Source organism: Haliotis cracherodii, unplaced genomic scaffold (assembly GCF_022045235.1).
Source record: "Haliotis cracherodii isolate W230 unplaced genomic scaffold, xgHalCrac1.p SCAF_16, whole genome shotgun sequence".
NCBI classification, from domain to species: Eukaryota; Metazoa; Mollusca; class Gastropoda; order Lepetellida; family Haliotidae; genus Haliotis; species Haliotis cracherodii.
In genome coordinates, this window is record NW_027266271.1 from 1 (window position 1) to 72089 (window position 72089).

The window sequence follows — 72089 nt, forward strand, 5'->3', positions numbered from 1 at the left end:
ATTAATCAGCGGAACCACAGCTATCAACCATACCCTTTACAAACAAGGAAGACACCCAGATGGAAATTGCCACATACTGTAAACAACCAGAAGACATGTACCATATTTTTAACAGCTGTCCTTTCTACAACTCTCTTCATTCCGAACTTTATCAAGCTATCCCTCCTAACCTTAAACATAATCTCCCACTACTCTTCAACCCCTCCAATCCCCTTCATATCTTCAACGCTATAACCCAATTCCTTATCAAAGCAGAACTTCTCGACAAAATTTAGATCCTCCCAAATAAAATATTAAAATTTAACCAATATATTACCCAGTAAACGCCTGTCACTTTCGGATCGGGATCCAAATCCTCACCGCGAGTCGTCCTCTCCCGACGTCCGCGCCCCAAGCCCAGTTATCCCCACACTAAAACATAGACTCTCGTTTAACCAGCCAGCACCCAGCACAAGCCCACAACACACGCCGCATAACCAGCTATAACACACCCCCCCCCCCCCCCCCCCAATCTCCCCACCCCCCGGGACTACCGGCTCTTTAAAAAGTCCCTCATTAAACCCTTTTTCTTTTTTACTCGACAACCCTTATACTAAATGGAGCAGCTGAACTGCTTTTCTTTACTCTATCCGACTTTGCTATACCAACCAAACTTTTCCCATGGTAAGATACTTTTACCGACCATAATACTCTAAGTTAAAAAATCCCTAACCTAATACTCCCGAGTACTTTCATAGTCTAGGCTAGGTTTTCCCCCTGCATAGTTACAGGTTTTTTGGGTATGGTGTTTTTTCTATTCAATATATTTATTATTTCTCCCCCACCTACCCCGTCCGCGAAATGCAATAAATGCGAAGCGGACGTAAAATCATTAAATCAGTCAGTTAACATTCAAGCTGTGATTATGGTTGTAGTTAGTGGTTTAAGGAGACGAAGGTGGCAAGGCGGAGGGGGGGCACGTTAGTTTTAGGGAAATGGCGGCAAGGGAGCCACTGAGGAGAAATTTAGTGAGTTTGTAGTCGTTAAGTGAGAGCGGGTAATAAGACTTTTTAGTGAAGTGAGCCGTGGTGTTAGAGATAAATTGTGGGGTTAAATGAATGCCCTGTTCTTGGATGTCAATAAGGAAGGAATTTAGATCTTGGATTGTTGAGATTTCGTGTTCAAAACGTTCTTGGTTAAGGTATTGAATGATGGTGAATTTAGCACGTTCTTGGGTTGATTTGTAGATTTTGATACCAGAGGATTCAAGGGTTAGTGGGGTTGGTAATAGATAATGGGATGAGAGTATTTGGTCGGCATGCTGTGAGAGATCAGATAATAGTTGGGGTTCAGATATGAAGGTTTTTTGGAATGGGTCAGTTTGGTTGGAGTGGTTGACAGGTTAGTGGCCTTGATAGGCGAAGTGTGGGCGTCTATGGTGGTGGCTTGGGGGGGGGGGGTTTCCATTTCCAGAGTCTGGGTAGTTTGGTCTAGACAGGGGGTATTGGGGAGTAGAGTGTAAACTTTAGTTGGGTAGCATGATCGGAAAGGGGAGGGTGGGTGGGGGTGTTTATTCTTTTACGTTTTTTCTCTTGGGTAGGAGCGGCAGATGCGGTGGGGGGTTAAGGGGGGGGGGGGGGGGGGGGGTTGAAGGGAGGGGTGAAATGGGGCTGGAGGGGGAGGGGTCCATAGACTGGCCTAGCGTGGTGGAAACGGGTTCAGATTGAATGTTTATATTTACGTGTCTCTGAGCGTCATTTGCTTGGGCTTGGCTTGGCTGAGGGTAGGAGGGGTCGCGTGCCGGGACCATGTCTGCGTTTGGAGCTTGGGTAATCCGTTGAGGAGGGAAGTGAGCGTGATCTCTCCTGGAACGTGGAGTTTGGGCTGATTTGCATCAAAGGTGATAGTAATCACCTTGTGCCGGCCGATAGATCGACATTGAGAGAGTAGGTTGCTACCCTATATGAGAGTAAGGGGAGTATCACTCCCCACAAGTTCCCTAGGGAGGGACTTGTTGATGATCCTGTCTGAGGATGTCATGACTGAGTTGGAAATGGCCTGTGTTCTCTGTAGCGAGCTCTTTTGTGGTGAACCTACCAACGGACGTGTGACAAAAAACTCAGGTTAGGTTAGGTACCTATGAGATTTAACGTGCGCTTTCCGACTCAAAGCTATTTCGCACACGAGGGGAAGCACTTTATACTATTGGGAGAAAAACAACTCGTAAATGAATAAAATAAAGAAGTGCGACCCAGAAAAATGTAACCTTTACAGATCTAATCTAATAAAGCTGCGGGGGGAGGGGGTTTGGCTGGGGGGGGGGAGGGGGGGGGGGAGTGGGTGGTAAGAAAGTACTCAATAATATGGAAAAGGTTGGGCGTGGGTTGGAGGGGAGGGGGTCAAGCGTGGGAAGGCACGGCGTTGGCGGGCGAGCACGGTGTCTAGCGGCGGATTCCTCCAAGTAGTTTCTTCGCTATTGCCTCTTCCCTGGGGTTTGGCATTTTGAAGAGACACTTGGTGAGGAGGGCGGCGGAGTTAGCGACGAAGTGCTTACTGCCCTGTAGGGTCACAGTCCACGAGGAAGAGTTGAGAGTTCACTGTAGTTGTGGATGTCGTGTTCGAATCTTTCTCTTCCCATGATCTGGTACATCTTGAGGTAGCTCCTCTTGGTGCTTTCATCAGGGAGAGCTCGGGCTTGGCCATCCTGGACGTGGGTGGCGCTGGCCGAGTGGTGATTCTTGTAGTATTTGAGGAGGCTGTTAGCCTTCTCCAATAGCACGGCCCTGAGGCTAGTATCCTGGACCTGGACCGGGGTGGTTTGGGTCTGGCCGTCGGTAAGGGAGGGGGGCTCCGGAGGGACTGGTCTGGATGCAGCTGTCGCTCATGGAGGGCGACGAGGTCTGGCATTCCGTGGACGCAGTGGTGGTGGGTGGTCGGGAGGCTGGTTCGGGAGAGGGGATTTCTCTCCTCTTCCTCTTCTTTCTCCCGTGGCCGGTGCCCTCGGGCGAGCGAAGGGTTCCTCCACTCTGGATTCGAGGGGAGCGAGTTCCAACGTAGCTGCCGGGGGAGGCGGGTGGTGGTGGGGAGGGAAGTCTCTATCTCCATGTCTAGGACTGGAGGAGGGATCTTCTTTCCCCGAGGGGGCCCCTTTTTCTGCGCCGGGCGGGGAGCAGGAGGTTGAGGGGCTGGGGCTCGGGGCCCATCTGAGGCTTGGTCTTAGCCGGGGGGCTTTGACCAGAGGCCTCTTCTTTTGACCTAAGTCAAAGATGATGGAGATGGTGGAGGTTTTTGGACTTATAGGAAGTCCTGAGGGAGTAGTCCCCAACCCGGGTAAGCCAGCAAGGGCTCCAGGATGGAGACAAGCTCCCTCGGTAGTAGTCTGTCTTACAGACCCTGATACATTTATATCAAATACAGCCCATGCAAGTCTATAATGTTTGGCAAGTCTAGATTACTGCAGTATGAAAATGAAGAGAATCACTGGGCTCCCTTTTTATTAGATTTTTATTTTCTGTATGATATGTTCATTTCAGAGACTATATGTTAGTCTGAAAATGAAGAGAATCACTGGGCTCCCTTTTTATTAGATTTATTATTTTCTGTATGATATGTTCATTTCAGAGACTATATGTTAGTCTACCTCGGTAGTGACCTAGAGATATCTCTCATAGTCGGTTGGATGTTGATAGCTTGGATGGACGTGTTCGCAGGGCAGAGCCAAAACTAAGTTACTTACTTACTTATATTAGGAGATTTTACGTGCGCTTTCCGACTGAAGCGTATTTCGCACTCGGGCCCGGTCGGGCCATTAGTGAGGTTCTAGACGGGACGAGAGGTGTGCAACCTGAGTGGGGTTTTTAGAGGTTGCTTAATAAAGTTTTTGAAAATTTTGAAATTTGGAATATATGCCTTGGGGGTGTTTGGTTAGGACTAAGGGAGTGTGTAGGGGTGGGTTGGTGTATTACATGCTAGTGTTTATTAATTGGTTGTGTTTAGATTCGGTTGATGAGGTCCGTTTTAGTTAGGGTATATGCCTAGGGCTTTGAATATTTCTGGGGTTATTTAGGGGGTTTAGTAATGCTTCTAAGGTAAGAGCTGTATTTATTTTCAGTTTGGTTTTTAGTGTTGTTCTGTGGTTGTGTTGTAGTGGGTGCCAGTGTAGAGGGCGTGTTCTATTGTTTCTGAATGTTTGCAATGTGGGCACTTCCCGTTTGCGTGTTTTTTAAGTTTTTGGAGATGGCTATTTAGTTTGGTGTGACCTGTTTGAGTTTGGTGATTATCCTGTCGATTTTTTTGGAGGGGTGGAGGATTTTTGGTTTGGGAAGGGGGTTTATTGAGGATTTAATGATTTGGGTGTTTGTGTTTTGATAGAGGTTATGCCATTTTTGGGAGATTTTGCGTTTGTTGATACTTTTGATCTCTGCTTTGGATATTTGGTAGCTTTAGGCTAATTTTTGGATATTGGTAGCTTTAGGCTAATTTCCGGGATTTTAAGTGATTTTTTAGCGGCTAGGTCAGCGTTTTCGTTCCCGTTTATTCCTACGTGGGCTGGGATCCATATAAGTACTATTTCCTTGCCTGCCTCTCTTAAGTTATTTATACTTTTTAGGATTTGGTTAATTAATTTGGGTCGATTTTTGGTGTTTTTGCTTTGGAGGGCCTGTAGTCCACTTAGCGAGTCTGTAAGTATTAGGATTTTTTTTTGTTTTTTAGTGTGCTGGTTATGGAGGGCTGTGACCATACCCATGAGCTCTGCAGTGAATATGGATTGGTTGTTTGGGAGTCGGTAGGATTGCGTATTTCTGGTTGGTTGGGCTATGTGGACTCTGAAACCTGTATGATTTGTGATCGGATCAGCGGATCCGTCTGTATATATGTGACACCAATTTGGCCAGTTTTGATGTATGTAAGCTAGTGAGGTGGATTTAGCTATATTTGGATCTGTTTGTTTGTTGATTTTGTTTGCTAGTGATGTGTCTATTTTTGGAATTTTGAGTTTAGGGGTGAATACATTGGAGTTTTTGCAGTTTTGTTTTAGGTTTCCTATTTGGTGTTCGTTACGGTAGTTTAATATTCGTTGGGATATCGGTGTGAGGAGGGGGTGTTTCCTGGTTAGAGCCTGGTTTTGGGGACGGATATTTTGATCTAGTAGGTTTTGGAGGAGAGGATTTGATTGGGCCGCTGCCCAGAAATTTAGTGTTAGATATTGTCTACGAAGATTTAGTGGCATTTCTCCTGTTAAGGCCTGAAGTGAAGTGAGGGAGGTGCCTTGTTGAGTACGTGTGACTAGTTTTAGAGCTTGGTACTGTATTGAGTCTAGTTTTTGGGCTAAGCTTTTGTTTAAGGTGTCGTATATGGCGCAGCCATAGTCTAATTTGGATCTGATTAGGGATGTATAGAGGCTGAGGAGAGTATCTTTGGAGGCACCCCAGTTGGAGCCGGTTAAACATCTTAGTGTGTTTAGGTCTTTGCTACATTTGGTAATTAGGTTTGCGACGTGGGCATCCCAGGAGAGATGTTCGTCGAAGATTAGGCCTAGGAATTTGGTTTGTTTTTGGAACTGGATTGGTTTGTTATTTAGTTTGAGATTTGGGGTGGTCTTTCTCATACTTTTATGTTTAAATACTATTCCTGTGAGTTGAGGGAGAAGCCCCATTTATCTGCCCATTGTTGAATTTTGTTTAGGGATTTTTGGAGTAAGTCCTGGGATGTTAGGATGCTTTTGGAGCGGATCCAGAGGGCGCCGTCGTCAGCAAATTTGGAAGTGTTTATTTTAGGGGATAAGCCATCAAAGAGATCGTTTATCATAATGTTAAAAAGTGTGGGGCTAAGAATGCTGCCTTGTGGGGTGCCGTTTTCTAGGGGACACTGCTCCGACAAGGCCTGGTCTATACCCACTGTAATTTTGCGGTTTTGGAGGAAGCTTTGGATGTAGTTTACGATTTGACCTTTAAGTCCTATTTTTTTAAGTTTTTGGATTAGCCCGTTGTGCCATACCATATCAAATGCTTTAGAGAAGTCCAGAAAGATGCCTGTAGTGTATTGTTTATTTAGTTGGCCGGTTTTAATATCCTGTTCGAGACGGGCTAGGTTATCTAAGGTTGAGCGGCCAGGAGTGAAACCGCTTTGATCTGAGTTTATTATGTTATTTTGGGATAAATAGTGTTGAAGTCTTTTTTTGGCCATGGATTCCATTACTTTGCATAGGTTGGAGGTAAGAGAGATTGGTCTATAAGAGTTAGCTTGGTTGGTTGGTTTACCGGGTTTAGGGAACTAAGATAGTAACTCTAACATTAATAGCAAAACTCTAGATTCGGATCGGGATCGAAATTCTCAGCACGGGCTGTCTTCTCCGACGTCCGCGCCTCAAAATTCTATAGCGGATTGTCCCCAGTGACGTCCGCGCACTCAACCCATAGCGCGGATTATCTACTCCGACGTCCGCGCTTCAAACCCACATATCCATTCATAGTACCTTTATAGCCGTTTAACCAGCCATCCACCCATAGCCGACAAAAACAAGCTTACCACCAATCACGCTGACACACAGCCTTGCCCCCACCACCCACCCCCCGCGCTAGGCCCCTGTTTTTAACCTAGGTTACCTACATTATCCATTACTTTCCCCCTCTATAAATTATTTACGTTTATTATTAGTAGTTATACATCAGCTTAACTGATTACTTCTATCACTCTATCTATCCTAGTTATCATACCCCAAATAAACCTGGCTAACGTAGAACTTTTTATCCCTCCTCGGCTCTCTATGGCCACTAAAACCTCAACCTCTCTTCTCATTACATTATCCCCCTTCACTTACAGTTTTTTGGGCTAGACGTTTATACTTATTCCCACTATTCCATATTTTATAAGAACCGCCTGCCCCGAGTGCGAAATAGCCAGAGGCTGAAGCGCTCGTAAAATCTCCAAATATCTCTCTCTCTCTCCCCTCAGGAACACCAGAGTAAGTCAGTACAAGATTGAAAACTGCCCCATAAGTATGTATGAGAGGCTAGTCGGGTATTGCTACTTGTATATGTGAAAACAAAGTTATTAAAATTAATAGCAAAACTGATGAAAGTCACTAATAAACGTGTATAAGTGTTATATCGTCACTGCAAAAATAATGAGTGTTGTCTTTAGTATTAACATTCAAATACGTGATATCTGTATAAGCGATATTGTCTACGTTCCACCGGTGAGTAAGCGTTAGGCTTACTATCTCGTAGTATAAATGTTGCAAGAAATTGTATAATACTAATCGAAAGATGTGGATCCATTTGATTATACATCTGTGCGGTTTAAGTTGATTTTGACAGCCCGGGCCAAGTCGGACCGAACACTTCTGACCTTGATTTTCTTAAGAAAAAACAGTAAAAATGCTTCACTTTGAGCCCCTTGTGTTCTTTAAATACGATTTACCGTGACATTATAAAGTGGTATATAGGTAGATATAACACTAATCTATAGATGTAAACATATTTGAAGATACATCTGTATGTTTAAAGTTGATTTTGACGGCCCGGGCCAAGTCGGACCCAACACAAGCAAAACACTTCTGATAGAGACTATGTTGAGAATGTAGAGGGAAAAGGGCTTCACTTTGAGCCCCTTGTTTTCTTTAAGTAAAGTGATCTGAGACACTATAAAGTGGTATTTAGGTAGATATAATACTAATCGAAAGATGTGGATCCATTTGATGATACATATGTGAGTTTAAAGTTGATTTTGACAGCCCGGGCCATGTTGGACCGAACACTTGTGTGACTGTTGAGAGTATAGGGAGAAGAGGTCTACTTTAACCAATGTGTCTGCTTTAAATACGACGATCAGTGACATTATAAAGTAGTATTTACTTATATATAGTAAGTTCCTATAAATATAAACGCTATGCCGACAGATGGAAATTTGTATCACGATAGCTAGAAGTATTTTATCTTATTTCGTTTAACGATTGCTCTTTTACATGTTACCAGGATCAGCGACGCTTACACATAGCTCCACTTTCTGGTTTTCAAGCGATTTACTCCGAATTACTTATTTATGGTGCACTTTTTTGTTTGGTGATTGTTCATTAATGTCATGTGTGTATGTTTCATCAATTATATGTAGGTATGATCGCCGATAATGAAGTAATTAGCCAGTAACACTTTGGCCCGTCTTGGCCCGGCCCGGCCCGACTTTTAGGCAATCCCATGTTTATGTTACTACATTACATTAATTTTGATGTAGCTGCGGTAACCGTATCCTCTCTACTCCTTATAAACGATGTTGATATTGACTTGTCGCCACATAGAGACACGGGCTGGCCCAAGTGTTTTCCCGATAGATCACCCATCCAAATCTGCATCGCACATTATATGCTTCAGCCAAGTGCAGACGGCGTGAGCTTACGACATATACAACGCGTTTCAATTCCTAAGACACTTGTCTTCAACTATGTGTATGTATATTTTAGAGAGAAAAAGATTATATTACTTTAGTTAACATACTGCTAGTTGCAAACGGGATCAGAAAAGGTTTTTTTATCCACCAAAGCACCCAATGACTACAAGCCGATACGTACATAGATAATCGATCGAAAATATACAACACACATCTGAAGTCAAATGTTTTAGGAAGCGAACCGTGTTGCAGTTTTCGTGAGATTACGATTCTTATATATATAAGGGCAGGGTTGTTAGTGTGGTCTGTCCCGAATCGGGAATCTAGTAGGAAAGCTTCATTCATGGAAGAGTCTATGCATCTGTGTTGCGACAAGTCAAAATCGTTTATAGGTAGCAGAGATACGGTTACCGAAGCTAATTTTGTGTCCAATATCTTCCCCTCAGCCCCCTCAGCCCAGTGTATGTACCCAGTGTTGTAGTCTTACTCCAGGTCTGTACTGAATGATAAGTCCATGGATGAATAATAGTCTATTCTTCTAAAGGCAAGTCTAGAGACAGACAGTAGCGGACAGTACAGAACACCAGTCTTGGGGACAACTGTCTTTATTATTTGTTTATACAATCTAGGAATTATAAGATTTAAACTAATGATCATTTTCTGACTTGTGCAAGTCTATGGGGAATGCAACGCTTGGCTTTGTCCTCTGACACTGACATCTATTTATAGCACATACAGCGAGGACTATCGGTCACGCGTCACCGGAGGCTCACCAGCAGCTCTCACGCCAGGGGAGTTGACAAAGTATAACCATAACACATCAAGCCTGCACCACGTGGTGTTGGTCGTATGGAATATACTCTGCGTCGGAGGCTTTATATAGATCTTCCCCAAAAGCCATACAACAAATAGAACACGCTGGTAGAACACACATTACAGGTACCGTCAGCTTAATTTTTTTCACCTTTTAGGTACAAGAACAGCTCCTTTCGTTTAACATAGAAATGTCGATAGTACAGATAACATGCACACTGCCACTAACCTATTGAGTACTGCATGCAACCTACATAATACATTTGATACCTGACATGAATATGAATTCTGGTTGTGCAAGCGGCTGGGCCAGGACTCTGTATAACTCTGTATCCCAAGACGCTCCCATGTGGTAAGGTAAGCAAAGCCCTTTTTATGTCTTCAACGTTTTCTTGCGAAAGCTGAGTGGTTTATGTATGAAGTTATCAAATCGAGGCGGGTATACAACTACATGCATGAAGCACATCCAGGTCTTGATGGTCACAGGTCACTGCCTTGGTAGGACAGACGCAGTGACTGTGCGTACCATGACACTAAGCAGATGGAATGGGTCAAGGTTTTTTTATCTTAAGTACAATCTCTTTTATTTGGACTCATTTGTATCTGACAGCGTTTTAACGAGTGGCCGAGAATCGCCATATGTGTTACTGACAGACGGGATCATTGAAAAATAGAGGCTGCTGTTCAACTGTCAAACCATTACGGACCGTCTGTGCGGGTGTCTGTGTCTGTGTCTGTGTCTGCCTACATAGTATTGTTGGTTACTGGACGGCCCGGTTTGTGCATCAATATATCGGGTTTGTGGTTCGTCCCCAAATACTGCGAAGAGTTGACACTATGACCAGTGGTGCTCAACACAACATGCTTATATTCATCAGTTAAATCTCTCGTTATTTTCTTATGTTTTAAATTTATATATTGCTGTAGATCACTGTACAAAAGGATTAATATCCCCATTCGTAACAGGATGAACTGTAAATTGGGTTAACGTATCACGCCATCGTTAAATATCAGCCATGCTGTATGTCACTATTTGGGACTATAGATATTTCAGCTATCTGCTAATGTGTACTGTGTTGTCGGATTAACCGTCCATGTCTACGCTCCTCGAAGCGACTGACAATAGACGATGAACGGATGAGGGGATACGGAAGGGCTATGTGTGTTTGTTGTTTTGTTTTGTTTTTTTTTGTTTTGTTTTGGGTTTGCTTTTGTTTTTTGTTGTTGTTTTGGTTTTTGGTTTTTTGGGGGGAGGCTGTACACTAACAATTATTAACAAGGACATGCAAACAGAGGAGCATGCTATTTGAAAACAGGTTACATCATATCTAGGTCATATGTTTATATGGGGAATTGTTACACCCTCAATAGCAGGGATCTGGAAAATAAAAACCAGGGCGAAATAAACAGAGGAGGATTGTAATCCCCATCTTATACCCGTAGAAGCAATTTATAAATACAGAAATTTACAACAACACTGACTGCTGTGCAACCGCTGCTGAACCGGTGTTTCACTGTACAGCTCTGGGATGTATATAGAGGAGTACAACATGCGTTATGATGCTTGTCAGTTCTTGTTCTATGCACATCACGAATTGCACTGCCAATACACGTGATCGCTCGGTGTCTGGGATCTAAAGTGTATTGTGAACAACGCGTTGATGATGAAAATAGGTGATGATGAAAACAGTGTACTTGACTGGTAAGTACACGTTTCTTTACAAACACATGTACATAGTTGAATACCATATGGTATATGAACATACGAGGGGCGTTCAATAAGTTCTGCAACTTCAATATAAGTCGCAGAATATCTTTTGCACTTTTTTTTTCAGTATAATCTTAATTCACCTCAATACACTTATTCCATTTGTCCTTCAAGCTTTTAATACCACTTTTATAGAAATCCGCAGGTTGGCCCTCTAACCACGCCTCTGCGGCAGCCTTTATGTCCTCGTCATCCTGGAAGCGGCTTCCACGTAGGGCAGATTTCATTTGCCGGAACAGGAAATAGTCACTGGGGGCTAAGTCTGGGCTGTAGGGTGGTTGATTTAACTGTACAGCCCAGACTTTGCTATTTTGCTATTCTGTGCCGAGAGTAGAAGGTAGCAACCATTTGATTTTCACGGGGGTTTCACAGGAAAATAAGTTACATATGCCTCATATTGTGCAACTGTTATAAACATGTGAAAAAGGAAGACAACAGCTACAGAACACACTCAATACATTTAATAAGTAATGTAACGACTGGAAACTAAATGTAAATATGGAAAAAAACTAAAGTAGTCATCTTTGGGTCAGGTCCAGCTGACAGGTGTAAAGACAAAGTTAGTTTCGGTCATTTACATTTACCACGAAACGTTTGATACAATTGTTGTCCCTATTTTACTCTATGGTTCTGAAATATGGGGATTTCTTAACACCGAAATAATCGAAAGGGTACATCTAAAATTTGTATAAATAGATGCAGGTATAAGACGGTCCACGCCTAACTTCATGGTATATGGCGAACTCGGGCGCGAACCGCTCAGTATTAAAATTGCTAAAAGAATGGTAAGGTATTGGTGCAAGCGGGGTCATCCTTCACAACATGAAAATAACATCGCGTCTTTTATGCTAAAGTTTATGATAAATACCCATTTTGGCTTAATCATATCAAAAGTATATTTGATAATTGTGGTCTTACGTACATGTTTCATTGCCCTAAAGATTATTACAAACCGTACTTTTTATTTCAACTTGACAATACCCTCCGCCTTCGGTTTATCCAGTCATGGTGAAGTGGTGAGGTCAGCTCTTCAAAAGGGAATTACTACAAGTACCTTAAAGACCACCCATCATTTGAATATTACTTACTGCTGCCTCGAAATATTGCTCCAACTTTACTTTCTTTCTGTACATGTAAGCATAAATACCAATAGAGATGGGTAGATGGACAGGTACACCTCGTGAAGATCGCTTATGCACACTGTGTGATACAAGTGCACTTGGGGACGAATTTCACTACCTGTTCCGTTGTCAATCGCTGTTCAATAAACGAGGCATCTCGATTGATAAATAGTATGACGATAGCCCAAATATCTTTAAGTTTCCTAAAGTATTGAACACCAAACGCATATCTGTTATCAAGAAATTATCGAAGTTCATCGTATTCCTGAATAGTCATTTTAGTGGAAGATAGATCCATTGTGTTTATTCTACTTTACCAATTGCTAGATTATACTTGTCCGAGAAAATTAACAATACATTCAAAAATGTGAAATGATAGCCTACTAGGTTATTTACTGTTAAAGCATAACATATTTGTAAAACTATTTGTATCATCTGTAGAGTTCAATGTTTATCCGAAAAATATTCTCAACAACGTTACAGTTTATCCAAAAAGAATTAACTTAATCATTGTGTTTATGAACTTGTCATCTTGCTGTGTCATGTTATATATATAATTGACATGAATTGTATTGCTAATGTACCACCGCTGGTGGTCCCCTAGAGTGAACAAAGGTTGTTGTTAGTTGTTGTTGGACAACGGTTATGTTTTAAGCGAACTGTTAATCTCTGAGCTTCTCACGTGCGACCAATCAGTCTCTCAAAATATCCGCTCGCGGCTGTTGAAAGCGGCAATCAACAATTGAAGGCAATACATGAACTGGATTAGGTACGGTCACCTTGTACTTAATATACGTCCCATGGCGACATCACAGTTGAGCGACCCACAGAAGACAACAGTATAAAAAAAAGTGAAACAGTGAACCATACGGAACAACCCCCCCCCCACCCCCCCCACCCCCACCCGCACCCCCACCCGACTCCGATAACGAATTTGAGACTGAACCACCGAGCGAATCTGCACTTCTCACACCCTCCAGAAACCATTTGTGGGCTCTTTTAGAGCATCGAAACTGTTTGAAAACATTGATGACATGTTCAAAGCAAAATCACAGACTGACTGGCGGCTCTTGTGTCTGTATGTCAATAAACCTGTATCAACAATATATCCATGGCATGTAATTGTATACGCTATGTATTTTATGTCAAATGCATCCAATTTGTGTGGGAGAATAGTTACGCTATGGGAAACGTATGTTGCAAAGAAGTACCTAATCATTTATTATCAGGTCAGGATGAGCCAAGCTGGAAAAAAACGATGGCTTGACGGCCTTTTCTACAAGTTGTATAAATTTGGAATTTCTGGAAGACTATGGATAATCCTGTGTTTATCATACAACTCAGTGGAATCATGTGTTAGTTATGCTGGCCGAGTCACGCTCTTTATTTATGATTTACTGTATCAACTGATGGACTATGTCCATCGACTTAATCTTACATGGGGACAATGTCCCGGTATACTCCTTGCAGATGATACAACTTTATTAAGGAGTAGCCCCACGGACTTGCAGAAACTACTACATATCACTGAAACGTATGCTAATGGAGCCTTTACACAGGATGGCGACCTTTGTGCCTCCCGTGTGCGACGTTAAAATTTGCCAGGTCGTCGATGTAGGCTATAAGGAGGCAGAATGGTTGCCTAGGTCGATCCAAGGTGGTACTAGGGAGGTTCAGACATCGCAATGGACGCCATGGTCCCCGTGAATGTTCAAAACAGACGAGGTTGGTTGCTCAAAGGTGGCTCAAAGGAGGCAGAAGGGAGGCACAAGCATTCCCATTTTTGCAGAATGAAGGCACACTGGTCGCCCAATGGTCGCCAGGTAAAAGATGCGTTCTGCTGAAATATTGTCCCGTAAATCTGGGCGATGCTTCTGCCTACGTTGTGCCTTCTTTGGACGACCAACAGCGTGCATTGAACGATGACTATGGCGACCGCCGTGCCACCATTTGGCGACCACGGCAACCCTTAAGACACCATAGCAATGCTTTGGCCTCTTTTCTGCCTCCTTTGAGCTTCCTGTAGTGCCTCCTCAGCCTGCCTATACATAGAGGGCTAGTACCTGCAGTGTTTCAGTGTGGTTGCAGACGCTGAACAACTCGAGCAGTTACTGATGAACAACTGCTGGAGCAGTTACATAGAAACATGATTTTCTGGGTTTAGGCGACCATTGAGCGTCCTGGCCAGTTTTTGATCGCTCAAAGGTGGCACAAAGGTCGCAGCCCTGTGTAATGGGGCCTTTACAGATGGCAGTTAATATACAGGTAAGTAAGTAAAGTGCTGTATTATCATTTAAATGTGCAATAAAACTTACGCCGCCCTTAAACTTATATTTAGGTGAAATCAAGCTCCCAGTAAAGGATTCTGTTATATATGCAGGAGTAGTTATCTGTACAGGAAGATTATCCTTGAGCGTCAACCCTAGCTTGTGAGAAACTCAAAATTGATTAATATTAATCAGAACCTTGGCTTGGACTTTGGTGGTCCTAACCCAACTGCTGCTGTTCGTATATGGGACATGTTACAGATTGTCACAAAACATAAACTAGGCGATGAAATAGACAACTTTGTATTAATTCTCGTTTTGTTCAGAAGAAATCTTGGACCTCATTAGTTAAGCAAAGTGTACGCCACCACGATACATTAGCAGTAGAAAGGGAACTTCAAACCAGATTAGCACTGTCTAGATACATCGTTATCAGATCCGGTAGTGCACCGAGGTTCTGGAAACTTGCTACACTACACACGGATAACTTGGCTGACATTGCTAGGCTTGCATGCATAGGACCATCCTCTATACAGTCTAAAGAATGTCAGTGTGGCACAGTTGCTAATGATATTGTTAAACGTGCGTTTGTGTCATGTCAAATCAACCTCCACTAAAGAGACCCCCTGTTATAACAAATTGAATTACTATAACCTGCTACTGTTGATTTCCACTACCATTAATTTAGCTCTTGTGTTGTAATAACTATACACATACATATGCTGTAATCTTTATATTATGGAGGAAATAAAGAATATCTATCTATGATCAGCTCAGGATGAGCGAAGCTGAAAAAAAACGATATTTGTTGCGGGCAATTTCACTACAAGGCTTCTTATTCTGTACAGCTTCAACAAATATTTCTCAGATGGATCTTTGAATTCAAGAGTCTAGCTTGGTAGTGCTTCTCGGTACCGATTAGTAATAAGGATAAATACCATAAAAAGATCTAAGGAAATATTGCGCATTAAGATATTTGAAAACAAGGCCTCAAACGGTATTTGGGAGTATTTTTACCCTTTTAGTACAATTGGTGTTTTCCCCCTTTTTTTGACGAGCTTGACTAAAGGGGATATATCATGGGTGCTAGGACCCAGAAAGCAGCAATAATCCTATTCTTACATCAAAACTCTGAAGTGATGAATACTATTTCTCTGTATGATTTCTAAATGAAATACAATATACATATATTGTGTTGGTGCCTGGACCTTAGACCATTCCTTATCTGAATATAAAGTCCAAGACAATGCAGTTATTTCTGTACCAATATTGTGCACTTTGGGGACTTAGTAACAAATAACAAACGTTCAGATGTTTGAAGCTACGAGTGTAGCTTTAAGGTGTGACACCTCGGTAACCCGACAACTTACTATTGTCTGGGCCCTAGCTGTTAGCTGTATCTATGTGTCTGGCTTGGCCTGGCGACATTACACCGATTCTCTGCACGGTGAACTTCAAAGATCCAGCTTGAGTGACAATGCAATTTGGAATACATGTTTACTGCGCCCATACATAAAGACGTTTTGGGAAGACACATTTAGTAAATAATATACTGGCTTTGGTCAAACATACCTGACTGCTCTTTTATTATGTCCCATTTGAGACATCCAGGCAAAAGTCCATTTACTTACATACACGTTTATATGACCCAATGAGATATATATAATCTTTATCTACAAAATGGCAAATAATTTGGCACCTGCTTATTTCTGCAACCTAGTCCCAGACCAGGTTAACGCTCGCAGTGATCACAGCCTCCTCAGACCTCCAAACAATAAGATGTAAGACAGAACACTACGCAGGCTCCTTTATACGTAACTCTACAAAGTTATGGAATAATCTATCAGAAGAAATTACATCTACTGGCTCATACTCAAATTTTCGAGATATATTATCATGCAAGAACAATAACAAACAGTTCTTTACCTACAGATTTTGGAACCAGATTCTGTCAAATTATTCACTGCCGCCTCGGACTCGGCTATTGTGACCTAAACGGACATACATTCGACAGATTCATAACTGACAGCCCAGATTGTTCCCGAGGTCACCACTATAAAGACCCGCTAAACTACTACTTCTTTGTTGCAATAATGATCCAATTAGAAGCAAATCATTATATTACATATAATAATATGATATTAAGAAAGTACGTTACGGATGTGAAGGCCTATCATCTGAAGCAAATCAAGAAATTCTTGTATTTGTCCGTACTTTCATCACAAATTCTGGTAGATTTAAACTTAAATAATACACCAAACCCTCACATATAATATATGTGTATCTTGTGTACATTCTGTAGTACTTAATATTACGTATAACCCCATCATTCTCACTATCAAAACCGGATACTGCTGATCATGCTTGATAACTGACCACCAAGGTATTTTTTGTGCAAATATTATGTATACACCTTGACTATCTTTGTTATCCGATTTCTATATAGGAATAGGTATTCCAATAAACGCTGTCTTTTTTACCGATCTCAATTTTCAGTTGAAATAAAAATATATTTAAACCAGATATATTGTACATGGTGTCCATCTTGTAGGTGCCTCTGAGGCCGTGTCTGTATGGCTACAGGGTCTGCATGATGATGGTTGTAGTCGGATCTCTGTGGGACACATAAGTGTACATGCTTGGTCTTGTCTATTTGCAAATGTGCCAGGTCAATGACTTAGCCTTGTAGTGTATCGTAAAGATAAGTTGACGCCAAATATGCACTGTGTAAGTATTTAGAGTAAAGATTATGCACATGAGCCCGAAAGCTGAACACTACCGGGGACCATCTCAGCAACATACCAAAACGCTAAACTCCAACAGCACTTATTATGGCTTGCTGTGACTCGATATTTGCATTTTGAATGTAGATTGAAAATAGGCTGACTGTATAGCGTCATGCCACGTTCTTCCTTGACTACCAAATGATAGTTCAACATCAGCGCCATGTCCAGCTGCATTCTCCTTATATTTCAAACGGAAACAAGAACGGTGTTCTCGTGATCGAACTATCGACGAATGAAAGGTCGTAGTTCACAGCAACCAGCCCGGGTGGTAAGAAATTGGAGTTACTTCCTTTAGTGCGTCTTCTGCTGGCCTGGCTTCCTTGTGACAATGTGTTCCAAACAAGGTGGGAATGTAATTGCATTCACCTGCAAATAGAAACAATTTAATGTTTTGGTATATGATAATCATATGGCAATTTTCATACCACACCTCATATAAAACCGAGACCCCCAGATCAGCCCATACTTCTATGCATTTTATATCAGCCTTGATATTGATATCCCGTATGTAAGTAGAGTTCTATTCTTTTCATACACATCCCGGTTCGCCCCGATTGTGTTTCTAGGTTTGTCAGCACCATACCCGTGCTCGTGGGTTTCACTGAACTGGTAAACGTCTGAGACCTGCATCACTTCGGGCTTCCTCCCACATTAAACTGTCACGCCGTGATATAACTGGAATAATGTTAAAAGCGGCGTTAAACCCAACTCACTCTCTCATTTCACACACACTTACTTATGACTCAAACTGCGTCTATCTTTCAAAGCTTATCTTAAATATAATCTGGGCATATAAAATTAAATTTAGGACGATCCTGGTAGCATTACTATGTGTACCCTATATTTTCAGTGACCAGTGAGTTGCCTTCCAATCACGTTGACCAGTTGTCGAGTTGCAGTCGTCATCGCGGGGATATTCACATTTGAAGGATTTATTCTTGGAAGCTTGTCATCCGATGTGCGGATTCTCTTCATCGCCTATGGTCTTCTTATAGGTGAGTTGATATGTTGTAGGCCAGGAGACACTGTAGTGCATTTGGGATGCAGAGTTGCGTCCTTTAGGCGTGCCACAAACCATTTGACGACTCAAGGTTTTGTTTGAATATATGAAGGGGGAAAGCCCGAAGAACCGTCTGAATGCACGAAATACCAGAAAGAATAGAACAAACATCGAGAGACCTCATATTGAAACGATACAGTAGTCCCTATATAAAACGAATCTTATGACACAGCGCGAGAGGCAGATCTCGTGCAGCGTGGAGACAACTGAACTCAGTGCCATGTAAGATTGAACACCCTTTCATCACCTGCCCCGGTGGTTCAGTGGGAAGACAGTGGGTTACAATAATATACATGAGCAAAATGTTTATCCAAATGTTTTCCGATAGGGGTCGTATAATATCATAAGATGTGAGACAACGGTATTCTTACTAGTTTGAAGATCTGCTAAAATGTTATGTGCAAAATATCAATAGATCTCGCATATAATGATTGCTTCCTGAAATACAACGGAAATAGAGAGTTTGAGTATGGTACATGCATAGAAAAGAAAGTATTGAAAGAAGATTACTTTTGTAGACATTGGTCCCGTCTTGACGAAAATGGACGAAAACACACGCCCGGATACTTGGCGTCATATGATCGTCGCGGCTTCCTTCTCCACACTGTTGTTTTGCTCCTCCACGATGTATTCTAACGGCGTGTTTCTCGTGGCCTTCAAGGACACCGGCCTTTATGACGTCACCACGCTGTCCTGGCTGATGGCTTTTTCCAACACGATGCACGCTGTTGGTGGTACGAGTCCATTTAACACCAATCAGATTGGTGTGTTTGTTTGTTGTCTAAGGCGGCACTCAGCAATATTCCAGCGGTCTCTAATATCTCTAAATAATCAGACAATCTAGTGATTGATATCATGAGCATCGATCCTCGCTATCCTTACTTATATATGTTCTATGTAAACTTAATGTAAGTGGGCGAGTTAATATAAGCGCTAAAGGGAAAGAGTCGTCGCAGTACCCTATAAAAAGTTACTTATTTTTTTTATAACATTCGATCATACATCTATGCATTTAATATCAGCCTTGATATTGATATCCCGTATGTAAGTAGAGTTCTATTCATTTCATACACACTTGCTAATGACTCAAACTGCGTCTATCTTTCAAAGTTTATCTTACATATAATCTGGGCATATACAATGACGTTCAGGACGATCCTGGTAGCGTTACAAGGTGTACCCTATATTTTCAGGACCAGTGAGTAGCCTTCTCATTACGTTGACCAGTTGTCGAGCTGCAGTCGTCATCGCAGGGATATTCACATTTGTAGGCTTTATTCTTGGAAGCTTGTCATCCGATGTGCGGATTCTCTTCATCGCCTATGGTCTTCTTATAGGTGAGTTGATATGTTGTAGGCCAGGAGACACTGTAGTGCATTTGGGATGCAGAGTTGCGTCCTTTAGGCGTGCCACAAACCATTTGATGTTGAAACACGACTCAAGGTTTTGTTTGAATATATGAAAGGGGAAAGCCCGACGAACGGTCTCAATGCAAGATAAAAACAAGCGGAAACAAGAACGATGTTCTCGTGATCGAAATATGAACGAATCAAAGGTTATGGTTCACAACGATCAAATGCCTCGACTGACTAATTAAATACATGTTTGCACTATGTAAATATCGGAAAATGGGCACCGCTGTGTTTTAACCCTTTAATGTTAATCAACGTTTGCATTTACCTATCAATGATAGGAGGCATTTTGCATGGGTTATAGAGCCAACATAGGGTTGTGATAACCAGACCCATGTGACACCCTTGCCGGGTCGATATGGTTTGCCAGTGCATTTCAAATGGACGAACCATATCAGTCTGGGTGGTAAGAAATTGGCAGTTTTCCTTTCATACCCTATATCAACCCCAGTCACCCAGATCAAACAGAGACTTTTTGTATTTTGGACACTACGCACACGCATGGACATTATTTATGATACATTTTCCTATATTACAATCACCAACACCTAAGTTTACACTGAATATAGCATATGGATACGATATAATCAACACCTAACCCCAACACCTCAAAACTGACGAACACAACAGTCAAACTGCTTTTCCCCCGGCTGTGTTGATTACGTTCCACGGGACGTTGCGTGTGTGAATAGTGGAATAAACGTTCCAAAATTGAAACAATAAAAAACACTAACAACACACCATAATCATTACTGAGTCATCTAACTTACAAGTGGTAACTCGATGCCAGTTTCCAGATGTTTATTGATTCTACGAAAATGTTGCCGAGAGTTTGACTTTCTGTTGGAATTGTCAGTCAAACTAAAATTAGAGTATACTCGAATCTGATTGGTTGGTTAACCTTACAGTATGATTCCAGCTATCGTGTCTCGGAACGCTAGGCGATTTCCGATACGATGTCTACATGGCTGCCATTGCAGCCATTTTGAAAATGTCTTTTCTGCATATATCATTTTGAAATTTGAATTTAACCAAGATACGTACTCACCCACACACCGTGTTTTTGCACTTTGAAGCCAAGGTATAACCATGATGATAAGGACAGTTACAAGGTTGCAAATAATGCCAGTGTCAATATTCCAAAAATACATATTTTCTCACTCAATGCAATAAGTTCAATTTACAGTAGTTCTTTTTCTTGTGTCAAACCTTTCATTATTTCTCCGAAAAGGTTTACAAACATATTAGTCTAGTTATTAGTGATGCCTATTGTTTTCAGAGAAATCAAAATTATTATTTATTTCCAATGCCAAGGAAGTCGGGTATATATATGTAGATGAATACGTTAACATACGGAATTTTACGTCAACCCCGCCTAATTCGCAACAAAGCATAATCAAAGGAGTACTTTTCTTCACAGGCATGTTCTTCTCATAAAACATACGTGGACATTTTCAATTTGTTTTGAAGTAACAATCCCCCAGAATTCACACTCACATAACAAGATGGGTTCACCATTACATCCAAAATATATAATTTGCATTGTATAGAGAAGTTTCACATGCGGCTTTTCAAAATATTTATGCTTTAGTGGCCTATTGACAAAGATTTGAAATACATACCTTATGGGAGATTTTTTTATCCAAAATTATACCACGATATTTTCATTCATCAGCATATTGTAGGGGGATGTTATTAAAGACTAGATGTTTTCCCTCTTATTAGATAACATTCCCTCAAGTTTTAGAATAATCTTCAAAAGTTGTTATTGCTCGATGGAGATTTAAGCTAGGTTTGGCTAATAAGACAGTGTCATCGGCTTACAATAGAAAAAAAGTGAAACAGCGTTTGTTGGGAGTAATTAGGTATTCATGTAAAAGTAATATGCCTACATCGGAACCTTGAATAGAATGCCCGAACTAAGCCTACTGTCAGAAAGAACTGTATTTTGGACATGAAAATTCAGTGTGAAAACTATGCAAGTGAGTAGGCTAATGCTATTAAGATAATGGTTCTTTAGAAAATACACCTCTATAGGGTCAACATGAGTATTCACTAATATTTCTTACTATGTATGCAGGCATCGGCCGTGGGACCTCCTTTGCTACCACAAATGTAAACATTGGCTACTGGTTTCGAGAGGATAGCAGCATAGCCTGTGGGTTGACGACAGCCGGAGTTGGAGTGGGAATGTTGATTCATCCTCGTCTAGTCCAGGCCTTTATTGACTGGTATGGTATACATGGAGCACAGTTAATGATGGGAGCCGTCTCATTTCATACTTGTATATGTGGTCTTCTTCTACGACCTTCTTCCTTTGAAAAAGGGAGGCATAATAGAAGTGCGGAAGAAACACCTTCACAGGTATCTGTTCCCTGTGCGGAGAGGATGACTGATGCCATTGCACAGATGAAGCCAATATGGACAAATGGCCCATTTTTATTGTTCATGACTGGAGTGTGTTTATTCAATACGTCATTCCTTGTGATAAGTACGTTCATCCCTGATTACTTCAACCTTAGAGGATCCACACACCAGGAATCAGCCATGGCAGCGTCTATTATTGGATGTGGAGGTCTTTTATCGCGTGTTTTGGCCGGTGTTATGACAAACGACCCCAACATCGGCACAATGCTTCTGTTGTCAAGTAATTGTGGAATTTCCGGCATTCTAACATTACTCCTGCCATTACTAGCCGGTTCAGAGGCGGGGAGATACATATATTCCTTTTGTATCGGTACATACCTCACCTGTATCTATGTCGTCTTGGGTCCTACTACTCTCCAGAAAGTTGGTCTGCAACATCTAGCGTATGGATTCGGATTCATGTTTCTAAATACTGGTATTGGGAACCTGATTGGCCCCCCGATTGCAGGTAATAAAACACTCATAAGTATTGTTACAGCGGAAACCACTTCAATACGTCACTTACACACCGGCAGGAAGTCGAACGGCGATTCTTAATTGTAAACGAAGTCGTTTTTGAGGCAGCGGCTGTAGCCGACGCAACGACTAACCGTTGATTGACCATGTCGAACAGGTTTTGTAGGCAGAGGCATTACGTGGTGCAAGGCCAGTGACCCATGCACGTGGACATATGTCAGATCCGGCGACGTAAGGAGGTGTTAGTGGACTTTAATGATTACGCCGAATTTTTTCCTGAATATATTAATGACACAGGAGATAGAATATGGGTGCACTTTTGAAACATATTGAAACAATTAGGCATTTTAGATCAATGGCGTCTTACAGAAACCTATTGAAGTGGTTTCCACTGTGGCAATACCTCGAACGCCATGGAGCTTTTGTCCCCAACAACCTTAAGAAATTGTGATACGACACATAACAAAACCAAACTTGTGTTTAAAAATTGTGCTGTGGACTTTCAAATAAAAAAATCAATAGCAGTATTAAGGTAACCAACTTAAATACATTCTAGTTTGTTTATATCTTCGTATGGCTGAATTAGAGAGTTTAGTAAAAAAAGTTTACCCCTTGGCATTATATTTACTAGATCATTATCATGGTTTCGGCATACAATCTAAAGAAATGCTGCTATATACGCTAAATGTGTTTTGGTGTAATTTTGTCTTCCTACAAGCTAACCACTTCCCTCATAAGTTAAACTTCAAAATATCCTATACTAAAATAACAAAATCTGATTTGATTTGGAGTGTGGGAGTGTGAAGATATTGGAAAGTATTGAAATGTTTGCCTGTAAAAGGTTTAACATTAAAGCTTCAGTCATGTACTTGAGATAATGTAACAGATATACCATGTGTATGTGTGCAGTCAAACGTGTCATCATAATGATGATGTACTGAGGAAGAAAATACATGTCTTACATCCTGTGTTTAAGAAAATGTTATATTCTTCTAGGTTTGGGTTTTACTGAAGGAAAGATAAATTGTGTTTCGAATGTCTGACATAGTGTATTCTGTATGGAATTTGGCTATATTCAGGAGCAGCCATACTTTAAAGTTCCGCAGCAATATAATGTACACGTGTCTCTTTAAAAATAACTTTGTCTTAGAATTTTGCTTAAAATGTATCTCTACTGCTACATTAAGGACCGCTCTTGTTTCTGTGTCTTTTTTATAATTTGCTTGAATCCTTCGTAAAAGTTATTCAGAATGTAACTATTCTTCAACCCTTACGTAACCTATTTTCGACGTCCGATTTTATCGCGATATACTTTGAGAACACGTGCATCGTCGGAGGACACAAGAGATGTAAGCAACTTTGTATCAAACATGGAAATCCGGAAGGTAAGCACAATTTGACAACAAAGAAAACAATGTAGTAGTATAGGTAATGATGGTTCTGCCGCAACTCCACTGGAGTCGGATTTATATACCTATACCACCACTACAGAGGGAATTTTTTTATGTGAAAATGACTATGCGATTCAACGATAGTCATGAGATTACGTTAAACTGGCTCTAGCTCACCAATACCTGGTCGGTCATCTGTAGTGTTGGTCGTCTGGCACCGTTGCTGGAGCCTGTATATGGTCCTTACGTGGATTTGAAATGTATTGGCTACTTGCCGGGCGGTTTGTCCAGCTTGCAATCGTCCAAGGGCTTGGTGTCGCTGATTTCTTGTTAATCTTGGCATGTGGTAGCAATTCAATAACGAATGAATCTTATCCGATCTGGGTGGCTTTTAGAGGGCAAGAAATGGGGGAACGTATGTGCATTTCAATTTGCACGGAACTCACCGTTGTCGTTGCCATGGTGCGTTTGGGCGATCGGTTTTATTGTCATCTGCTTTTTATTTATCATCAAATTTCATTTTTCCGGACAAGGTAATGTCAAATTTTAGAAACTTTGACAAAAATTACCCAGATATTTAAATGACAACCTTTCATGCAAGGTTACTTGGGGTGACGTTTCTTTTGCGGTTCAGTATATAATATGCCACACAACTTATCAGCTTTCCGACGATCGGGTATATTTCCTCTTAACCCAGACGTCATCACCGATTTTCCATGACTCACTCCTTAAGACCAGTCATCATCCGTAACTACAGAATACAGCAGCTCGTAAGTTTTTGGAGAAACGTGGTGAAACTGTTTCTGAAGATGTCCATGTGGCCATGGTTCGAAAGTCTGTCAGGAAGATTGTTAGCGTAGAAACTCATCACTGATGATTATGTCACTGCTTGAAACGTACAGGTTAACAACATACGGAGGCAAGGAAAAACCACAAAGGGTGGTATGAAAGGGTAAGGGAAATCTAAAAGATCCCATTTTCCTGTTGAATCATTTTCCGAAAAGTGTTACAGGCAACGGTAAAAACGTTCCCGTGGTGCGCCGGCATGTTGATCTCTTTTGTCCCACGGCCAGCCAATCCTACATTCCAAGGGGTGATTGTCAATACTGATATCTAGTCAACCATTGATGTAGCCATCAGTCAATACTGACAGCTAGTCACCCATTGACGGTAGCCATAAGTCAATATTGATAACTAGTCACTCATTAATGGTAGCCATCAGTCAATACTGACAGCTAGTCACCCATTGAAGGTAGCTATCAGTCAAAACTGACAGCAAGTCACCCATTGAAGGTAGCCATCAGTCATTACTGACAGCTAGTCACTCATTAATGGTAGCCATCAGTTAATAGTGACAGCTAGTCACCCATTGAAGGTAGTCATCAGTCAATACTGATATCTAGTCACTCATTGAAGGTAGCCATCAGTCAAAACTGACAGCTAGTCACTCATTGAAGGTAGCTATCAGTTAATAGTGACAGCTAGTCACCCATTGAAGGTAGCCATCAGTCAATACTGACAGCTAGTCACCCATTGAAAGTAGCCATCAGTCAATACTGACAGCTAGTCACCCATTGAAGGTAGCCATCAGTCAATACTGACAGCTAGTCACCCATTGAAGGTAGCCATCAGTCAAAACTGATATCTATTCACTCATTGAAGGTAGTCATCCGTCAATACTGACAGCTAGTCACTCATTGAAGGTAGCCATCAGTCAATACTGACAGCTAGTCACTCATTGAAGGTAGCCATCAGTCAAAACTGACAGCTAGGCACCCCTTTGAAGGTAGCCATCAGTCAATACTGACAGCTAGTCACCCATTGAAGGTAGCCATCAGTCAAAACTGATAGTCAGTCTCCTATTATTTTGATCATATTACACTGCACAGATTATTGATTATCAGCTTAATATAAATAATTCGAAAATTATATGTAACATTGCGGAAATGTTCAGTGTTAGAAAGTTCACCGATCAGCTGAAAACAGTTTGTACAGAGGTAACAGATTCGTGTTTCTAGCATGTTTTCAGTTTTGTTCGTGACTTGGAAGGTTTGTTATCGTTATCATCCATCTATTTGCGTTAAGTCGCGAGCTAAGACCGTGACTATATGATCGCAACATCCCTGAGGTAACACCCACCCTTTGGAAGTGGACATATGTTATTTTTATATCACCGTCGAAAATTAGTCACTCGCTGAATGCATAAACTTAGGCGAGCCCTTACCGCGACTGTCGCGAGTGAATGGCAGTAATTTATTGGTAACTTACATTAGGGAAAACAGTAACCGAGCTTCACATAATAATATTTATTCTGACATTAAATAATGCATCTTTCAACACATACTCATGACATCTCCTTGACTTCGTGATTCACAACTTGCACGTGGATGTTCATGTGCGACGTTCAATTGCGTGTTTGTTGGGAACATGATACTCACATAGGTGTTTTAATGTGAACAGGATACAATTATTATTTAGCTATCGGGTGCTCATAAAATCACCTTTGCTTCACCGTAAATATCGCTTACGCAATACCACGGTTTGTTGAAAATCAGCGCCTAAGCGCCATGGGTAAGCCGCAAACAGGAATGGAGCCAGACAATGGAGCGAAGTTGCCAGACAATTTAATGTTTATCGAAACACATTATCATCTCTTTGGGACGTTATCTACAGCAACTAGACAACCATATTCAACTAGACGACCACATTCAACTAGACAACCATATTCAACTAGACAACCATATTCAACTAAACAACCATATTCAACTAGACAACCATATTCGGTTGGTACGGAATCGATACCAAACTGCCACATAAGCAGCTCCTGGGTTGAGCTCAATTAGTGGTAGAACCGTACACAATGGGTTGAGCACAACATCCGACCTGACGTCCAGCGATCACGTCACCGTCAGGAACGCCTAGCTTGCTGTAGACAGCATATGAGGTTCAGGAGACAAGACTTGGACAGTATACTGTTCACTTCTGGACAGCTGTGATGGTCGTGCAAAGGTCTACAGGTGTTGCGTTACTCAACATTATGGTAATAGTGATAGTGAGTATGGTTTTACGCAGCTTTTAGCAATTTTCCAGTAATATCACGGCGGGGGACACCACATGGACTTCACACATTGTACCCATGTCGGGAATTGAACCCGGGTCTTCGGCGTGACGAGCGAACACTTTAACCACTAGGCTACCCGACCGCCCCACTTCCAGTAAAGAAAAGCACACCCAAGTATATATCGCATGGTGAAAGTGGAAGAAAACGCTTATATATTGATGTGTACTCTAAAATTATCACCTACTAGGCAAATCTTTTTAATGGAAAACCAACAATGTAGTTCTACAAAGTTATTTTGTGAAAAATATTAATGATAAACCAGAAAATAAGTGGTTCAATTGTATTAAAAATATTCTCTTCCAGACATGTAATAACTACATTTGCTCATCTCATGCAATAGAAAAAACAAATTTCTTGAAATTGAAAATACAAAATTGTCTTGAAAACCAATTTATTCAAATCGGGAGATCTGACATAGACTCCTCATCTAAGGGTACATTCTATTGAAAATGAATTTTATTTACAAAGTCTGGCCATGACATAATACTTGATTTTCGTACAATTCAGACTTTCAAACAACCGACTACCAGCTGATCTTAGTCGATGACACCATATACCTCTGTTCGAGAGAAAACGTTTCTTATGCCAGACTAATGATATTTTGGGATGAGTATCACTATATATTTGTTTGCGAATACCTTTTAGATATAACAAAGAAATCATTGCCATCATATTATATAAAGAGGCCTTCTGTGTTCAATATGATAAATTTATTTTAAAGTGAAAATACACTTTCTAGTTTTTGCTGTCAAATAATCAATGTTTAAGTAATATGTAATCTGCCCCGATATACCTGTATATTGATCTCTGATAACTACCTTATTGCGCTATGCTATGTAGCCTTGAGTGGATAAAGTTCTGTTATGTCAGATTGTTGATGGACGTGTAATGGTGTGGGTTGGCATCACTACTCATGGGACAGCACAACACTTCCTTGTTAATGGCAGTTTGAATGGGACGACATTGTTAGAGATCATGTTCTATCTTTGTGCAAATACAGGAACGTAACTTCACGTTGCAACAGCTTTACATACGTTGCACATATTGGAACAGATGTTTTGAGGCAGCATAACATTGCTGTACTGTCATGGCCGGTGTCACGAAATATATTCGCCCCCAGAATAAAATCTCCCCCCGGCGAATTTATACCGGTACAGTTCCGCCCCTCTCGAAATAAACTCTCCCCCACCCTACGAAATAAAATCTCTCCCCCCTCCCCCCCCCCCTCTCTCCCCCCCCCCCCCCCCAGAATATTTCCTCCCCCGGTCGTTTTATAAATACTTGCCTTGCAGTTCAATAGTTGATGTTATTTTGGGTCAGGTAATGTTGTAATCTATTTTTAGCCATTGATTCCATTACTTTGCATAAGTTTGAAGTTAGGGATATCGGTCTATATGAGTTAGCTTGATTAGCTGGTTTATTAGGATTAGGGTTTGGTATGACTAGGGCCTGTTTCCAGGGAGTAGGAACCTGTTCGTTTAGGTAGATGAGATTGTATAGTTTGAGTAGTGCCTGGAGTAGTTTTAGCGGGAGATTTTTAATTATTTGGTAAGAAGTTAGGTCAAATCCTGGGGCTGTGTCCTTTTTCCTTTTTTGGATTACGTAGAGGAGCTCCTCCATTGTGAAGGGTTGGTTTATTTCTAGATTGTTATTGTTTGGTTCTTTTGTGGGTTTGTTTTTTGTTTTAAGTTTATTTTTGGCTGAAGTTGGTGTTACTTCTAACGGCTGAAAAGTGGTTGGCGAGATTATTTGCTTTTTGGGCGGGGTTGGTTGAGTTGTTAATGTTTTTTTTATGTCGTTTTAAGCCTCTAATGGCGTGGATTTTGCGCCAGACCGTTCTGGCATCTGTACGGTTATTTATACCTTTGCAGAATTATTTCCAGTCTCTACTTTTGGCTAGTTGGACTAGTTTTTTAACCTGGTGGTTTAGTTCGTGGGCTATGTTTAGATGTTTGTAGTCGCGTTTTGCTTTATTGAAGGCTGATTTACGTTTTCGTCTAGTCTGTTCTATTTCCTCATTCCACCATGGTACGGTCGGTTTGCCTAGCCTGTCTTAGATTTTCTGAAGGGGATGGAGGTTTTGGCTGCGTTTATTATATAGTCTGTTAGGTTTCTACAATAGGTTTCTGGATCATTATTTTCTATTTCGTTTAAGTTAGCTTCGTTGCAGATATCTTGGACATGAATTAGTAAAGGTTAATTTGGGATGTCCAACACGTTAATTAATGTCAAAACACTGTCATTTCCAGCCCAGGATATCACACCCCTACACGCTAAGGTCGGTGAGAAACATTCTCATCAAAGAAAACACACAGTCAAGACTGTAGATTCCCGTCGTTTAGCTACAAATCCTGTGATGTATTAAAGGTTGAAGAATTTTGAAATGAACTGTCCGAAAGTTTATATCTAAAATTTTGGAATTGGATACAGTGATAAAGTCTTATATCAATATGTAGACTCATAAATATTGGTTTTATGTTTTAACGGAGATATGATGTTTTCTTATGAAATATCGCGTATTAGTGTAATTTGCATGTAATTTGTACCGTTCTAAACCATGTGAATGTTGTAATATCAGTCAATCGGGTGGGAAAACAGCCAAATCCTCGCTCTATAAAGGGGTATGTCAATCATTTTGCAAGTTTAAATGGCCCCTGATACTGAATTATTATCATTTTCATATCGTAGCCTGTATTAATGAATACATTTTAGATCTAAAATCAGAGTATAATGGACAGCCTGAGCTGGAGGCGCGCGTATATATATTGACAGTTTTTACGTAGTTAAGGTTAAAACCGAATGTTTGCGAGGATTAAAAAGATTTCTGAATTCTGTTACAACAGTAACCGTACATGTATTTGTTACATTAAGTCATTTCATTCAAATTTGTTTGGTATGATTATGTCTTATAAATATTTTAGGATGGAAGGTACAGTTACCAAACAAAATATGCTGAAATATCAATTGATTATGACCATATTTCATAATCTATTTTTTAAAGTAAACCTCCTTACATTAAAGATAACTATTTAAAAAATATAGTACTTAAAGACATTGCAACAAACCGAATAATCAGGGGGGAGACTTTATAATGAGGGGGGCGCGAAACATATCCGCCCGGGGGAGATTTTATTTCAGAACAGATTCTCCGGGGGAGAATCTGTACCGGTATAAAATCTCCGGGAGGAGAATTTGTACGGGGGAGAGTTTATACCGGGACACCGGCAGTGTCACAGAACATGTCTGGGATTAGATAGAGTGACACCTTCAACAGGACCAGAACCAGCCGGCATCGCTAGCTTAGTTGGACCAATCTTTGACATTTTGAATCATGTGGTGTTTATAATTCGCGACCGCTGCCTCGTCTGTATTAATGCAAACGGTGGTCACACCCGCAACTCACATTGTTTATTGAGCTGTTAAACCACTCTTCCTTCAGGACTGTCGCTCTGTCTCCCTTCACCAGGTGTAGGTTTTGTTTTCATTATCAAACATTGATCAGACGAATGACCACATGTTATGTTATTATTTATTTATAATAGAACATTTACATCACTTTAAATGAAGCACAGTCACATTTTCCCGCTTATATATATATACTCACACGCAAAAGAAACGCAAATCGAGTATGCAGTATACATGTTATTTATTTTCAACAGTAAAGACAAGAAATACTAATAGGGCAAGATTGACAAAAATTTGACTGAAGACAGTTTAATGGATTAAAAGGCCGATGACATAATTCATTTTTTCAAATGTTAAGGGCTTACACAGTTTCGGGTCAACACCCAAAACGTCTGTCAGTACCTGGTGTGACCACCATTAGCATTGATCACTGCCACACATCTGTACAATGAGTGGATCAGACGATTTGTGAAGGCCCTAGGGATCCTCCAAAGCAGCTGTGCGTAGTTCATCGGCAGTTGTAGGGACTGGGCGCACATTGTGCAGACGCCTTTGAACCTCATCCCACAAGTGCTCAGTGGGGTTCAGATCAGGGCTGAGGGCTGGCTACGGTAGGACATGGATGCTGGGTTGTTGCAGATAGACCATGGTAGCTCTGGCATCATGGGGACGAGCGTTGTCCTGCTGGAAAATGTGTTGTTGATGCTGTGCAAAAGATGGAACAACGTGGGGTCTGATCACTTGGTCGATATACTGCTGAGCAGTGACGCCGTGCCCCCGACCTTGACCAACATTCAGAAAGCACATGGGTCCAAATCTCGCATTAAGTCCAATCCCTGCCCATATCATGACACCAGGTCCACCCAATGGATCCCTTTCCACAACGTTTCTGTCAGCGAAACGATCACCTCGGCGCCGCCAAATTCTGACTCTTCCGTCTGCATGGGAGACACACAAGCGACTTTCTTCAAAGCGACTTTCTTCAGAGAAGATGACACGCCTCCACTCACGATGACGCTAATTGCGATGACCCTGTGCCCACTGCAGTCGTGCTTGTCCATGCCGTGGTTAGAGAACAGGACAACGTGCTGGTCAGCGACATCTCAGGTTGTTGGAACTGAGACGTCGGATCACAGTATCCCGGCTAATGTGTCGGTTATGTGTTCCTATGGTCTGTCGTGCACTTTCACTTGCAGTTAGGAACGGATGTCGCTGGTGTTGACGGGTAATCTGACGATCTTGTCGAGGTGTGGTGACCCTAGGACGACCGCTCCGAGGAAGGTCATCTGTGGTCTGTATAGCATTGTATCGATGCAGGAGACTATAAATTGTGGTTGTGTTAACGTTGAAATGACGGGCAACATGTTGGACAGACTCTCCAGCTTTCAAACGTCCGATAGCCTGGTTTCTCTGAATTTGAGTTAGGCGTGGCATTGTTGACCAAGGAGTGGTAGGTCCAAGAATCGGCCACAGTTTTATACCCATTACAGATCGTGACGATTCGTGCATTTTCGATTTCGCGAGAAATGGGTGCATGATACCAACATATTCATTGAAATGGTGCGTTTTGGCGATTCGTTTTTTATGTTGCGTTTTTACTCGGGGCTTCCAAAATGCAACCAAAAATATTGATAACACCATCAGGCTTCACTACATGCTACAACTCGTATCAATTTATGGTTCCGTGTTTGTTACCTTTTTGCTTGAAACCACTTGCGTTTCTTTTGCGTGTGAGTATATAATTTCAGCAGCATACGACATAGTTTTAAAGGCATGCGAAAACAGATATTTGATGCTCGTGGACTTAGCGCAAGTCAGCAACATGTCTTATATGGAAAAAATGGAGAAACTAAAGTATAATTGATCGCTTACTTTATAATAATATTCAGGCCACATACTCCTATTCATGTACAGATAATCTTGATTACAGTAGGAATGTCTTCCTCTTCTTTCAGCATACATTCGGTATCGGACAAATTCTTACTACGCTTTGTTTGTGTTCACAGGTGAGTGGAAGTGATTAAGTCACCATTGTTATGGTAATCATTACAATCTATATTGCTAGACTGGCTCTATTATTGCAATCGTGGGGGTAAAAGCGACGTTGTATCAAACTCACTGCTACCATTATGTCGTGAAGATATCAGGACTTCATTTAATATGATGCCAGGCTTCAATGGGTACGTCGTTCTCGAGGCTCAGTGGATTGCTGGAAGAACATGTACACTTAAGAGTGCTTTTGCACTTAAGAGAAGGGGATGTTGGTCTAATCTAAGACAGAGAGCTCTGAATTTATGGACAGTTAAGAAAATGGAGTTTTGACTTTTTAGACAGTTTATACAGGAAGATGTGAATTTCTCGACAGTTAAGCCAGGGAGCTGTTAGTATTTCTAGACAGTTAAGAAAAGGGAGTTCTGTTTTCCTAGACCGTTAAGACATGGAGCTATGATTTTATAGACAGTTAAGACATGGAGCTATGAATTCAAGACAGTAAGGAAAAGGAAGCTATGAATTCTGGGCCTTAAAGAAAAGGGAGTTCTGAATTCTGGGCCTTAAAGAAAAGGGAGTTCTGAATTCTAGGCAGTAAAGAAAAGGGAGTTCTGAATTTCTAGACAGTTAAGAGGAGTTGCTCAGAATTTCTAGACAGTTAAGAGACGAAGGTCTTATCATAGTCAGTTTACTAATATTTCTTTCACGGATAACTACATGCCTCTTCAAAGGTGCACTTCTCATAAAAAAACCCATAACTATCAGAATTGCCAAAGTTGTCATCAGTGTATTATCATTGTGTGAATGAAACTTGTAATACATGGGTGGCTCGATCAATCGTTCAGATAATTTCCTGTGATGTGTTTCAGCGTGTCTTCTCCTGGCAGCAAGTTGCTGTGGGTTTCTGTCAGAAATCGTAACGAATAATGATGTGAAGGATGCCATCCCAGCACAAGACACTCTCTTGAGGATCGACCCAATTGAACAGATAAGAATGTCAGAGTCTGCCGAAACAGATCCATGGATGTTTTCAGCATCAGACGCCCAACATGAGCAGTCACTCCCTGTTGTGTGACCTGTGTGCTGTTGACACTACAATGTTATTACACTGCAATCAGAGATCATGAATACATTTACAGTAACAATTTAGACATCTGTTCATTCCACTGTGTTACAGGTATCCGACTAGTTCGGATATTTGACAAAGTGCTTCGTGAAGAGTTAGAATCCAACTGTCGGTGTGACAGGATTTAATCACTCCTCTTAAATTTCACTGCATTAGGATAGAATCCCTCTAGAGTGACCTGATCCAAGAAATTACACAGTCTTGAATACATTTATCCTGGGATCAAATCATTCCCCTCCCAAATCAAATGTTAATCGCCCAGGAATCCATGTCAGTGATTCCCGATGGTTATTTCTGGCTCGATCGCCGAATGACCAGGGCGACGCCATATTTGTTTATAAATTAGTCCCTACTTGACCTTTGATGTATGTATGTATGTATGTATGTATGTATGTGAGATGAGGTGAGGTGAGGTGAAATTGGGTTCAACGTCACGTCCAAGATTATTGCACGTTTGTGTGTGTGTGGCTGCTTGTACTAGTCCGGAATGATGCCGATTTATGGTGCTCGCCCACTGAGAAGCCATGCCGCAGTTTAGCATGAATACCCCACTCAGACACAGCATACTGACTCCGAGCCGACCAGTCCTTGTTTTAGCCCCTTAATGCCGAGCGCCAGATAGGGTAACAACAAGTACCATCTTTAATCGTCTTTTGGTATGACGCGGCCAGGGATCGAACCCCGCACCTTCCGCTCTCCATGCGGACGCTCTATCACTAGACCACGGAGGCGGTAGTATGTATGTATGTATGTATGTATGTATGTATGTATGTATGTATGTAAAAGAATAGTCCCCACTCACCAACAAGTCACAGTACATAGCCATATATATTTCCTTATTCTAGCATGGTTGTGTACTTGTCGGTGAGTACATATTGTAAATAATAATAATAATAATAATAATAATTTTAAAAAATAATATAATGCAGCATAAATATTTTTACATTAAGTTTTTAATGAATACATATATGACCAAATGTCATGTGCATCGATTCATAATATGATCATATATTTCGTCTGTTTCCGTTCACCATTTTAAACTCTAACGAGGGCTTGTAATCGCACCTAACACCTATTGCTCTAAATAAATCGACAATAACATCCTTATATGCTTCACTGCTTTGTTTTTTCAAACATCACAAAGGTCGATCGAGTGATAACGAACCGAAAATCGGGCGTTCCATTTCTATTCGCCTTCAGTCCCGATCGCTTACTGTAAAGCTGGGTTTAGTGCACGTTGCCTACACTATGAAAAATGCACCCCTTACATTTATTGTGAACTAATCCAAAGTATTTCGCATGTTATTAGTACTTTACCCTGTTGACAAACCTGTGGGTTGCTTTGAAACATGTGGTTATTTATATATTTCCTCTCAACACCCAGTAGATGAAAGGGGAACTCGATGCGTTTTCATAAGTTATTAATCCTTTGTAGAATGAAAATAGTTAAATGTGTTCATAGTCAAACTATTGTTATCTCAATCCCACGAGAAGTTAGTGATCAAGCCAGTTATGGAAAATATTGAACAATAATGAGAGGAACTCCAAACTTAGCAAGAAATTAAAATATATATTTGATATTTTGTTTTGATAAGTTAAGAGGTTTTTAAAAGAAATAGGCAAGCTATTGTTATCCATCTCTCCTTAGCACCCAGTGTTACAACCCTTAATGTAAAAAATGTGTGTTTACATATATGCAACCGGAGAAATCGTCCTAGTGTGACAACAAAGATAGACAAAATGGGATAGAGATTTTGCTGTATCTTGTATTGAGCAAACCGGAAGAGTACCCAGCTGTTTCTATCATTGTACTTGGATTTGTTTGATTATTTGTTTGTTGTTTAACACCACACTCAACAATATTCCAGCTATATCAATAAATCCAGCTGTAAATAATCGTGTCTGGACCAGACAATCCAGTGGACGACATTATGAGCGAGTCTGACCACCCGATCCCGTTAGTTGCCTCTTACGACAAGCATAATCAACTTTTTTCTGCAAAAATGCAAGAATGGGTTGCTGAAGATCTATTCTACCCCGGATCTTCACGGGCCCATTGTACATAACAGTAGAACCGGTGTGACGCGGGACTATTTGGAGAACGATGTTATTCACCATGTTGAAAATAATGTTTACTAAGTAGAGTTTTTTTACACAATTTGAGATGGAAAGATATTCATGTGATAAATTACTAAATAGCTTTGAAAAATCTCTTTTGGAAATGTGTTCAAATTTGAACTTTCATATTGTGAATTGGAACTCATTATCAAATCGGTAACTGTACATTTATTGGGCATTTAGTGAGTGAGTGAGTGAGTGAGTGAATAGGGTTTAACTCCGCTTTTAACAGTATTCCAGTTATATCACGGCGTGTCAGCTTAATGTGGGAGGAAAGCCCGAAGTGATGCAGGCCTCAGACGTTTACCACTTCGATGAAACCCACGAGCACCGGTATGGTGCTGACAGACCTAGCAACATAATCGGGCCCAAGGGACGCAACACCAATACTTTTATACGGGGCTGAAATTTGGATTTCAATGACATAGAACAGATGTTCTATTCAGTCGCTCGCTGTTTTGAAATATGTCAAATGTTGGCTGTCTCTTTACAATATGCTCGTCTACCCCCAAAAATGTTATAATATGTTGCGGTTGTATGTGGAATACATTGTCGCGTAGTCGCATTGTCGCCCTTGCTTAAACAAGCAAAAAGTATCAAAATTAGCCAAGGCGCGACATTGCAACTATGCGACAACGCGACATTCTTGCCATTTGTCGCATTGTTGTGCTGTCGCATTGTAAGATGTCCGAAAGGCTTATGTGACGTATTGCCATTCGTCTTTGTACGGCGTGCGTCATCCATCATGCGAAATCTATTCACACTACGATTTCCGTGGTGTGAAGTTCCATGGTGAGCTTATGTTAGTTCCCACAGAAGATCGAATGGTCGGTTCCTAATTATAACTGACATTAAATACTCAACACGCCGTATGTCTAATGTTCTTTTTCGCTACTTTCAATCAACAATGGTCTTACTACAGGATATGCTAAACTGCTATAGAAAAGGTTTAGACTTCATATCCAAAAAAACAACAACTTTAAGTGGTTATATTTGACTCGGCATGATACTTGCGGAAACCTACGGGGTTTTTTTTAACGAACATCATTGCATTTGAATTCCTTTTGTTCGTAATAGCATATGATTCTGGTGTATGGTTAACTGTCATATCCGTAATAATGCAACAAAATGCCCATTATTTTATGCCTAAAACTCTGTTAATGGACCATTCTAACAAACCACCACCATCTACAACTTGGTCTGATCTGCTTGGGCTGTACACTACACTGGCATCAGACGCACCACGCCTACATGAACACTGGCAACTGACGCCACCACGCCTAAATGTACACTGGCATCAGACGCCACCACGTCTAAATGTACACTGGTATCTGACGCACCACGCCTACATATACACTGGCATCAGACCCACCACGCCAACATGTACATAGGCATAAGACGCACCACGCCTACATGTACACTGGAATCAGACGCACCACGCCTACATGTAAACTGGCATCAGACGGCACCACGTCTACATGTACTCTTGCATCTGAAGCGACATCGCCAACATGTACAAAAGCCTCGGACACACCACGCCTACATGTCAGAGGTATCAGACGCGACATGCCTACATGTACACTGGCGTCAGTCGCAACAAGCCTACATGTACACTGGCATCAGACGCACCAAGCCTACATGTACACTACACTGGCATCAGACGCATCACGCTTACATGTACACTGCCGTCAGAAGCCACTACGTCTATATGTACATTGGCATCAGACGCACCATGCCTACATGTACACTACACTGGCATCAGACGCACCATGCCTACATGTACACATGCCTCGGACGCACCACGCCTACATATACACTGGCATCAGACGCACCTAGCCTACCTATACACTTGCATCAGGCGCGACCACGCCTTCATGCACACAAGCCTCGGACGTACCACGCCTACATATACACTGGCATCAAACCCCACCACCCCTACATGTACACTACACTGGCATCAGACGCACCACGCCTACATGAACACTGGCACTAGACGAACGACGCCTAAATGTACATTGGGATCAAACGCCACCACCTCTACCTGTACAGTGGCATCTGACGCACCACGCCTACATGTACACTGGCTTCAGACCATCCACGCCAACATGTACACTGGCATCAGACGCACGACGCCTACCTGTAAACTGGCATTAGACGCACCACGCCTACCTGTACACTACACTGGCATCAGACGCACCACGCCTACATGTAATCTGGCAACAGACGCCACCACTTCTACATGTACACTGGCATCACACACCACCACTTCTACATCTACACTTGCATCAGACGGAACCACGCCTAAGGGTACACCAGCATCAGACGCACCACGCCTACATCGACGCCGGCATCAGACGCACCACTCCTACATTTACACTTGCATCAAACGCACTACGCCTACATGTACACTGACATCAGATGCCATCACGCCAACATGTACACTGGCATCAGACGCACCACGCCTACATGTAATCTGGGATAAGACCTACCATGCCATAATGTACCCTGGAATCAGAAGCATCATGTCTACATGTACACAGGCATCAGACGCATCACACCTACATGTACACTGGCATCAGACGCATCACGCCTACATGTACACTTCGATCAGACCTACCATGCCATAATGTACACTGGAATCAGAAGCATCATGTCGACATGTACACGGGCATGAGACGCATCACGCCTACATTTACACTGGCATCAGGCGCATCACGCCTACATGTACACTGGCACCAGACGCACTGTGCCTACATGTGCACTGGCATCAGACGCACCGCGCCTACATGTACACTGGCATCAGACGCACCGCGCCTACATGTACACTGGGATGAGACCCACCACGCCTGCATGTACACATGCCACGGACGCACCACGCGTACATGTACACTGGCAACAGACGCACCACGCCTACATGTACACTTGGATCAGACCCACCATGCCATAATGTACACTGGAATCAGAAGTATCACGCCTACATGCACACTGGCAGCAGACGCACCAAGCCTACATGTACACTTCGATCAGACCCACCATGCCATAATGTACACTGGAATCAGAAGTATCACGCCTACATGTACACAGGCATCAGATGCCATCACGCCAACATGTACACTGGCATCAGACGCACCACGCCTACATGTACACTGGCATCAGACGCACCACGCCTACATTTACACATGCCACGGACGCACTACGCCTACATGTACACTGGCATCAGACGCACCACGCCTACATGTACACTGGCATCAGACGCATTACGCCAACATGTACACTGGCATCAGACGCCACCACGCCTACATGTATTTTGGCATCAGAAGCATCATGCCTACATGTACACTGACACCAGACGCCACCACGCCTACATGTGCACTGACACCAGACGCACTATGTCTACATGTACACTGACACCAGACGCACTATGTCTACATGTACACTGACACCAGACGCACTATGTCTACATGTACACTGACACCAGACGCACTATGTCTACATGTACACTGGCATCAGATGCACCACCCCTACATGTACACTGGCATCAGACGCACTATCCCTTCCTGTTCACTGGAATCAAACGCACCACGCCTACATCTACACATGCCACTGACGCACCACGCCTACATGTACATTGGCATCAGACGCACCACTCCTACATGTACACATGCCTCGGACGCACCACCCGTACATGTACAGTGGCATCAGACGCACCAAGCGTACATGTACACAGGAATCAGACACACTACGCTTACATGTACACTAGCATCAGACCCACCACGCCTGCATGTACACATGCCACGGACGCACCACGCGTACATGTACACTTGCATCAGACGCACCACGCCTACACGTGCACTGGCATCAGACGGAACCACGCAGACATGAACACATGCCTCGGAAGCACCACGCCTACATGTACACTGGCATCAGACGCACCATGCCTACATGAGCACTGGCATCAGACGCTCCACGCCTACATGTACACATGGCACGGACGCACAATGCCTACATGCACACTGACATTAGACGCACAATGCCTACATGTACCTGCACACATGAATATTAAAGCTATATGACTGAAATGTTGAGGTTAACATATGGATATACTGTACTATCGAAGTGTCTTTAACTCCCATTTCGTATTGACCTGTAGGTCAATAGTTGCTAATCACCTGTTGATGATTTGGGGAGACTCTCTTTAAGTGCTTGAGGGAAAGACATAGAATATATGTTAGGTTTTAGTACATATTAAATATTTCAAATAGTTCTGGCTACTTTCACATGTCAAAATATTTTAAATATCAACAAAGCCAGCCACTTAAGAAAACAAATTTCTTCAGAAATATGAAGCTATGTGTCTTCCTCACGTTCTGTAACTGCAACCGTGGTGTGCAGTATATAACTGTTTCACACGGGATTAGTGTTTCTAAAATTCACTTCGGAGATTTGGAAATATTATCCTTTCACAAAAGTAAACCTCGTGAACAGTGACAAAGCGTCCCATATAACTGAGCAATAAATCACATCAATTGCATTAGTAGCGCCAACACAGATAATTTCTCAGTTCGCCATATCATAGCACTTTTCTTTTTCGCTTTACCTAATGATCAATCAAAATCAGCTTCGCCTGAAAATCACACGTTAAATCACATGAAAACAATATTCGAACTTCAAACGAGAATCGTTTATGCTTCTAGCTAACGTAATAATAAGAAAAATCATTGTATCTGCGCTCGGTCTGTGTGACAATGTTATGTGGCCTGATATGGTTATGGCAATTATTACTCCGACAATGTTGTACAAACTCTTTAAAATATTGACATGTATTTAAATAATGACGACTCCCTGAATACGATCCGACCTCGACAATGTCGGACAAGTCTATTTTATGAACAGGGGGGGTATGTTTGGTATTTCCCGGATATTCTCTCACGTCCAGGCGATTATCTGTAACTTTTCTCCCCATACCGAGAGCTATATCTCTCCCACTTTTGAATGCCATCGTTCGGCCAGGGCGTTTATCTGCGTATCCAAGCTACATCTATGGTGGAACAACTCAATTTCCACTTTACATCATCACGTTGTGAGCGCATGTTCGAATCTCAAGAAATGACGTGATGATATAACAAGGTGTTGTCGTGAAATAAACCACGCTTCGTTCTTCGCTGCTCTTTGCGATTTATCGTGTAGTTATCTTATCACGTACGGGAACATTGGTACAATTCAAAACAGTAAACATAAGTTTGGTCAAATTACGAAATGTCCTCCACATGTCTACCATAAACCTTTTGAAAGCTTTACCAAGGCCTTGGATGTCGTAACCCTGATCAAACAAATTCTGAGCTAGAATCGTATCTTGCTCTTTGAAATGTTCGTAGAAAGAACCTGCTCGATTGTACCTCCAAAATTGTGACCCACCTCAGCAATTCCGTATTGCTCGCGTCTTAGATGATGTTTTGTTATCAATGGTAACTTTTATTGTCCTGGTAGAAACTTCATTATTTTTTCAGGTCAAAGTAACATTCGTCGGATAACATGCAAGTCTCATGGGTATATACAACTTTGCAGACCTGGATAGATCGTAACATCGTTAAAACAAATATCGTATTCAAAACATCGAAAGGGGCGCGTAAATAATGTCAATGTTTCTGGGAAGATGAATTAGTGATTCCGGAAGAAGCGCAAGTGAACCTATATCCCACTGAAGTATTGAAATAGCACTGCAAATAAGAAGCTACATGTCATAGACTCCGTGGATCCTGCTAACATGTTTCACTACACTATACACATGGCTGAGTGTTTTAGGATGCCTGGACTGACATTATGTATGTGTTTTTTTTCTGAGATGGGTGACTGTAGGTGAGACAATCACTAACTAGTTTCAAACATCAATCGATTTCTAGTCTACATTTATAACGGCACGGATTGAGGGTGTGGGGTGATAGTGGAATGATTTACTTTAAATCAAGGTTACTTGACACGCTCCTACTGGCCATAATCGTGACATACATAGAATTCATACCAGTATTATATATACAACACAGGTCTCCCCACAACTATAGAAACGATCACAGTAACACGTACCATTTTAATTCTGGAAACCCAAAAGTCCAGAAACTCTACGGTCTTTTCCCAGTCTCGGTCAAAGGTATTTACAAAAATAAGCATGCTATTTTCATGGGAACATACTAAGGAAGAAAAAATGAAAAAAAGGTCAAAAACTCAATATTTACACCATCTCGCTCATGGGCCTGCCCATGGGCAACGAATATTTTCTTTTACTCATGTTTTTGTTTCGCAAATACTTAACTTGTATTCCATCAAGTATCATACACAAAATTTAACTCATTTTAACTTAATTCAACGATTTTATAGCGATATTGAAATAGTTCGCCCATGGGGGAGAAAAAGGTTTGGCCCATGGGCGAGAATATTTTCCTTTACACAAAACTCATGTTTTTGTTTCGCAAATACTTAACTTGTATTCCATCAAGTATCATACACAAAATTTAACTCATTTTAACTTAATTCAACGATTTTATAGCGATATTGAAATATTTCGCCCATGGGCGAGAATATTTTCCTTTACACAAAACTCATGTTTTTGTTTCGCAAATACATAGATGTATTCCTCCAAGTATCATACACAAAATTTAACTCATTTTAACTTAATTCAACGATTTTATAGCGATATTGAAATAGTTCGCCTATTGGCGAGAAAAAGGCTTGGCCCATGGGCGAGCATATTTTCCTTTGCTCAACAGGTTTAGTTTCGCAAATACATTAAGCATGACACATGATTCAACTCATTTTAACTTAATTCAACTAATTTTTGGCGTTATTAAAATATTTCGCCCATGTTTTCGTCAGTCCCTTTAAAGAATTAACTAATTGTTTACCAAGTATATTGTATCATGTGAAACACACTTTGTATTTATCATTACATTACTATTTTAAAAGGGCCTTTGGTTGGATGTTTCCTTTGCAGAAGTTTTACAAATTTCACCCTTTTTACATATTGCAACGATCTTTAATGAACCCGGCCTTATCACTCAAAATGTTTTGACAGTTTATCATACAAATTCATGCGCGTGTACACCAATTCATCGGCGTTATTTTTCAACGAATTAAAGTTAAGTTTGTTTCTTTTTCACTTCCCATTTTATGTCTCGTTAATACATCACACTGGGAAATTAAGTGACAATAGATATGCACTATACAGGTACACGTGCGCGTATTTAATGGGGGAAAACCCCGAATCGTCCTTTATTGCATAACGTCTAGCTGAATATATCACATTCTAACGAAATCTCGAAATAATTATTTCATTATATGCGGTGCGATGTTTACAGGCGATTGAGTGAATATTATGACACTAAAGCAACTTTTAAATGCATTGTCACTTTTGGTATGAAAATGGTAACAGTTCAGAAAAAACAGCCTTCTTATGATAATTCTCATATTCTCATTAGTACGTTGTATCTAATTACAGTGTCGGCATTATTTACAGGTGATTCTACAATACCTGCTCTCGGTCAATTACGATCTACCACACCACGCATGAATAAACAGTTATGCAGGTGTTGCTTTGGGCAAATACCTATCCTGTATATGTATATTTTTTGGTGGATACATGTATTAAATATTTTCGTTGATATGTGGATATATCAAGCACAAAGACAAAAAAAAAGTTTATGAAAGATGAATTAGTGCCTTGATATATTCACGAAGATGTGTATCATCGTTTAATGGGTCATTCAATAAAAGTATGTTTGGAGGAGATATCAAAGGAGCCGCCCAATATACACAGTGTCGTCCGGTGAACTACCACCCCATCCTGTCCGTAAGAGTTACGTAATCGGTACACAAATATATTTGATGCGGTGTCAGTGTGTAAGGAGTTTGAATTACGTCCGCCACTGGCCACAGAGGTAATCCTCAAAGTATAGTTACAATCAACAAGGTCAATGCCGTACTAATTACCTAGTGACGCACGTAACAACGACTGTCAATCTGTCTGCTACAGCTACCATACCATCATCCCTGTCACAACTGGCATATCAACGGCTTATTGAAAATATTAATTGTAGAAACGTCGTTGAGAGACTAACGTATGTCGTATACAGTCCTCATATTTGATTAAAAATAGTAAATACGTCAACTTGGAATTCAACTGGATGTTACCTTCCTTATATCAGCTAACATCCCTGTTTGTGAAAATATGTACTAGACATAAGATTTATAGACTTATAAAATCAATTGTAAGACCGCATAGACCATAAAACCGAATTAAATATGTCTTGGTATCATCGCATGTGTATTAGATGATGGTAATGTCTTAACGTTAGATTAGGAAGGAGAGATATTAAAGTGTTTTATAATACTTGGGAACATGAGCAATAAGATGTACAACATAAACATGCATGGAATGTAATAAGGAAAATGGTGAAAACAAATTGAAATAGATTTTAATAAAACATTATTGTAATAAATAAATATATATAAACATACCTGATGAGTTATTGGAAGAAATGCTAGATCAACAAATATTGAGTGAACATGGAATGACAAAAGATAGGCGCTCTATGGATACTGGGCATGTGAACAATCATGGTAACACACTTTTGGGTTTGTGTAAAAATAATAATTTATTTATTCACAATGGAAGAATTGGAAGTGATAAGTCTATAGGAAAAGTAATATGTAAAGGTACAAGTGTGGTGGACTACTCAATTTCAACATATGATGCTATTCAGTTCATATCAGATTTCACAGTACATGAATTTGATCCCTTATTTTCAGATGTACATAGTGCAATCTCTCTCACACTGAACATACCACCAATAACCATACACACTGAACCTCACAACACCACACCCATTCAAAACAAAACTAGGAAATGGAACAAAAGACTATCTCAGGAATATACTGCTGCTGTCAACACAGATGAAATCAATCACATCAACCAGCAGCTTACAGAGGTAGGATTCGGTGAAAACAAAGAAAATAGCCTTAATGACATTGTGGATAAATTAAGTGAAATTTTCATAAAGGCAGCTAAAGATACATTTGGAACTTACACCATCAGAGAATCGAACACTGTAAAACATGTTAAATTAATTAAACCATGGTTTGGCAAAGAATGCAAAATAGCACGAGGGAAGTTCCACAAGGCCAGGACATTTTTCAATAAAGATAAAACAACACAAAATATAATGAGGCTCGTAAACGCAAGCAGAACATATAAAAAGACTCTTGTCAAATATAGTAGACTCCATAGAGATGTGTTGCAAAAGAAGATAGATAATCTGCAACAACATGACACTAAATCTTTCTGGAAATTGTTAAAACGTGGAACAAGAAATGATAAATCACCACCTATTGATGAGATTTTTGAATATTTTAAGGCACAGAATGAAAATAGTGAGATTGAAACAGATACGAACATTGACTTTAATACAGACTCACATGATACTGTTCTGAATCAGCCAATAACAACACCTGAAATATTGCATGCTATATCACAGCTGAAACACAACAAGGCAAGTGTAATAGACAACATTATAAATGAATATATCACAAGTACACAACATATTATGCTTACAACTTATAAACTTTTGTTTAACAAGATACTTGACAGTGGACATTTCCCAACAACATGGCTAAAAGGAATCATAAAACCAATTTACAAAAACAAAGGAGACATTAATAATCCAGAAAATTGCCGGCCCATTACATTAGTCAGTTGTCTGAGTAAACTATTCACCTCGGTTCTAAATAACAGACTTACCACATTTTTGGACTCAATAGATGCTATATCAGAAGTGCAAGCAGGATTTAGGAAGGGATGCTCGACAATGGATCACATATTTACTCTTTATAGCCATTCGACATCCTGAAGAATCGAAAACAAAAATGATTCTGTTGTTTTATTGACTTTGAAAAAGCATTTGACAATATTTGGAGAATTGGACTTTGGTGTAAACTTATTAAAGAAGGTATACACGGTAAATGTCTACAAGTTATCCTAAATATGTATAAAGGAATTAAATCATGTGTGACTAACAAAGATGAAACAAGTCCAATGTTCTCATGTACTCAAGGTGTCAGACAGGGAGAGAACTTATCACCTCTTCTTTTCTCCATCTTCCTAAATGACCTTGAACCTTTTCTTATATCTCAAGACTGTGCAGGTATAACTGTTAATAATGACTGCCAAGAATCAATTATAACTACATCAATAGTTCTTTTTGCATTATTATACGCCGATGACACAGTACTAATAGCAAACTGTAAGGAAGACCTACAGAAACTACTAGATGGATTCACACAATACTGTAAACACTGGAAATTGAAAATTAACGTAAAAAAGTCCCAAGTAATAATTTTTGGAGGAATCAAGAAACACTACGAAACCAAATTCTCTCTGTGCAATAAACATTTAGAAAACGTTAAATCATACAAATACTTAGGTATTATATTTAATAAAAACGGTACATTTAATGTAAACAAGAAAGAACTGTGTGAGAAGGCAGCAAAGGCAGTCCATTTTATCTTAACAAAATCTAGATATTATAACTTATCTATAAGTTGTCAGTTAAAACTATTTGATGCTATTGTTCTACCAATTTTAATATATGGATGTGAAGTATGGGGTTTTGAAAATTTATCAATGATTGACAATGTACATTTATCTTTTTTAAGAAAACTAATTCCTGTAAAGAAAAGTACACCTTAATATATGATATACGGCGAAACAGGCCGAAAACCTCTGTATATCACTGTCATGACAAGAATCATCACTTTTTGGGGAAGATTGCTATCTGGAAAAGCCACCAAACTTTCATTAATTGTGTATAAAAATTTGTATTATAACTACACTGTAAATAATCAACACCAAAATTGGCTACAGTTTGTTAAACATATTCTTGTTATGACAGGTAATAACAATGTTTGGATCAATCAGTCATTTTCATCAGTTGATTGGCTTACATGTGTGATTAGAACTTGTTTGGAAGATCAGTTTATACAACGGTGGAATTCTGATGTCACAAATTCAAGTAAAGGAAAATTTTATAAAGTCATTAAAGATAATATCTCACTGGAAACATATCTGTGCAATTTACCAAAACGAGTGTACATACCACTACTACTTTTCAGAATTTCTTGCCATTATTTACCGATTGAATGTGGAAGATGGAATCACACCCCTTTATTAGATAGAAAGTGTACTGTTTGTAAAAGCCAAGACATTGCGGATGAATATCATTATATTTTTAAATGTGAATATTTTAAAGAAGTAAGACAATTATACATACCAAAGACTCTTATTGTACATCCATCTATGTTTAAACTTCAACAGATGTTTCATTGTAAAAATAATATCTTCTTGAAGAAATTATCAAAATATTGTAAAATAGTAATGGCTACATTTAAATAACTATTAAAGCTGCCATCACTATTATACGTCGCATCTCTTGTTAAACCTCAACATGCTACTTTTTGTAGCCTTGGGCGTAATAAAGTTCTGTTCTGTTCTGTTCTGACGGGCGCCAACGTGTCTACCGGCGTTTGGGAGAACGTTATGCATGCAACTGTATTGTGGAGAGGAATCGTTTTGGAGGTGGCTCTGTGATGATTTGGGGTGGGATAACAGCACGGCACCGAACCCCTTTGGTGGTTGTTCAGGGCAATCTCACCGGTGTTGGCTACAGAGATCAGATTCTGAGGCCTGTGGTCATTCCTTTCCTGCAACGTCATGGCCCGGGATTGACATTTCAACAGGACAACGCTCGTCCTCACACGGCTAGGGTCGCAGTGGATTTCCTCCACCATAACAATGTCATGTTACTGCCATGGCCTGCAATTTCTCCAGATCTCTCCCCAATAGAGCATGTGTGGGATGAAATGGAGCGCCGTCTGCTTCATCTTCCACATCCTCCAGATAACCTCCGTGACTTGGCACAGGATTTGAGGAGGATATGGCAGGCCATTCCCCAGGCCTTCCATGCCCATTTGGTGGACTCCATGCGTCGCCGATGCACTGCTGTGATTCACGCACAGGGTGGTCATACCCGTTATTGACTTTGTGACTTTGTCGTATGTCCCCCTACTCCATTTTGATCTTCTGACGTCATGGTAACAGATGTTGTTCAGGTCCCGTTGACATTTTCTTACGGTCCGATCATTCAGCTGCTACAGCGTCTGCATCATTTGGTTCCTACTGTGTTGTATTTCAATCCAGAATATATTTTCTCCGTGTACAGTTTCTTTATGTGGCTAGTATATTACGGTGTAAACAAACTGCTTGAGTATATACAACGCCATATTTTGTTCGGTGATTCCGTAATTCAGATCGATAACCCACTCAAAACACTGGACTCAACCCATGCTGCTTCACTCAGTATATTTGCTAACACCAAAGAGTTCGCGTTTTATTTAGTCATGGTAGAATGAGAGAAAAAACAAATTCACTTTAGCGCGCTTTAATCTATAGGTAACCTGGCTCTACATTGAAAACACAGTATGTTTATCTCCTAATTAACTTCATAAAGGACCATTTGTCATTATGTTGTTGCCAATGTGGAACTAACGTAGTAGTAGGGGAAGTAACTCTTGTATGACAATAGTTCCGTCGAAGTGTTATGTTCACTGAAGTGAAATATCACTTTTCTCAACTTCAGAAACTCAAGTTTTTCACACTGAAGTATGTAATAAATATATATATGGTGTGAGAAATAGTACAAATCATATAATTATGTATTACCATCAGATGTGTATCTCATTCGATCCACTTTAGTTTGCTGGTTTACTTGAGTCGCATTATATAATTAGACCAAACTTATCCAAACAATGAATTAAATTTTGAATGTACAGGGTATCTAATTCTAAACCCAACTCTCGGTTCATAACGACAGCTGAGGGCCCCGAAATATTTTAGGATGCCAGAGGAAAACGGATTCCTGATATTACAGAGTTAATGAATGAGCTGAACACTGCTAAGGACGAAATAGATTTTGAAAATGATGAAGGACTCGCCCCGTCATCTACTTTGTTTATTTTTTATAGTGTTATATAAGTGATAGTATCGTATTTATAGTGATTCTTCTGTTAATGACGGAGATGTAGAAGTAGGGAATTAGGCAGCAGACAAAAGGAAAATGATTGGGTACGTTATAGATCTGAGAGAGATGGCCAGCAGGACCGCCCTAGAGACCAGTCGGAAACAGCACGCGGAAATAACCTGAAAGTGTCGCCAGAGCCGCTCGCCATACCCGAAGCACCTACCCGGGTGCAGATTCCAATAGTCATCCCGAGGTCAAACCCAGGGATGAGCAAGTGAAGGAGGAACAAGCACATCATAACCAGCAGTCAGAAGACGAGGGGAACCCCCTTACGACGGTACCACTAGATTTAAATGTGCCTGGCCCGGGGCCAGTAGTATGATCGTTTCGATTGGTATACTTCAGAATCCCAACAGCGGCTTAAGGAATCGACAAGGCTGTAGGGCTGTACTGGTGGTGGCATTCACTAAAGAATTCGGTGGCGACTGTAGTGCACGAGAGCAAAGTGAACTTGTGTTGCGGTGATTAAATAAGGAAAAAGAACAGTGACTGTAAATCTCTCCCCGATAATTACATCCATAAGCCATGGCCCCCGAAACTAACTACTTTTATTACTACGGAGGTCGGGAATCCCACTATTACAGTCGAGGGAATTCCCTTTCTGCTCACGTGTATCGTCATGCACAGGACATTAAGTGAAATTCATGCATATTTTGGTTGTTGAACAGAACAGATTTATTCATGAAATAGACTTGGGCTTCGGCCCCTCGTCTATCGTCTAACAGATACAACAAAAATATTATTATTGACAATGGAGGTAGGACACTATTTCATATTTACTGTAAGCAGGATTTGATATATTTAGAAATGTATAACAGGTGTGTTTTACAACTTGTTTATAGCAGGCTAACTAGTTTTAATTCAGATGGCCTTTCCCAATGTATGAATATATTTTACACTGATATCTTTATATTTGGGACATATTAATAGAAAATGATACTCATCTTCAAGTACGTTAACACTTCTATCTTGACAATAATCATAGTATCTAAGAGCTTTGATAATGTTGTGATATCGTCCAACTTCTATTTTTAACTTGTGACTCGATATTCTAATCATTGATACATATTTTCGAAGACCCCGTGGTAAAATATTGAGATATAGTTCATAACCAAAAGTTACGTTTAGATTTCTCTCCAACATCAACTTTCTACTATTATTGAGGTCTGAGTTCCATTTTTGTATATAATTATCAATGAGTCTTTGTTTAAACAAAGAGACAAATAACATAGGATTTACAGATTAAGGATTTAATCACACATATGTAAAACCATTTGTACACAAAATATCTTTTACATACCATGCCCGATTTTTCACACCTATATCACAATGCTACAAACAAATATTATATGCAACCTGTAATATACAATTACATGTATTATTTAATTTAAACCAGTACTTCAAAATTCTACAAAATCTATTGATGTAAATAGGATACCGACCTAATTCTCCATATACTGCAATATTACATGCCTTTGAATGTACATTTAATACTTTCTTACAGAATTTAAGATGCACCCGGTCATTATCAGGTGCGTTTACCGTACCCAATATCTCACAATCATAGAGCATTGTAGATGTAACGTAAGAAATCAATTATCATTGAAGAAGTGTCTTGGGTGTAAAATTACAGTTTCTAATATTTGATAACAATACATTCATAGTTTTTAAATCTTTCCCAGCTAATGTTTTGTAACACGAAGAAAATGATCCAGTACTTGTTAAGACGTTTCCTAAGTAGCAAAACTGTTTTACCACTTCAAGCTGTTCATCATTTAAAAACCATTTTTCATATCTATGTAAATTCCCTCTTTTACTAAATACCATTACCTTCGTTTTATTGGCGTCTATGTGTAAACCCTATTCTTTACAGTAATTTGGTAAGCTATGTATTAACATTTGGAGCCCATTTGGTGTTTCAGATAAAATAACCATATCATCAGCAAATGATATCATAAATATGTTCACAAAATCAATCAACACTCCTGCATCTATATTTCCTTGAAGTCTGAGCTCAAGGTCTTTCAAGAATAGAAAAAAGAGTATAGGCGACATCACCTCCCCTTGTTTAATTCCAGCACCAATATAAAAATAGTCGGACAGAGTGGAGTTAAACTTAACGGATGCCTTTACATTTGTGTACATTGAGTGAATAATGCTCCACATTTTCCCCCGAACACCGCTTCTAAAGATTTTAAACAATAGCCCATTTATATAAGCACTATCAAATGCTTTGCTTAAATCAACAAAAGTACAATATGGGCGCTTCTTATCACCTAAATATTTACTTACAATGGTTTGTAAAACAAAAATGGCATCGACAGTGGAATATCCATGTTTAAACCAAAACTCAGCATCAGATATTGTGTTGTATTGCTCCGCCCAAGCAGATAATCTATGTGTCAACACTGAAGTGAACAACTTTGAAAAACAGCTATTTAGAGTAATACCCCTGTAATTGTTCGTGTCATTTTTGTCTCCTTTCTTGTGAATAGGAATTATCAATCCAGTAGACCATGCCCTGGGAAATGTGCCTGTACTAAAATGTTTATTTAAGAATTGACCTTCACTTTGTGTGAGTTCATTGGAGTATGAATCTTCATAGAGTGAGGGCCAAACTGTATGAACGTCGGAACTTGCGATTTTTTATCACAATTTCTTACCTCAAAGGATGTAGGTCAAGATCTAAACACAATTTTATTTAGTACGTATGACTTCATGTTTATACTGACAGCCATACAACAACCAGCTATGTCGCGGAGTAAAATAGTTCCTCAAAAAGAAAGGTGACATGGGCGTATGGATGCACAATTTGCTCTTCAGACACATCATACGCAGCACATGTGTTCAAATCATGTCCTCATTAGATGAGAAAGGTCTGTAAAGAACTACCTCAGTACGTCAGTCACAATGACAGCGCGCCGTAATACATTTACATCAAGTACAAGACGTCAAAATGGCCGACACGATAAGCGTGACGGGAGAGATTTCCGAAGTTGTTAATGAACCTGTGGCGGTTACATGTGTTAGTCATCATTGATCAACTGGCCGATCATTGAAAGGTGAATAAACATGCGTCAAACAGACACTAAGGTAACTTCATAGATTGTTGGAGACGGTCAATGTCAGCCTAGGCACGGATCGAGTCGATACTACGATAGTTTAGATGTGTATTTCTTCGTTTGTTCATTAGGACGGGCCGTAGCGAGGATATTCGTGAACAATCATGCAGTAAAACTCTCTGACGTTTCTCAATGTATACGAAAACAAGATTAAAAAGTCTAAATGATCAGAAAGAACGCTTTTGCGTGTTTTCGTGCTAGGGAATTCTCAGGGGGTTTCCCCATGAATGTGGAAGTAGTCCGTCAGTGTTTACGTCATTTCAAGAACACGGTCTCGTGAAAAACGTATGAACGTCAAATTATCGAATACACTTAAAATTTTGCAATTCTACATCACTAGGATCATCTGTCCATGTTTCCGATAGTGCCACTATATCATAATTATCTAGCATTTCACAAAATTCTATCGACCGTTTTTTGGTAGAGGTAAGACCATTGCAGTTCCATACTATAAAAATATAGAACTTTAAGTCCATCCTCTACGTATTCCTATGCCCGAGGCTGGTACAACTCCCCTTTGATATATAGACGGTTATACACAAGACGACACGTCTTACCCTCTCCTCGATCTTCTTTCATTATTGGAAGGAGTTTGCTTCTTTGCTCGTATATTTCTTGTGGATATTGATTATTGATGTAAATGTTTGAGCCCTTAAGATTGGCGGCATTTCTTTCTATCCCTGTGGTCCTTGAAAGTCACTAACATCCAAATTTCATATTTGATACACTTTCTTCTGCCAGCTTTACTTTTTCCATGAAGAAATACCTGACTACTTCTTCCGTATCTTCTACTTCCTCTCCTCTCTCATTTCTCTAATTTCTTTCTTCCGGTAGACCAGCGATTACCAAATTATCACGCATAGATCTTGTTTCCACGTCAAGTACAACATCATGTTGTTTGGTAATTTCCTCTTCCTTCTTCGCTGTTTTCTCTGCTGTCCGTACTTATAATATCTATTGGCGTCTACTCTCTCCTGAAGCGCTCGTAATTGTTCGCTTGTGTTGTTAAAGTTATCGTTGATTTGTAAACTCAGACCTGTCAATTTACTGTCATATAATCCTATCATATTTTCCAATTGGCCCATCTATCTTTCCACCATACAGGGACATGGCTGTAACTGCCAGATATCCCCGGCGAAATAGTTCCCGCAGAATTTGTAAAGTTCTGGCTAGATTTGTTAGTTTGTTGAAACTCTGGATTCATACTTCCGTAAAGAACACTTCTAGCTTGGTTTAGACAGTCACTAGTTTTAGATACTAGAAAATCTTGGTGTCTTACACTAGGCCGCTCGATCAGATCTGAGAATTAAGCTTGTTTACCTGTCATCGTCGACTCTTTCTTTGCAGATTTGCTAGCTTGCGGGCCTTGTTTATGGTGTTTTCCCATCGTCATACGTTCCCTGGCAGATACGAATACAGCATAACACTTCTATGACGTCTTCCCTGTCCGATATTAGTGTTATTTCGATGTTTTTTTATCCGAGCCTTATGTTTGTGTCCCCGCCATTGTCATGACGTCACATATATTCATTGTCCAAACAACTCTTTGAGACCGAAGGCCGAGAAGGAATGAAACAGCAAACGTGCAGGCTCGCTCGCCAATTTCTCCCCCTCACCTCGGTTCCACAACTTTCATGTCTTTGGGTTTCATTTCTAACTAGCATTTGTTCAACTGTGTCTTCCCGTTCTCAGGGAACTTATGTTTGAATCTGGCGGTAACTGACCATGTTATACGGCTGTGTTTCAACGTTGCCATAACCCTCTATCATATGCTATCCCGCAGTCTCACATCAATGCATTATTGATGGAAATATCTGGTTCCTTTATAGATCCAGTGATTTTTGTATGTGCATCTTTTAACGTATTTGTAACTTACATGTCAAGAAGGATATTGTATCATACATGTACTAATCTCTGGCTGTGTACAGTTGTACATGTTTTAACCTGTTTGTAATACAGCTACACCTAAGGTTGGCCTTAAATTAACAATCTGTTTGTTGTCTGCCAAAATCATAGCTTAAAAAAACAAAATGGTCCAAATAAGCAGCTAATCCCTTTGCCATTTCTACTCAGTAAATTAATATTGTTTAATATATTTTCCTTATCATAGAATCTTAAGCATGTTTTTTTACCATATACTAGTAATAGATACACATAAACACATATCTGTTCCAACTTCCAAATGCCTCACGAAGACACAAACGTATGTTTGACCCCATATCCCTGTTAATTAATAGGAATGTGAGTGTCCTTCGCTTGTCTTATAAATCCTTCTCTTGGGCTGTTCCTGTAGAAGTTCACTGATGAAATACTCATTCGGTGTGGCATGCGTGGTAAACAGTACTGTGTGACCGATTGACAAAATATTTAACGTTGTTTGTTATATTCGCCAAATGTATCCGCCTCACATCACAGTGATTCTGTAGGAATACAGGAATTTCCAGTAACAAGGTATTCATGTATATCATGTTCGGCTAGCAATCACTTCTCATCACAAAAGGAGATAAAATGGAATATGAAATGATCAACAAAGTCAGTGAGGACAAACATCACAAATGATATAAGGCTTTTAAACTTTCGAAATCAATAACAAATTACATTCTTTTCTGCCTCAAATTAAAACCACACAGTGATACAGAATGAAGCCAAGTTCTCAGATATAATATTTACTATCATCTTACGTTTCTGGCTTATGTCAATCACCTGAAAAAAAATGTCTGAAGGCACTGGATTTATTGAAAGTTGTTTCCGATTCCAAGTGGGGAGAGGGCCTGGCAAAACGCCCTCTACTTGTATAGATCAACCTTAAACTACTGGATTATATCAACCATCAAGGTCTAAGGCTATGTCTTGGATCCTTTAGAATTTCCCCTATAACAGTCTTTACATTGGGTTTGATGAGCTAAAGCCGCATTAATCCATCATTACAATATGGTACAAAGTTATATACTAATGAGCTAAATCCAGCTTACAACTGCGTATTTAAACTCCGTTATGAGGACATTGAGTGTAGAAAGTCATCTCTTACACCACCTCTAAGAATAAGAATGAAACCTTTCATTTCATCAACCGTCTGTCAGTTGGTAAAATCACCTGATATAAACAAACCAAAATTAAACTGAAGTAAAAGCAGTTACAATACCAACACGAATAAAATCAGTTACGAAGTACATACGACACGTACAAATCTATAATTACAGATTGATCCAAGGATGGTGATGGTTGTTAGCGCCAAGTCATTGGATCCAAAACAATCCTATCAAGATTACCAGACAACAGTACCATTTTCACAGCAGAAGCAAATGCCATTTTAACAGGTGTACAATATATCAGTAGCCAGTCTAAATGTATACAGTTAATAATAGTTTCAGATTGTCTCTCGCGCATTGAGGCTATAAAATATATGGAGCTGAATTACATTTTGATCTTGTGTCTGGCTTATACGACACAGTCTTTGTTGCTTACACAGCCATGAAATCAAGAATTCCAGGAAACCCAATGACTGATGCTGCCTTAAAACAGCACTCAAGAAATCTGTGACACGATTCCAATCCAATGCCGTGAAATATAACCAGTAACTAGATGTCACATCATAATTTAATGCAAAATAAGTGGGACGTCACACAGATATTAACAAATTACAAGAAATTAAAATATCGATTATACTTACTTGGATTGTCAGTCCAGAAGTAGTTTGAATTCCGGCGGCCTCTAGTTAGTGAATAGCGATTTGTTTGTCTGTCTGAGCTCTTTTTCTCAACACCTGGGGAAGTAGTTATTCACAGAATTGTCTTTAGAATACTTTTAACTAGCTCAGAAAACTCTTAGCTGAGAATTCCACTCAGGAGTGTAAGGGTTTACATCAAATATCAATGCTGCATTTCCGAACGTGATTCGGTCAACAGAGGATTGCGAAAGGCGGCGGTACAACATCCAATCGAAGTTAATTATTAACAAAAGTAGAGATTGCTGGTTTATAATCACTATCACTACAAGTAATATATAAAATAATTGATTACAAGTCCTATATAGATAACACAAAAGATGTTATTCTTACATGCTTTGGCAAATATCAATCTTTCTGGTCAAAATGTTGAATGGGTTAAATAAAACTAACTTTGGAAATAGTAATCACAAAATATGTAATGGATCCACTGTAAATAAATTTCAGTCCAAAAGTAAAAACATGTTCACTCATTTTTTAAAGGGATTCCCATATAACCAGCAGCAAGTTAAGAACACACAGGTTGATCAAGTCATCTATAAATATTGAGAATTATCTTAAATATTGTGAAAACAAAGCTTATTTCTCCAAACTTCGTTTAAGTAATCACAAACTAAAACTTGAAACCAACAACACCAACTTCATTTAAAAAAACGTCTCTGTGAAACATGAGATGTCTTAAAAGATGGGCAACATTATGCACTGTCTTGTATAAAATACAAACAAGAAAGGGAATCTCAAATAATTCTCATTTATGATTCTCCTATGTATCAGGAAGCAAAACACAAAACACATAGTCAGTTTGATTAATTCATGGTCAATGTAAATAGTTCAAAAGTATTTCTGTGCTTGAAAATGTCCGAGGTGATATTTCATTATCCCCGACGGATCGGAGCTCATTATACCGAAGAATCACCGTCCGACTTCCTGTATGTGCGAAAGTGACAGCGTGTCTCCACCCCGGGAACAATGGCCACCCGGCCCCGTTGTGCGTTCTGTCACGTGATTACCATTACTGTACCATTACTGTACCATTACTAACCCCTTCTCTTGTATAAATAACTACCTCAGTCACAATGACAGAGCGTCCTAATCCATTTACCTCAATTACAAGACGTCAAAATGGCCGACACAATAAACGTGACGGGAGAAAATTCGGAAGTTGTAAATGAACCTGTGCGGTTACATGTCCTAGTCATTATTGATCAATTGGCCGATCATTGGAAGGTGACTTAAGATGTGTCGACAAGACACTAACTTTAAAGGTAAATTTATATATTGCTGTAGACAGACACTGTCAGGCTGGACATGGATCGAGTCGACGACACTACGATAGTTTGGATGTGCATTTCTTCGTTTTGTTCACTAGGATGGGTCGTAGCGAGGATATTCGTGAACGATCATGCAGTCAAACTCTCTGACTTTTCTCAATGTATACGAAAACAAGATTAAAAAGTATAAATGATCAGAAAGAACGCTTCTGTATGTATTGGTGCTGGGGAATTCTCAGGGGTTCCCACAGGAATGTGGAAGTAGTCCATAAGTGTTTAGGTCATTTGACGGTCTCGTGAAAAACGTATGAACGTCAATTCGTGTCGTCATACACTTATGAACGTTAGTTACTCGGTCATGTGACCGACCTCTCGTCCGATGGAAATGTCGTATATCGTATAAACTTCAAATTACAAAAATATGAGTAATTGAAGACTGCAAATTTAAATTTTGCGAAGGACAACTATTTACTGTCAAAACCAACATGAACTGCCACTGTACAGATGTTATACAGTGTTCCTTCGCTATTACGCTAGGTTATATTACGCGGTAAAGCATGGCTCCCAAAATTTACTTACATTTTTAATAAACCTTAGTTTTCCAATGACACGATGTCTTCCCCATCTAAAAAAAATTCAGCTAATGATTCAATATTGTTTACATTAAAAACGCGAAATCGTGTGTGAAGTGATCGGAAGATCGCACAACTCACTGTAATTTACAGAAACCACGGTCAGATTACCGCTATTGGCGCCTTGAAACGAACTTTAGTTGACACAGAATGGATACATATATACTCACACGCAAAAGAAACGCAAGTCGAGTATGCAGTATACATGTTATTTATTTTCAACAGTAAAGACAAGAAATACTAATAGGGCAAGTTTGACAAAAATTTGACTGAAGACAGTTTAATGGATTAAAAGGCAGATGACATAATTGATTTTTTCAAAATATTACTATTAATGTTAAGGGCTCACACAGTTTCGGGTCAATACCCAAAATGTCTGTCAATACCTGGTGTGACCACCATTAGCATTGATCACTGCCACACATCTCCTGTACATTGAGTGGATCAGACGATTCGTGAAGGCCCTATGGATCCTCCTGCACACACCCAGAGCAGCTGTGCGTAGTTCATCGGCAGTTGTAGGGACTGGGCGCAAATTGTGCAGACGCCTTTGAACTTCATCCCACAAGTGTTCGATGGGGTACAGATCAGGGCTGAGAGGGCTGGCCACGGTAGAACATGGTAGCAACATGGGGACGAGCGATGTCCTGCTGGAAATGTGTTGTTGATATTGTGCAAAAAATGGAACAACGTGGGATCTGACGCCGTGTCCCCGACCTTGACCAACATTCGGAAAGCACATGGGTCCAGGTCTCGCATTAAGTCCAATCCCTGCCCATACCATGACGCTAGGTCCACCCCATGGATCCCTTTCCACAACGTTTCTGTCAGCGAAACGATCACCTCGACGCCGCCAAATTCTGACTCTTCTGTCTGCATGGGAGACACAAAGCGACTTTCATCAGAGAAGATGACACGCCCCCACTCACGATGACGCCAATTGTGATGACCCTGTGCCCACTGAAGTCGTGCTGGTCCATGCCGTGGTTGGAGAACAGGGCAACGTGCTGGTCGACGACATCTGAGATTGTTGGAACTGAGACGTCGGATCACAGTATCCCGGCTAATGTGTCGATTATGTGTTCCTATGGTCTGTCGTGCACTTTCACTTGCAGTTAGGAACGGATGTCGCTGGTGTTGACGGGTAATCTGCCGATCTTGTCGAGGTGTGGTGACCCTACAACGACCGCTCCGAGGAAGGTCATCTGTGGTCTGTGTAGCATTGTATCGATGCAGGAGACGGTAAATTGTGGTTATGTTAACGTTGAAATGACGGGCAACATCTTGGTCTGACTCTCCAGCTTCCAAACGTCCGATAGCCTGGTTTCTCTGAATTTGAGTTAGGCGTGGCATTGTTGACCAAGGAGTGGTAGGTCCAAGTTTTATACCCACAGTTCGTGACAGTTCGTTTTGAAATGGGTGCATGATACCCACGTATTCATTGGAATGGTGCGTTTTGGCGATTCGTTTTTTATGTTGCGTTTTTACTCGGGGCTTCCAAAATGCAACCAAAAATATTGATAACACCAGCAGGTTTCACTACATGCTAAAACTCGTATCAACGTATGGTTCCGTGTTTGCTACCTATTTGCTTGAAACCACTTGCGTTTCTTTTGCGTGTGAGTATATCATAATTGCCATGCTTTGACTCGTTAAAAGTCATATTTGAGGCCGTTTGACTATTAAATGTCAAAATAACATATTCGCAATCGAAATACATGTAGCGCGGGTAGTCCCTACGGTGACTGGCAATATTGTTCCATAAGTAAAAATATCCGCCAATAGCAATCACCTGTACCTATTGCATCAAAATCATTTGAAGTTGTATCATTGGGTACTTTTTAACTGAATCTCCGATAGATGCGTGATGAAACGTGCATAAACGTGTATGTGTGTTGCGTTTTGTTTTAGCCAAGATGGCGGACGTTTCCGAGCGTAAACGTACATGTATATCTCTAACAACGTATATAACGAACTGATTTCTCCAGTCCCTTGTAGTTCCTTATATCCATGTTCTACTGTGTACATTTTAACATGTTTGGGATGTGGTGAGCACTTTAAGGTAATGCAACTGAATAGTATGCAACTAAAAGGCCAAATCACTGTGCATAGACAGAAAATTCGAGATCCAAATGTTCATTGTATAAATGTAAGCAAACATATTTATGAATGCGGGAGTGGCCAATTTACTATTTTTCCGTTTTATAAATTGTTTAACAATGATAAACATTTACGAATGAAATAAGAATAGATGTTCATTAGACTTTTGAAACCTAAACTTAATTCAAAAGCATAATTTCCAAAACTTCCTCCCAAACGCCTCCCACCATTGTCACTATGAGTCAGTATGAGATCAAAAAAATAATGTTGACTGTCGCGTATGACTATGTTTTACGTTTTACGTTCTCCCTACTGTTACTGACTGTTTTTGATGAGGCATAATGACGACAGAAATACTGCTATTGTGCGTCGCCTAGGACTACCTTATTATTTCATTACACCTAAAGAACCATGAGCGGCGAAAGTTCTTATGTGCTTAGAGGTGTTTTGACAGACACACATATAGGAACCCTGTTTTTCCAAGTGTTCAGCAGCTGCCTTTTATTTGGAGCAGGACAGCGTTGTCAATGTCTTATCAATGGTTCGCCCGCGTGTCTCTCTTCCCAGGTATTGGCGATTAGTCCTGAGATAGTGCTAGTGAAAGCCCTTTATCAGATCACGATGTGTGAGTTAACTTTGGTCTCGTTGCTCTTGGCTCTGCTCATGCCCCTTGCTGCCAGCCTTATTGTACCTATGTCAAAGCCAAACGGGGATGCAGATTTGATCAGTATCACAAGTCACGTGACTCTGATGGAACAGACGGTGAACAGTCTCGAGGCACGGTTCCAGACAACAAAAACAGAATTGACGACTGTGAAAGCCGACCTTAAAACAACGAGGACAGAATTATCCTCCCTCCAACTCCAACACATTGATGCAGTGCGGGATCTCACAGTTACGCAGACACAATTGAATGATGCCTTGGCAGAACTACACACTGTGAAAGATGATCTTAAGAAAGCTGAGTCAGAATTAGCACTGGTAAATTTACAATCTTTAAATCTTTCAGAGTTGACGAACCTGAAGACTGAGCTGAAAACTGTCCGAACTGAGCTTTCAGCTGCAAGATCTGAATCTAACGGGACCTCGTCTGAGCAGAGGTCTATCAAACGTGAACTTGCACGACTAACTTCCAACGTGAAGGCACAAAACGCACTGATAAATGAAACCGTTTTGGATGCAATCAGTTCTGACGTTAAGTCAAATTTGGCTGAAATAGTATTATTAAAATCGGAGCTTTCACTGACCCGGGCTGACACGAACAAAACTGCGTGTGAAGTAGAGATTATTCAGGACTACCTGAATTCCTCATCTGTAGCGGTTGGTGATTTGGAAAAAGAACTAACGTCCCTGATAGAAACTATGGACAATGCTACCCTCGAGGCGAACACAACACAGGGCGAAGTCAGTCAGTTGATGAAAGGCCTCCATGACCTGGGACAAAGTGTCGAGGACCACAGTAACACACTGAATAACATTTCCTTTTCCATAGGTGAGTATACATGTACATTATCAGCTAGAACCTGTGTGGATGGCGTATTTGAGGTGGTGGTTTGTATACAATTGCAACTCGTCAAAGGTATTGCGACACCAAGATTTTGTTTATAATGAGAAAGGAGATTGGTAAGGAGAAGCCAGAAAGCGACATAAAAGCAATCAAAAGTGTCAAATGTCATGAATAGTAGGAAAAATGAGACAAATGGACATCTGGTACTTGTGTGGGATGTACAGATGGGCGATATTCATGTGGATCACAATGGGTGCGTGACATTGTTGTGACACGTATATTGGTGGATTGTACTTGTTCGTATGGTACATGTATATTGTTTGGTGGTAATCTTGAAGAAGGATTTCTTGCTGATTGTACAGGAAACGTCTGAAGTGAAGGCATTCGGCCTTATTACTGTGTTGTTGTCACATATTTCTAACATTTACCTGTGAATCTGAAAAGGCTAATGCATTTGTTTACTGCATGAGAGATATTTGATCATCGATGTTGTACAATTGACAATACATTCAATGCATTATTCACTCACACAAATTGTCTTCTACTGATCTAGATCGTCTTGAAACAGCTGTTGCATTCCAAGCTAGTCCCAGTGCCTACTACTTTGACGTAAAAGACACCGAGAAACTTATTTTCGACTCGGCTCTCTACAACCTCGGAGATAGTTATGACGGCAAGACCGGGCTCTTCACCGCGCCTGTACATGGGACGTTCATATTCTGGGCTGGTGCCAGTTCCTTTGGGAAGAACACTCGAGTCACAATCAGACTAAATCTGAATCACAACCGCCATGGCTACTTGGCACAGGGAACGGGCATCTCCAATAACAATTCCACGGAAAGTACCGCTTCTGTTATCACAACCGCCCAGTTAAGGAGAGGTGATGTTGTTTGGCTGGAGAAGTACAGTGGCACTGACCGACTCTTTGGCACCCAAGAATCATACTTTGGCGGGGTACTCTTGCACCACTACTAGTACAATCAACACTAACTATCATTTTAGAAATAAAGATGTTACTAGCAGTGTTACATTTGAGAAATCATGGTATTACTATTGTATGTGAAAAATGTGACAGGTTCTGTTAAATCACGCAAATTGATTGATGTATGATTGCTTGTTTGTTGTTTAGCGCCAGCAATGCGGCTTTTAAGTAATCGAGTTTTGACGAGACTGACCTGCGATTTATATCATGAGCAACGTCTCACATCGTCGGGGTACGATGACATTCTGACAACCCCACACATTAATTCGCCTTTTATAACAAGCATACATGTAGGTTGCTGGGCATCGGTGCTGATCGGTGAATCCCTCCAATGCACTTAGATTTGGTCTGTCTACTCACGCATGGCCTGCTGAAACAGCCTTGACATGAAATTCAAGTGAAAAACGTCGCCAAAGTCTCAACAATAACTTTCGCAGTAATTGTCCTTAACGGTATGGCTTTTATAAATCTGGTCGAAGCACACATAAATGTCAACATTAACTGATGATCAAGCTTTGTTTCAGGCAAGGGCCAACACAGACAACAATGACCCGACTGAAGGGCTCTTCTAACGCTTCAGATGGGCAGGGGGAGGTATTTCCGGGGGGGGGGGGGGAGGGGGGGGGGGGTAGGAATTAGTTTTCCTACCACCTAACATGCATGTCAAGCCTTGCAACTTGTTTGGAGGTTTCCGTTTCCTCATTAAAACGCCATCATATGAGAAGAAACAAACAAGTACCTGAGCAGACTCAGAGGTCATCATGCGTTAATATGACCTGCGTCCAAGAGTACAGGATCAGCGTTCTAAATATGAGCAGTATAAAGTACAAAAGTAGTCTCATTTGAAGAAAAAAGTAGAAGTGAATGATCCATGAAAGTACCAACAAGATAATGATTGGTATCAGCACATGAAGCAAATATTTTAAGAGATAGGCCATGGGCTACTTAGGTCCACCCTGCAAATTAGCATTTAAGATATTGGGATTAACTAACAACCTGTTTCCATCATATTCATCGAGGTACCCTAGAATCGCAATTTCGTGATTCTCGTCGAGCTTCATTTTTAGACCCAAGCAAACAAGGTCCATAGAAGGCTTCCAATATCGTAAATTTCAATGTATTATAATACTGTATAATAAAAATGTATCAACATAAAGCTGAAGGTATTGTGGTTGCAATGATGCCATTTCCATTTGGATGGCATAGAAAATTTATTAAATTTTTAGTTTATATAACGTAACTTTGTATATTCGCTCTATGCGGATAACTCTAATTTTCCACAATTTCTGTTTTATACAAATGTACAAATGTTCTTTTGAGATATTCAGACAAACAATTAAAGGCAAGAATCTTGTGTTATTTAACTTTAGTTTGCCACAACAATGAAGATATTATATGAATTAGTGAAGTAATCGGAATTCAAACTGCGCATACATACGTGGTTCCCCAAAGTACCACCATTCAGAATAGAAATGTACTTATTATATACATGTAATGCTTATGTATCAGAGCTAGATACATGAAACCCCGCTGATTGGTGGATGCTTATAAACAAAAACAATGGATACGATCATCCATTCTTGTGTTTATTGAATATTTTTAATTTTCAGATTAGCCATGTCATACACAGCATTCTTTATTTAAGTTTTGTTCTTTGCAGCGACAACCAAAGCAACAGGCTAAACTTTATTCTTTAACTGTAATCACCAACCATATTTAATTATGTATAAGATTAAGTCTTGATTGAACCCAGACAAACAAGTGGATGAAGAATACATTGACTTATGTGTATGACAGGATAATGCAGATTGATGCACCCTCGTGTTTGGTTCAATGCTAAGACATGGATCAGCCGATACATTGGTAAGTCCTTACCAACAAACAACTCAACGCCTGAAACTGGGGTAAAGAGGGGCGTTCCTTGGTCAGGCCAGAAACCTATGTTTGTGGGTTCCAATCCCGGTTCACTCCGAATATGTTTCTAGGTTTGTCAGCATCATACCCGTGCTCGTGGATTTCACCGAAGTGGTAAACGTCTAAGACCTGCATCACTTCAGGCTTTCTTCCCACATTAAACTGACAAGCCCTAAAGCCGTGATATAACTTGAATTCTGTTCAAAGCGGCGTTCAACTCATTCCTTTCACTCACTCAACCACTCACTCACTGAAACTGGTAGAGTTATCTTGACATCAACTGTCACCAAACCTGTCACAAGAAGTGACTGCAAATTAACAAAATGGAGTCTCGACGTAATTCCACAGATGCCCTCCAAATTGAACATCTGAGTTAGCAGAAGAAACATAAAAACGCCCCCTAACAACAAAGACTGGAGTACCCCTGTGTCTCTCAGTACAGTAATGGGTCGCAATGTGAGACTGTGAAGGATGAATGACTTTGCCGGTTAGACCAAGTAGGCATGTTGATCAACATCCTGGAAGACGTGCAACGATATCAGTATAGTCCATCAGAGATACTTCATTGTTCAAAATATTTCCTTCTCGCGTCTAAGACCCTGATCCACTCCCTCAATCCATGTTGTTGTGTCTACCCAAATATTGTCCACTTGATTCAGCGGCACAAGAGGAACTTCTTTAGCTCGACTGGCCATTTGACAAAATTCTCCATGTTCCTTGTATTCTGAAGGGTGGATATATATCTTAACGAACGTGGTGATGAATACATGATGTCTGCATCGCAGAAAAGTTTCAGGTTAGATCTTCTGTCATTCCATTGGTCTGCTATCAAGAAGTTGCGATTTGTCGCAGCAACTGTAGTAGACCAGTCTCCCTCCAGGTGAATGTCGGCCCGTGTCTGGGCAACTTGGGCTCTTACGACGCTCTCTGTACATTGATGTCCTCATTGTCTCAAAGTGTTGGGGGTGGGGGTGTTTCTTTGAAGTTCCTCACTGACTTGAGGGGATTTACGTGTCCACCAGTCGTAGAAGGCACTGCAGTTCGATGTGCAGAGTTGCGTCCCCTGGACACGCCAGAAACCTACCACAACAATACATACATCTACCACTACGATACACACATTTACCACAATATTATGCACATCTACCGCCATGATTCACACAGCTAGCACAATGATACACACATCTACAACCAAGATACACATGTCTATCACCATGATATGCACATCTACCACCACGATATCACGAGCTACCATCATGATATGCACATGTACCAGTATGATACAAATATCTACCTGCAAGATACACACATCTATTACCATGAGATACACATCTACCGCCATGACACACACATCTACCACCGTGAAACCCACATCTACCACCATGATATGCAGATATACCACCACGATCCACACATCTACCAACATGATAGACATTTCTACCTACAAGATACACACATCCATCACCATGATACACATATCTACCACCATGACACACACATCTACAACCGTGATACAAACATCTACCACCATGGTATGCACATCTGCCACCACGATACACACATCTACCACACGATACACACATCGACCACAATGCACTACAATGACATAGTAACTAACATTGCACTACACTGACATAGAAACTAACATTGCACTACACTGACATGATAACTAACATTGCACTGCACTGACACAGCAACTAACATTGCACTGCAATGACATGGTAACTAACATTGCACAACATTGACATGGTAACTAATATTGCACTACACTCTCATGGTAACTAACATTGTGCTACTCTGACATAGTAACTAACATTGCACTACACTGACATGGTAACTAACAATGCACTACACTGACATAGCAACTAACATTGCACTACACTAACATGGTAACTAACATTGCACTACACTGACATAGTAACTAACATTGCACTACACTGACATGATAACTAACATTGCACTGCACTGACATAGCAACTAACATTGCTCTACACTGACATGGTAACTAACATTGCATTACACTGACATAGTAACTAACATTGCACTACACTGACATAGCAACTAACAATGCACTACACTGACATGATAACTAACATTTCACTGCACTGACATAAGCAACTAACATTGCACTACACTGACATGATAACAAACATTGCACAACATTGACTTGGTAACTAATATTGCACTATACTATCATGGTAACTAACATTGTGCTACTCTGACATAGTAACTAACATTGCACTACACTGACATGGTAACTAACAATGCACTACACTGATATAGTAACTAACATTGCACTACACTGACATAGTGAGTGAGTGAGTGAGTTAATATTTAGAGTCACATCGGCAATATTTCAGCCATATCGTGACTTGAACAAGCTATAGCATATATTAAAAAACTGTCGTCAAAGGACAGTACAACAACTAGCAATATATCACAGAATATAACTTTAAAACTAGTTTTAGAACAATAAAATGATTGGATTAGGACAGACGCCACATCATAAAAACAGGCTATTGATCACCAACAACCAAAGCTAGGCCACCATACCAGGGACCATGGAGACTTACAGTACCTTTGCTACCTGCAAGGACCCCGGCAGGATTGACACCATCCCTTCAGTTATTGGTGATTATGGAGATATGTAGCCAAAATTTAAAACAAACAATCATTCTACGATTAAAAACCTGGCATATATAAATTACTTTGAATGAAGTGGGCTTACGTACCCTCTCTGGGGGACAATAATTTTACGCTACTTCAACCCCCATCAAGGGTACAACCACTAACAATCTCAGTTCATAATGATATATTACCAATTTATAAAATATAGAACTTTCTACATCAAAATTTATTAATCAATTCAATGTCCTTTAAAAAAACAATAATTAAATGAGAGTTTATGTTAAAAAGATCCTTGAGTGATGAAACTTTGAAATAGTTATCCCTGGTGATGGAAAAATCAACACGACAAGACATGTTAAAATCATCCACAAAAAGGGATCCATCAACTGAATCATTTAAAACTTTTGACAAACTGTTAATTTTTATACTGAATAAAGTGACAGACAAAATACTGCCCTGTGGGACACCCTGATAATGGTCAGACAGGGTTGTACCAACTCGGACTTGAAATTGCCTGTCTGTTAAAAACTGTGATATAAAATGAGGTAAACGACCTCTCAAGCCAAAATCATGTAAATCCTTCAGAATGCCATGCTTCCAGGTATTATCGTATGCCTTCTCAAGATCAAAGAAAATGGATACTACGTGTTGTTTATTGACAATAGCATTTTTAACAAAGGATTCTAATCGTACTAAATGATCAATAGTACTTCTATTTTTCCGGAAACCACACTGAATATTTGTGAGAAGGTTATTGGTTCCAGATACCAAACTAATCTATTATTCACCATTCGCTCCATGGTTTTACATACGCAGCTTGTTAAGGATATAGGTCGATAGTTAGAGGGATCTGTATGATCCCGGCCAGGCTTCGGTATTGGTATTACAATGGCATTATGCCATGAAGGAGGAAAATTCCCTGATGTCCATATTTGATCAAATATGTCTAAAAGTGTCTCCAGACAAGATTCAGGTAAATGTTTTAAAAGCTGGTAATGAATGTTATCAGCTCCTGTTGCTGTGTCATGAGCTTGCCTAAGGGCGGTATGTAGCTCATGTAATGAGAAGACTTCATTATAGTCTTCACCATTATCAGAAGTGAAATTATCTTTTATCTTTTCCTGTTGTCTCTTAAATTTTTGAAACTCCGGGACATAGTTAGATGTTGAAGAATGTTTTGATAACGTTTCTCCAAGTTTATTGGCAATATCTGTTTTGTCCGTTAAGAACGTGTCACCTTCTTTAAGGTGGTGAACAGACGATCTTGAACCTTTGCCTTTTATTCTTTGCAGCATATTCCACACCTTGGATATGGGCGTGCGGGAATTTATTTTGGAGACATAGTTTCTCCAAGATTGACGCTTATTCTGTTTAAAAGCACGTCGTGCCTTGGCATGTGTAATTTTAACTCTATCCAAATTATGGACTGTAGGATGTCGGCGAAAATATTTTTCTGCTTTCTTTCTACACTTTCTGGCCTGTTTGCAGTCATTTGTAAACCATGGTTTACGAATATGGGGTTTCGCAGAGGACTTAGGAATGGTTTGGTCAGCAATGTCATTCAGCAAATCCGAAAACAACTGTATTGGATCTGGAATATCCTGGAAAATATCATGTTTTATTCTGTCAGTACACAGTACCTCATATAAGGACCAATTAGCCTTGGTAAAGTTCCACCTACATGATGGTGGCTCATCAATAGGATTAACAGTTTTAAGTATAGTGGGAAAATGATCACTCCCGCAGAGGTCATCATGGACTGACCATGCAAAATCATTATACAAGTTTGAGTCTGTGAGTGACAGATCGAGGGCAGAATACGAGCCCGTGGCTGGATGTAAATATGTGGCAGAATCATCATTAAATATACACAGGTTGTTGTCAGAAATGAATTCCTCAATGATTTTTCCTTTAGAACTTGTATTTGCACATCCCCAAAGCGGGTTGTGTCCGTTCAGATCACCCATGATGATGCAGGGCTTTGGGAGTTGGTCATACTGACCTTGAAGATCAGACTGTCGAAGATCAGAAGAAGGAGGGATATACAAAGAGCACAGCGTAAAAGCAATGTGCAGAGTCAGACGAATAGCAACAGTTTGAAGATTGGTATGTAGAGGGACAGGACTATGTATTATCCCCTGTCGCACCAAGATAGTAGAACCTCCCGTTGCTTTATCTCCCGGAGGAGAAAATGAATGATAGTCATTGTACTGTCGTAAGTTGAACTGATCAGTAGTTTTCAGGTATGTTTCCTGAAGACACAATGCTGACGGTTGAAAATCCTGTATTAATAATTGTATCTCATTAAAATTATGCCTAAGTCCTCTGCAATTCCACTTAATCATGTTGGGCAATTGAGTCATGGTGGCTCAATTGGAGATCGCTCGCGTGAATGTGAGGAGGAACTGCTCCTCCGCCTGTCCTGTGAGGACAGAGTAACCTCCATATCCAGAGACCCAAATGAGTTCTGTAAAGGAACCTCTGAAGGTGAAGGGACGATCGGTGCTTGTTTTCTATTGAATTTCTATTTCCCTTTTTTGATTGATTTTCTGATTCTTTCAGAGACATATGAGACAGTTTCTCAGACTGACAACTCAGTTTGAGATCCTGAATGAGTGTGAGTGGCAGGAATCTGTTGAGTGAGTTGAATAATAGCAACAGGTTTTTCTGACTTGAACCATGACAAGTCAGTCTGGCACGAAATAGAGGATGTTGCTACAGAGCGGGAGACTGCAGCAGAGTAGGAAATGGTAGATGGAGTCGTGGTCTGATCTTTAAATAGTTTTTGGCATCCAGGTAGGATATGTTTCTTTCACATTTGAGTTTCATTATTTTAGATTCCATTTGCCACACAGGACAAGATTTTGACGAAGCAACATGTGGGCCAGAACAGTTTGCACACTTTAAATCATGATAACAGTCAGTGCTCTCATGGCTGTCACCACAGCGATGGCATACCACAGAGTTACGACATGATTTGGAACCGTGACCGAAATGTTGGCACTTGTAGCATCGGAGCGGATTTGGGCTTTAATTGACTGTGGAAGGGATGTACGGGCAAACGTCATGAGATAAGTATTAGTGTTTGTGATGACACCGTCTTTCTTTATTGTGAAGCGTTTAACTTCAGTAACGGCCTGGTCTCCCAATTCTGCAACGATGTCTTCTTCAGACATGTCGGACAGACAACGAGACTTGTCACGAACAATGCCTCGACATGAATTTAATGTTCTGTGCACAGACACAGCAACCTCAATATTGGCAAAGGTGGAGATAGATAAAAGATTGAGAGATTGCTGTCTCCGTGCACACTCCACCAGAAACGAACCACTACGGAGACGGGTGACGTTCTTGACCTCACCGCAAATCCCAGACACAGCCTTAGATATAGCAAAAGGATTCAATTTAATGGGTAGTTTGTCAGCAGCCTCAATAACCAGGAAACGAGCCCAGGAATCCATATTTTGAGAAACCATTCCAGTTGTAATTTCAATTTCCTCCAAACGTCTCTTTTTTTCATTCCGAGAAGAACCAGATTGTTGTTGAGCCATGATGAAAAGAATATAATTCAGCACCCCTGTTCCCCACCCGCCATCGAGTGTCAAGAAGGACAGTGTTATATTGCACCGGATATCCAGGATGCAAACACCAGGGATACAGGGATGTTATACTCCAGCAAATATGACTTGAATAGCTATATTTATCTACCAGATGTAGTGCCAGGCAGGTTCAGTCCACGACTAGAAACTGGAGACATACAGAGTACAGAGGTCAACATCACCAGATTGGCCCATGAGCCACCGCCTTCTGGCGTAAGACTCTAGACAATTTATTCCAACGAAAATTGTTAATTCATACATGTTAAGCACGGCCAAGACCAAAATATACATTTTTATACAACACATGTGTGCAGATACTAATTTACGCACAGGGCCTGGCATGACCAGCCGATTGATAAGACCGGGCCCATCTTACCACCTCTAGGCGAAATAAGGGTCGAGGTAGTGTGTTGGGCAGAGGAACACAGTTCCAGGAACCAGTGCCCTCAACTACCAGACTCCCGTCCTCAGCCGACACAGGGACGCAACCCACGGCAAACAGGTTGCCCATTTTAGTCGCCTCATACGACCAGCAATGGGAGGCTGTGGAAATATTATGCCCCGGTTCCACACGGGGGAAGAGCTATTAGCGCTACCCAGCACTCACCACGAGGAGGTTGCTCTTCACGAGTGCCTACACTCACATAGTAACTAACATTGCACTGCACTGACATGATTACTAACATTGCACTACACTGACATAGCAACTTACATTGCACTACACTGACATGGTAACTAACATTGCACTACACTGACATGATTACCAACATTGCACTACACTGACATAGCAACTTACATTGCACTACACTGTCATGGTAACTAACATTGTACTACTCCGGCATTGTAACTAACATTGCACTACACTGACATAGTAACCAACATTGCACTGCACTGACATAGTAACTACATTGCATTACATTGACATAGTAACTAACATTGCACTACACTGACATGATAACTAACATTGCACTACACTGACATAGTAACTAACATTGCACTGCACTGACATGATTACTAACATTGCACTACACTGACATGGTAACTAACACTGCACTACACTGACATAGTAACTAACATTGCACTACACTGACATGATTACTAACATTGCACTACACTGACATAGCAACTTACATTGCACTACACTGTCATGGTAACTTACAGTGTACTACTCCGGCATTGTAACTAACATTGCACTACACTGACATAGTAACCAACATTGCACTGCACTGACATAGTAACTACATTGCATTACATTGACATAGTAACTAACATTGCACTACACTGACATGATAACTATCATTGCACTACACTGACATAGTAACTAACATTGAACTACACTGGCATAGTAACTAATATTGCACTACTCTGACATGATAACTATCATTGCTCTACACTGACATGGTAACTAACATTGCACTACACTGACATAGCAACTAACATTGCACTACACTGACATAGTAACCAACATTGCACTGCACTGACATAGTAACTAACATTGCATTACATTGACATAGTAACTAACAGTGCACTACACTGACATGATAACTAACATTGCACTACACTGACATAGTAACTAACATTGAACTACACTGGCATAGTAACTAATATTGCACTACTCCGGCATTGTAACTAACATTGCACTACACTGACATAGTAACCAACATTGCACTGCACTGACATAGTAACTAACATTGCATTACATTGACATAGTAACTAACATTGCACTACACTGACATGATAACTAACAGTGCACTACACTGACATAGTAACTAACATTGAACTACACTGGCATAGTAACTAATATTGCACTACTCTGACATGATAACTATCATTGCTCTACACTGACATGGTAACTAACATTGCAC

The 72089-nt window shown here is 40.4% G+C and overlaps 3 protein-coding genes across 3 annotated transcripts; 2 read left to right on the forward strand and 1 right to left on the reverse strand.

Annotated features, from left to right (window-relative positions):
- Positions 1 to 9182: 9182 nt before the first annotated feature.
- On the forward strand, positions 9183 to 34742 carry LOC139463323 (monocarboxylate transporter 13-like). The gene is made up of 7 exons (XM_071244575.1): positions 9183 to 9303; positions 17970 to 18114; positions 18698 to 18913; positions 19373 to 19516; positions 21672 to 22466; positions 32347 to 32397; positions 33250 to 34742. The coding sequence occupies exons 3-7, from the start codon at positions 18721 to 18723 to the stop codon at positions 33453 to 33455; spliced, it is 1389 nt and encodes a 462-aa protein (XP_071100676.1). The 5' UTR covers positions 9183 to 9303; positions 17970 to 18114; positions 18698 to 18720; the 3' UTR covers positions 33456 to 34742.
- Positions 34743 to 60215: 25473 nt separating this feature from the next.
- On the forward strand, positions 60216 to 62076 carry LOC139463324 (tropomyosin-like). Its single transcript, XM_071244576.1, has 2 exons — positions 60216 to 61086; positions 61655 to 62076. The coding sequence occupies exons 1-2, from the start codon at positions 60216 to 60218 to the stop codon at positions 62074 to 62076; spliced, it is 1293 nt and encodes a 430-aa protein (XP_071100677.1).
- Positions 62077 to 69528: 7452 nt separating this feature from the next.
- Positions 69529 to 70176, reverse strand: LOC139464118 (uncharacterized). Its single transcript, XM_071245656.1, has one exon. The coding sequence runs from the start codon at positions 70174 to 70176 to the stop codon at positions 69529 to 69531; it is 648 nt and encodes a 215-aa protein (XP_071101757.1).
- Between the last annotated feature and the right edge of the window lie 1913 nt (positions 70177 to 72089).

What these genes read in the sequence shown, in the direction of transcription:
- LOC139463323 (XM_071244575.1), top strand. Translation starts at nt 18,721, where the DNA reads ATGGACGAAAACACACGCCCGGATACTTGGCGTCATATGATCGTCGCG. An exon ending in CACGATGCACGCTGTTGGTG is followed by an intron (nt 18,914 to 19,372) that starts GTACGAGTCCAT and finishes CTATATTTTCAG; the next exon opens with GACCAGTGAGTAGCCTTCTC. An exon ending in CGCTTTGTTTGTGTTCACAG is followed by an intron (nt 32,398 to 33,249) that starts GTGAGTGGAAGT and finishes GATGTGTTTCAG; the next exon opens with CGTGTCTTCTCCTGGCAGCA.
- LOC139463324 (XM_071244576.1), top strand. Translation starts at nt 60,216, where the DNA reads ATGTGTGAGTTAACTTTGGTCTCGTTGCTCTTGGCTCTGCTCATGCCC. An exon ending in TAACATTTCCTTTTCCATAG is followed by an intron (nt 61,087 to 61,654) that starts GTGAGTATACAT and finishes CTACTGATCTAG; the next exon opens with ATCGTCTTGAAACAGCTGTT.
- LOC139464118 (XM_071245656.1), bottom strand. Translation starts at nt 70,176, where the DNA reads ATGGCTCAACAACAATCTGGTTCTTCTCGGAATGAAAAAAAGAGACGT.